At 35.5% G+C, this 72,089-nt stretch overlaps 1 long non-coding RNA gene across 1 annotated transcript; it reads left to right on the top strand.

Moving 5' to 3' along the window:
* Positions 1-17,593: 17,593 nt before the first annotated feature.
* On the top strand, positions 17,594-37,789 carry LOC122200642. The gene is made up of 2 exons (XR_006193881.1): positions 17,594-17,689; positions 37,591-37,789. It is a non-coding gene; the product is annotated as an uncharacterized LOC122200642 (long non-coding RNA).
* The last annotated feature ends 34,300 nt before the right edge of the window (positions 37,790-72,089 follow it).

The following is a 72,089-nucleotide window of genomic DNA, read 5'->3' as shown; positions in this document are numbered from 1 at the left end:
TTATATATTTAGGTACTCCACTGTTGGGTACATAGATATCTATAAATGTTATATTCTCTTCTTGGATAGACCCCTTTACCATTATATAATGCCTTTGTCTCTTGTTAGAGTCTTTGTTTTAAAGTCTAATTTTTGATGAAAACATTGTTACCTAGGGTTTTGGGGGGTGTTTTGTTTTCCACTTCTATTTGCATGAAATATCTTTTTCCATTCCTTCACTTTCACTCTGTGTCTTTAGGTCTGAAGTGAGTCTCTTGTAGGCAGAATATAGATGTTTCTTTTTAAAAATATACTCTGTCATGTATGTCTTGTGTTTAGAGCATTAGGCCATTTACATTAAAATAACTATTGATCAGTACGTATTTATTGCCACTTTGTAAGTTGTTTACTGGTTTTCATAGTGTGTCTCTCTTTAATCACAAGAGAAGGAATAATCATCAATATTGTGTTTGGCTTTTTATTTTTTGTGTATCTCTTAAAGGCTTTTGTGTTTACAGTGAGGTTCATATGTAACATCTTACATATGTAGTAGTCTATATTAAGTTTATAGTCATTTAATTTTGTATCTATTCTGAAACCATTACATTTTGAGTCCCCTGTACCACATTTTATGTGTATGTTGGCATAGTTTATATGTTTTTAATTAGTGTTTTTTATTCCTAACGCTAGCTTTAGAAGTGATTATTCTACTACCTTTACTGCTTTTAGTTCTTTTTAAAAAGTTTTGTCTTATTCTTTTGTTGGGAGCATATCCTTATATACTATCATTTTGTTTGACCTTTTTTTTCTATGACTTAGCCAAAACAGACGTATCTCCTAAAATTGGAAAAACGGCCTTGTATAGGAATGTCCCCTGTGTCAACTGGGTGCTTTTGACATCTTTAGCTGTTTAGTTGGAGTTGTAGCTGACATGGCCTGGGGGTCCTGGGGTAGTCTGCACATGGATCATCCTGGTGGGATAGCTGGACCTGAAGTGGGCACAAGCCATGATGGTCCCCAGGTCCTGTGTGCACAGGGTGCTATAGCAGGATAGCTGAAGTCGATTGGGTACAAGAATGGGGGCGCTCCCTTCTGGGGTGCTCCATGCAGCTGGGCATCCTGAGCTGAGGCAGCGCAGGCTGATGGCTCCTGGGTTACTCATCACAGCAAGTACCCTAGTGGGTGGATGTTTTTCCAGACTAGCGTGGATTGGTGGATCCTATGTCACTGAGCACTGGTGAGCCCGAGTGCAATGGCTGGAGCCATGGCAGGCACAAACCATAAAATCCCTGAATGTTCTGGGCAGTGTGGGGGTTGGGGCTGGTGGGACAACTGGAGCTGAAGCACATGTGGGCTGTGAGGTCCCAGGGCACTTTACACTAGGGGTGTCCTGGTGAGGGTACAGGCCTAGAGTGTTCTGGTGTGCTTTGTGCCTGTGTCATGTTGGTGAGATAGCTGGAGCTGTAGTGAGCATTGTCTAAGGAAGTCCCATTGTGCGCCTCACTGGAGGTCCCATGGTGAAATGGCTAGAGCTGGTATAGGCTAGGTGCCCAGAACCTACTGATGCAGCAGGCTGGAGAGGAATCCCAGATCCTGCTCTGTACTATCCAAGTGCAGGGGGTAAATGAACTGTGGCACTTGCTAGCCCCTCCAACCCTGGCAGGGTTCTAGCTATTTCCCTGCTATTTAGCAAAATTTTAGAGTCAGTTCCTTTATATTCTGGTTGTTATGTCAAACCATAGCCTCTTTTTTTGTGCCCCAGAGTAGATAAATCTGCTCATACCCCTAACTATCCCCTCCTGACTGCGGTGGCAGGGGTGGGTGTACAAGTCATGAATACTAATGAGTTTTTGTAAATACTCTTACTATAAGAATGAGCAATCCAATCAATAATTAGGTATTTACCCATGAAAAATGCAAAAGTATGTCCACATGAAGCCTGTGAGTCAATATTTATGACTGCTTCATTCATACTCCTCTAAACTAGAAGTATTCCACATGTCCATCAGCAGGTGCATGGATAAATAATCATAGTATGTCCAGTCAATGAAATAATACTTAGTGCTAAAAAGGAGTTTTCTCTTTTAAAGAACAACACAGGTATATCTTAAAGTATGATGCTAAGTGAAAAAAGAGCAGGATTTGATTTATATGGTATCCTGGAAAGGAAAAACTCTAGAAAGAAATATCAAATTAGTGGTTGACAAGGGCTCGTGAGTGGGGAGCACATTAATACAAATGCATGCAGGGAAACTTTTGGAGGTGATGAAAGTGTTCTGAGGTAGAGGTTACATGACTTTACACATTTGTCAGAATTTGCCAGAGGATTTATTTTACTCTAGACTGGTTATACCTCAATAAAAGTAAGCTCCAAATAGATATATGAGACCTATAAAATGCCTAAATAAATGCTAAGATACATGTATACCCTTTAGGTATAGAAAGCGTGACTAAAGATGTAAATTATTTTTAAATTAGTCATAAGATTCAGTGCAATTATAATCAAAATTTCCTGTAATTTCTCAGATGATTTCAAAAATTTACATCAAAGAACTAATGAGGTGACTTGGTTTCATCAAATATCAAGACTTATTATAAAGCTAAGGTGATTAAGATGTATGCTATTGTCTGAGGGAAAGAAAGATCAATGGGAAAAACACTAAGTAGAGACTAAAGCCTTTGTGGGACTTTTATATATACCAGGGTAGGAAGTAGATATATTATGTATATGATACATACCTAAACGTGAACAAAAAATTAAAACTGTAATTTAGGCAGCGGAGGTTTTCCTTTAAAAGATATAAATCATAGAGATGAGTAATTCTGACTCTAATATTTACAACTTCAACAGCACAGAGAGACCGGAAAATTAAAGGGAGAGAAGTAACCTAGAAAATACAACCAACATGTATTACAGACAGTAGAAAAACTCAGAATAATTCCTATCGGTAAGAATATAATCCAGTAGAAAATTGCCAAAGAATATGTATTGTAACTCAAGAGACCACAATTAGGCAAATAAGGATGAAAACAGAGACCACAATATTACTGGAAGGTGGGAAAATGCAAAACACAAGTAACGTAATTTCAAACCCATTATACTGACAGCATGTCCTACAAACTAAGAATTCAATTTCTTAGCACCCTCTCATACCTATGTGCAAAACTATGCACAGTGCAGCCAATAGAATTATTTGTAATAGAGAAAAACAAGACAACACAAATATCTATCAGTGAAGGGACAGAGAATTAAACCATAGTGCATACATCAATGTAATACTGTATACTACCAAAATAACTAAGAATCACTAGTTCTAAATGTTTAATGGAGTAATTAAAAATCTTTATATTGAGTAACAAAAGCATGTTCTAGAATAATGTGCAGAATGCAATACCATTACAGATATTAAAAACACAGCAAGCAGATTGGTATCTTTTCATGGATATATATGTACATAACAGAAATTTTTAAATTTAAACACCAGTATCCTAACCTAAGAATAGTGATTTCATTTTGAGGGAAGGGGTGGACAAAGTTGGCTTGTGTAGGGGGAACGTAAGGAACTTTAACTGTACGTATGCTATTTTATTTCTTTAAAAAAAAATAAACGAGGCATGTAGGGACTAACTGGAAAGGTGACTAGTAGAGACAATGTGTAATGATTTGTCATTACTTGATGCACAGTACCAGTTCACAATTTAAGGGGATCATGACATGGTATGGAATTTGGCAAACCATAAAATTTTGGACCTCACTTCATAATTGGATATTTACCATTTCATCTTCAATCAAGGCTGATAACTTTCCAAGCTTTTTGCTATGTTGAGGGTGTTGAAATTCCTTCTTCCAAAGGGACAAGAAGATCCATTCAAGTACTTTCTCATGCTCGGAGGAAATTAGAAGGAGGTTATTTTTACAAAAGTACTGGGGAGTCCTAACCATATTTGATTACTCTCCATAATTTATTTTATTCTTGGATTTTTACATGAAATACATGACTTTCGAAATAGTCATTAACTAGCTCCTGAAACAGTCCATGCACACAATTCAAGACAATTACTAACATATAAAGAACTCAAGAAATAGGGGCATTATGCTTCCATACTTGCAAACCCAAATGCTATCAGTTTTGTTTGCTATGTATGTGCCATTTTCAATATATTACTTTTATATATCAGAGCAAATACTCATTGCACAAAAAATATTTACAGATGGCAGGAATGCTAATCATTCTGCCTATTGTTGAGGACAAGTTAGGCTGATCTTTGAGAGCTAAGGTTCAATTAAAAAGCTACAGTGCATATGTATTCTGTAATGCTGATTCTTTGTCAATAGTCAAAATTACAAATGCAACTAAGTGAATGATAGTACTACATACTTTTCCTTATGATTTGTCAAGTGAGAGGCATGAAAACTGAGCCAAGATTACTTTTTAGTAAATAGTTCTGGGTCTTTTCAACACGAACCAATAGATAATCCAATCAATCCTGTTCAGAATTGTAGGATTTAAGCCAATATATTTTTGAGACCATCTAAAAAAAATGATGATTTTAGTTTAATAGTGGTCACTAGTTCTAACAGTTGAAAGCAGGGTCAATATCTATTGATAAACCTTTTACCTAGTTGATAAAAATAAATAAGCATAAATTAAGATAATAGTTATATTTCCAGTGTTCAGAAAAGATTCTTTTTTTTTCTTAGTTTATTTTGGGAGACAGAGAATCCCAAGCAGTATCTGGGCTGACAAAGCTCGGGGTAGTTCCCGCGAACCAGTGAGATTGTGACCTGAGCCAATATCAAGAGTTGGATGCTTAATGGACTGTGGCAGCCAGGTACCCCAAAGAAGAGTCTTTCAGAGAAACACTTCAGAAGACAGCCCTGTCCACCCATGCTATTTCAATCTGTGACAAGTCAGAAGTCCTTAGATTCTGACCTTTTCATAATAACTAGATGGAAAAACAACCCACAGTTGGGACAATAAAGAGGTCTTGTACACACTTACATGAGGTTTTCAATCAGAAAGGCAGAACAAAGGAAAATAAAATTTGTGAAAACTACATTATTATTAATAGCTTCCCCCACAAAGCAAAGGAGATGGGGAAACCCAAGTCATTGCTCTTAGTATTTTTCCTGACACTCCTGCAGACAAAGTATAGACATACTACCAAGAAATAGTCCAAAGTTACAGTGACTGTGCTTTAAAAGTGAGATATATTTTATTCTAAATCCATCCATACTGAATTATGCTATCAAGGTTATTGATGATGAAAATCTTGGTGAGTATCAAAGCTCAATAAAATTTCTCAGCGATCTAGTAGATTTGAGTTTCTGAAATCTGATTAGAATCATGTCAGTGGTTGCTTTCTAAATCTGATCAAATTACTTTTGCCAAGGTCCAAAATTAGGATTTTACTTGCATTTAAACATTTTTTAGAATGCAGTTTCTACAAATTTTGCTTCTGCATAACACAGAGATGGACTATAAACAAATACTAAATACTTAAAGAGATTTTTACCCATGACACCTTTTTACACGAGTTTTTACTATGCATTAAGAAATGTAAATGCTGGGTGCACCTGGGTGACTCAGTTGGTTGAGCCACTGACTTTGGCTCAGGTCGTGATCTCACAGCTCCTGGATTTGAGCTCAGAATAAGGTTCCCTGCTGTTAGGGGTGGAGCTGCTTTGGATCCTCTCTCTGCCCCTCCCTCACTCATGTGTTTCTCTCTCTCTCAAAAATAACATTTAAAAATAAATTCAAATGCTAAAGTTTACAATTTAAATCTAACAATTTTATAACTCTAAAGGCAACTGAATGGAAAGATGCCAAAACAAATATAATGTCATAAATATCTTTCCTAACTTTTTTAGTATTTTTATGAAGGCACAATAAAAGGGGAAGTAATCAATGAAACACTGAGTCCAAATTTTGAACTCCAACTTTTAACCTCCAAGGCTCATGTAAATAAATTCTCTTCATGCTGTTAAGGCATGTGAGAGAGCTTGTGTTCACTGCTCCAGGGTCTGTACTCACTCTTTCCTACCAAAAACCTTATTGGGAATATTAGGCCAATTCTTAATCTCATGGTTATCACAGACCACATGCAGATGCCCAAATTCATAGGAAAGTGACTGTTAGGAGTAAGGTTTTGACGGTAAAGCTAATGGTATATAGTTCTAGTATATATGGGTTGTGGAATTCTCCGAAGAGTAGGATTGTTGTGAGGATGTTTATTATGATAATGTTTGCATATGCCTTTAGGAAGAATAGGATGAAGGGACCTGCTGTATATTCAAAGTTGAATCTGGAAGTGAATTCTGATTCTCCTTCTGTTAGATCGAATGGAGCCCAATTTGTTTCTGCTAATATTCAGATGAATCATATTATGGCCAACGGTCATGCGGAAGGATTAGTCATGTGTGTTCTTGGGTGATAATGTAGCTAGTGTGAAGGACCCATTTATTAGCAATACTGATAGGAGAATAATGGCTAATGTGACTTCGTATGAGATTGTTTGGGCTAGGGCTGGTAGAGCTCCAATTACAGCATATTTTAAATTTGAGACTCATCCTGATCATAGGATTGAGTAAACGGCGAGCCTTGATATAGCTAGTATGAATAGTACTTCTAGTTTATGTTGATAAAGTGATATGGTTTGGGTAGAGGAATATATGGTTAGGGCTATCATATGGCCCTACCATGTTTGGTCCTTTGCGAAGTTGTACATGTCCTAATACCTTACGTTCGAGTAATGTTAGAAAAGCTACTGTGAGGAGGATAGGAATGATTAATGAAAGAATATTAATTATAACCATGTTGTTAGGGAGAGGATTTGAACCGATTCATATGTTGAAATCTAATCCCCAATGTGATGGTATTTAGAGTGGGATCTTTGAGAAGTAGTTAAGTCATGAGGGTAGAGCCCTTGTGAATGATGTTCGTGCCTTTATGAGAAGAGGCAGGAGAGCTAGCTACTCTCTTTCCATTAAGGACAACAGTGAGATGTCTGCAGGGCAATATACTATCTGGAAGAGGGTCCTTACTAGAACCTGACTGTGCTAGCACCTTAATCTTGGACTTCCAGTTGCCACAACTGTAAGAAATTTCTATTGTTTGTAAAACTCACCCAGTCTAGACTACTGTGTTATAGCAATCCAAACTAACAAGATGCTAGTTTTCCATTCATTTAATTATACTTTTCAGAAATATAGATGTTCTGCAGTTCAGCCAGTTTTTGAGCCTTGTACGTGTTGTAATTATAAGGAAACTTTAACTTCTCATTTAACAATCATTCCAGCAATTGTGCATTTACAGATGCCAAAATAAATTATGTCAGCCCAATAATAGCTATATACACTTGCTCCTTTTTTAAAAAACACATTCTTATTGAAGGTAATGGTACTTAACAGAAAATATACTTGCTTATGATCTCAAAAAGGCTCATTTATAATCCTCACTCTATCCCTTGCCATCTGAGTGACCTTGGTAAGTTATTTAATGTGTTTAAGTTACATTTGGTTGATATTTTAAAAGGAAATGATGATATCTCATAACAATAGGTCTCAAACTTGAGTTGAATCAAAATCACCTGGAGACCATGGGGCACCCGGGTGGCTCAGCTGGCTAAGCATCCCACTTCAGCTCATGTCATGATCTCATGGTTCTTGAGAGCTCACTTCAGATCCTCTGTCCCCTTTCTCTCTCTGCTCTTACCTGTCTCTCTCCAAACCAAATAAAAAGAAAATCACCTGGAGACCTTATAAAATCACCAATTATTGTGTTCTGCGTCTAGAGAGTCTGATTCAGTGTAATTCAAAAATTTGCATTTCTAACAAGTTTACAGGTAATGCTGCTGCTCTTTCAAACACTACCATTGCCCTCCAGGATGAGATTTGAAATACAACTCACAAATCACATATAATTACTGGCTTCTTTTGTTGTTACTTATTTTCTTATAGAAATAACATACGCTCATTTCACAATTTAAAAAGCTAAAAATTAAAATAATCCAGAATACTACCACGAACCTGTAACAAATATAATTGGGTCTTTTCACTATTAGTCACCTTAACTAGCATTTCCACCTATGTGTGTTAGTTCTTTCTCTTCCTCTTCCTCACTGAAAGGCTATGAATCTGTACCTGTGCCCCTTAAAATCCTACACATTCTTCAATACTGAGTACATATTTTACCTTCTGTATGTTTCTTAGCATGTCCTTGATAGAGCTTTTATTTCTTTCATCTGTATTCTTGAACCAAATGGAAATATGAAAACAAAAGCCCTCAAAAATTGTGGTTCCACACTCCTTATTGTTAAGAAAACAGGATGCATAGTGGTTGACCAAAGAACTGAAAGCTGATATTCACATGAGTTAGATAAATTTGTTTCTGTAAACTGCCACTAATCATTTGGCCTGTTTCAAACATCTAAATCTGTCCACCTGCTCAACTCTCACTTTGTCAAAATTTCCAATTTCGCAGCACCAGATGTTTCATTGGATTTTCTGCCCACTTTGGGTATACATGTCGATGGGCTAAGTGCAACAAAAATTATAATGAACTTACAGCTGTGTTCAAAGTTCATTCCCAAACTACATGTAAGGAACAGAATTCTGTTTATATATACTGCAGTGACTTATGTTTCATGGTCTCACTATGAACACATATTTGTTTTTAGGTTAAAGTGAACCTTCAAATTCCAGTTTTTTCTGGTCATTATACTGATCCAGTTCATTATAGCTCCTTCTGAGAAGATTATATAAAAATAGAATTTCTCAGGTGTGGATCAAATAGATTATACTATCACCCAAGTAGCATGTACTGCATACTGAAAGGATCACCAGTAAAAGTATAAACCCAGGCTTCCTCAATGCAGAAAAGCTACTTTATGTTTCCATTATTCATTCTTTTATGCTTTTTTTTAAATATCAAAATGGTATTACCGTGTTACCGTGCTCAACATTTATTCCTAATGGTCTGATTAGGCTACTGAGTCATGTTGCTTAAGAATTATTCTTCCAGTTGAGAATTGGTACTCTAGTTCATTTTTTCCTGATATTGAAAAATGTATATTCAACAAACTATGAAAGTCTGCATATCCTTCAATCTAATAAATCCACCTCTAGGTTCTGGTTCAAGATAGTGATACACAAAGATCTTAAACTCACCTCCTCCCATGGATAACCCCTATCTATAGTGAAATGTGGAACATTGCCCTTTGGGGATAAAATACATGGAAGCAGGTAGGAAAGGCTGAGACACAGGTTTCTCAGCATAGGAACCCACATTAGGAAGACTGGCACATGAGAGAGATTGCCCCCAAATATCTGGCTTTGAAAACCAACCTGTGAGTCTGTGGTGAACTAAGTAATTGGCCTTAAAGTGCTTGTATGCAGACCCCTGCGCTCCAGTGCCCAACACAGAAGCAAGCCGTCCTTTGAAATTTGCTTCTTTTAAAGCATTAGTCCGCCGTACTCTCCAGGGATGAAGGCTGCAGCCACCATCTTCCTGCTCTTCCTCTGATTTCTGAAAAAGCTACCACCTTCAGTGTACAGAAAGAAGCAACGGACATAGGAACCCAGTCTTTCTGTGAAAGAGGCTTATGACCTTATCATGGTAGCTGAGATCTAATTAAACACATATCTAGGGGCTGATGACAAGCTTTCCAGAGACTTTTCAAGGTGGGCACAATCCTCACATTCACCCATTGTCACTTAGCACCAGTATCTCTTGGAGGCAATCTCTTGTATGTGTCTGGTGTTCTGGGTTTTGCAGCTGCCACCCAAGGAACACCCCCTATTCTCCTGGATCTGATGCCTGTGGGGGTTTGTGTTACTAGGTCCCATGACAGTGTAACCAGAGAGACAATTTTTGCAGGCTACCACCCCAGGGCACTGCACAGATTGAAACACATCCCCAGCCTTTCTGTGGAAGAGGCCTAATCACGTGTTCTGGAACTATGGCTTTCGAGGCAGGCTTCAGAAATAGCACACATCTAGGGGCGCCTGGGTGGCGCAGTCGGTTAAGCGTCCGACTTCGGCCAGGTCACGATCTCGCGGTCCGTGAGTTCGAGCCCCGCGTCAGGCTCTGGGCTGATGGCTCAGAGCCTGGAGCCTGTTTCCGATTCTGTGTCTCCCTCTCTCTCTGACCCTCCCCCGTTCATGCTCTGTCTCTCTCTGTCCCAAAAATAAATGAAAAACGTTGAAAAATTTAAAAAAAAAGAAATAGCACACATCTAGGAACACTGGAGGTGCTCCAAACACTTGTTTGGAGCTCCATTTTTATGACTGCTACCCCATGGGTACTTCTAAATTGCTTGTTTCTGGTGGCCAGTGGCATTTCACTAGTGGCCTTACAGAATTGGATAGATTTGCATTCTTTTTAAAAGCTGCTGCCTGAGGCCTGCACTCCAATCAAGCTTAATCTAGGAGTTAAGATTCCCACCCCCTCTGAAACACTGCCTGGTTTTGGTACACATTCAACTCCTGGGAACTATTAAAAATAAAATTGGCTCTTTGGATATGTACAAATATGTACATATTTTCAAACACATGCTTGAAAGACAACCAGGAGCTGAGGCAGGGTTGAATGATCAGGTTCATCTTCTACACAAGGCACGGTTTAAAACTGTGAGAGAAGGCAGTTTCTTCTAATGCATATGGACCACAAAAGTCAAGCAATATAAACAAACAGAGAAATGTGTTCCAAATTAAAAAAAAAAAAATGAGACATCATAAAAGAAACCCAAAAATAAAGATACTCACCAAATTTTGGAAATGATGAACAGTAAAAAGTTCAACAAAGAGATAAACAGAAACAAGTACAAACAAGATGTCACAGAGCTCAAGTATACAATAACTGAACTGAAATATACACAACAGGGGTTCAACAGTAGACTAGATTCAGCAGGGACTTAGGGTACAATACTCAGCTGACTCACATTCACATTGCAGGAACTGAAGAAGACAGAAAATGGGCAGGAAATTTGCTTTAAAAAAATAACTGAAAACTTCCCTAAACTGAGGAAGCAAACAGATATCCAGATCCAGGTGACCCAAATAGTAACAAATAAGATCAAAAAAGACCTATACAATGACACATTAAAGTTAAAATGTAAAAAGTTTAAGGCAGGAGACCATCTTAAAAGCAAGAGAAAAACAATTTGTTACAGACAAAGGAACCCATATAAGAAATAAGCAGATTTTTTAGAAGAAAAATCTGGCAGGCAAGATGGGAGTGGCAGAATATATTTAATGTGCTAAAAGGAAATAATTCACAACCAACAATTCTCTACCCAGCAAAGTTTTTCAGAAGTGAAGGAGAGTAACCAGTTTTCTAGATAAGCAAAAGCTAAGGGAGTTCATTACCACTAAACTAGTCTTACAATAAACATTGTAAGCTGCAAAGAAAGGGAACTAATTAGTAACAAAAATTAGGTAAGTATAAATCTCACTGGTAAAGGTGAGTACATAGTTAAAATAGTGGATTAATCATTTATAAAGCTGGTATAATGCTTAAAAGAGAAAATAAGAAAAAATAATAATTAGTGAAGGTATACACAAGAGTAAAAGATATAAAATTGGACATAAAAAACATAATGTGTGTGTGGCAGGAGACAAGAGAGTGAAAATGTAAAGCCTTAGAATGTGTTCACTTAAGCTGTTATCAACTTAAAATAGACTACTATAAGTTCTTATATATACGCCTTATGGTAAACACAAAGCAAAAACCTGTAATAGAGGGCCAAAAGAGAAAAGAATCTAAGCATACCACTAGAGAAAGTCCTAAGACCACCAAAAAAGAAACCAAGAGATGAAGGAGAGGATCCACCAAACAGCTAGAAAACAATAAAAATGCCAACAAATACATGCCTATCAATAATTATTTTAAAAAGGGTGGCTGAATGGATAATAATAATAATGCTCCATATGCTGCCTATAAGAGAAGCACTACTGGGGTGCCTGGGTGACTCAGTCAGTTGAGTGTCTGACTCCAGCTTAGGTTATGATCTCATGGTTCCTGAGTTCCACCCCCGCATGGAGCTCTGTGCTGACAGCTCAGAGCCTGGAGCCTGCTTCGGATTCTGTGTCTCCCTCCCTCTCTCTCTGACCCTCCCCCGCTTGTGAACCCGATCTCTCTCTCTCTCTCTCAAAAATAGATAAACATTAAAAAAAGAGAGAGAGAGAGACGAGAGAGAATCACTGCAGACTTAAGGAAACACAAGATTTGAAAGTGAAGGGATGGAAGAAGGTATTTCACGCAAATGGAAACCAAACAAAAATTGGGATAGCTATCCTTACACAAAACAGACTTTAAAATACGGAAAATAAAGGGGTGCCTGGGTGGCTTAGTTGGTTAGACTTCGGCTCAGGTCATGACCTCACCGTTTGTGGATTTGAGCCCCGTATCGGGCTCTATGCTGACAACTCAGAACCTGGAGCCTGTTTCAGATTCTGTGTCTCCCTCTCACTCTGCCCCTCCCTCTGTCTCAAAAATAAACAAACATTAAAAAAAAATAGAAATAAAAGTAAATACAGACAGTAAGAATAGAAAAAGAAAGGCATTACATCATGATAAAGAGGTCAATCCAAGAAGAAAGAATTTATAAACATGTATGTACTCAACATGGGGTATCTAAATATATAAAGTAAATGTAAATAGACCTAAAAGGGGAAATAGCAATGTTATAATAGTTGGGAACTTTAATTCCCCCCTTAAATCAATAAATGGATAATCCAGACAGAAAATCAATCAGGAAACAATGACTTTAAATGACACATTGTAACAGATGGATTTAAAAGATGTGTGCAGAACATTCCATTTAAAAACACCAGAACATTCTTTCAAGTGCCTAGTCATTCTCCAGTACAGTCATTCATTATGCCACAAAGCAAGTCTTAACTAAATTTAAGCAGGCTGGAGTCTTATCAAGCATCTTCTCTGACCATTATGGTATGAAACTAAAAATCAATCATAAGAAATAAGAATTAATGGGTCAGCAAAGAAATCCAGTAAAAAAAAAAAAAAAGTACCTCGAGATTAATGAAAATGGAAATCCAGTATACCTAAATTTGTAGAATTCATCAAAAGCAGTTCCAAGAGAGAAGCTCATAGCAATGAATGCCAACCTAAAAAAAGTATTTTTTTCAAATAACCTAATTTTATACCTCAAGTAAGGAGAAAAAGCTCAACATTAGTACAAGAAAGGCAGTAACAAAAATTGCAGCAGAAATAAATGAAATAGAACAAACAAAAAAAATAGAAGAGCTGCAAAAACAACAGCTGGTTCTTGGACAAATAAAATCCATTAACCTTTAGGTAAACTCACCAAGAGAAAAAGAAGACTCAAATACAATTAGTAATTAAAAAGATATCACAACTGATATAAGCATCATAAAAGGCAGAATATAAAGAATTCTATGGCTACAAATTGAACAACCTATAGAAAAGAAGTAATTCCTAGAAACTTACTAGCTTTCAAAAATCATGATGTAATACAAAGTATGAACAGACCAATTACTACTATGGAAATTTATTCAGTAAGCAAAAACCTTGCAACAAACAAAAGTCCGAGAGCAGATGGCTTCACTGGTGAATTCTACCAAAATTTTTAAAAACAGTTAATTCCAATCCTTCTAAAACTCTTTGAAGAAAGAGGGATGTTTCATACATTTTATAAGGCCATCCTTACCATGATTCCAAAACTAGCCAAGGATACCACAAGAAAAGAAAGTTATGGGCAGATATTTCTGATGATCATAGATACAAAAATTGTCCACAAAATATTTGTAACATGAATTCAGCAATACACTGAAAAGAAGAGGTGTGATATGTTGCAAGGATTGAAGAATGATTCAGCATTTGCCAATCAGTCAATATGATACACCCCATTAACAAAATGAAGTATAAAAACCATATGATTATCTCAGTAGTCACAGAAAAAGCATGTGACAAAAGGATTCATTTTTGATAAAAACCCTCAACAAGTGGCCATAGAGGGAATGCACCTCAACATAATAAAGGCCATGATCACAAGTCCAAAGCTAATATCATACTCAGCAATGAACTTTTCCCCGAATATAAAAATGAGACCAGGATGCCCAGTCTCACCACCTTTATTTAACATTGCATTGGAAGTGCCAGGCAAAGCAATTACCCAAAAAAGACAAAAAAGTCATTGTAATTGGAAAGGAAGAAGTAAACTTACACTCTCTGCAGATGACATGATCCATTATATAAAAAAACCCTAAAGATTCCACTAAAAAAAACACTTGGATCAAATAAATAAATTGAGTGAACTTGCAGGATACAAAGTCAATATACAGAACTCTTGTGTTTCTATATAGTATTAACAAACTATCAGAAAGGAGAATTAAGAAAAGCAATCCTGGACTACTTTCTTACATCATACACAAAAATAAACTCAAAATGGATGAAAGACCTAAGTGTAAGACAGGAAACCATCAAAATCCTCAAGGAAAAAGCAGGCAAAAACCTCTCTGATCTTGGCCGCAGCTACTTCTTACTCAACACGTCTCCAAAGGCAAGGGTAACAAAAGCAAAAATGAACTACTGGGACCTCATCAAAATAAAAAGCTTCTGCATAGCAAAGGAAACAATCAGCAAAACTAAAAGGCAACCGACAGAATGGGAGAAGATATTTGCAAACGACATATCAGATAAAGGGTTAGTATCCAAAATCTATAAATAACTTACCAAACTCAACACCCAAAAAACAAATAATCCAGTGAAGAAATGGGCAAAAGACATGAATAGACACTTCTCCAAAGAAGACATCCAGATGGCCAACCAGCACATGAAAAAATGCTCAACATCACTCATCATCAGGCAAATACAAATCAAAACCACAATGAGATACCACCTTACACCTGTCAGAATGGCTAACATGAACAACTCAGGCAACAACAGATGTTGGCGAGGATGCAAAGGAAGAGGATCTCTTTTGCATTTTTGGTGGGAATGCAAGCTGGTGCAGCCACTCTGGAAAACAGTATGGAGGTTCCTCAAAAAACTAAAAATAGAATTGCCCTACAACCCAGCAATTGCACTACTAGGCATTCATCCAAGGGATACAGGTGTGCTGTTTCGAAGGGACACATGCACCCCCATGTTTATAGCAGCACTATCAACAATAACCAAAGTATGGAAAGAGCCCAAATGTCCATCTATGGATGAATGGATAAAGAAGATGTGGTATATATATATACAATGGAGTATTTTGACTCAGCAATCAAAAAAATGAAACCTTGCCATTTGCAACCACGTGGATGGAACTGGAGGGTATTATGCTAAGTGAAATTAGTCAGAGAAAGACAAAAATCATATGACTTCACTCATATCAGGACTTTAAGAGACAAAACAGATGAACATAAGGGAAGGGAAACAAAAATAATATAAAAACAGGGAGGGGGACAAGACAGAAGAGACTCATAAATATGGAGAACAAACTGAGGGTTACTGGAGGGGTTGTGGGAAGGAGGATGGGCTAAATGGGTAAGGGCCATTAAGGAATCTACTCCTGAAATCATTGTTGCACTAGATGCTAACTAATTTAGATGTAAATTTTAAAAAAGAAAAAAGAAAAAAAGATAATGATCCTATTTATAATTAAATCAAAAAGAATAAAATACCGAGGAATTAAAAAAAAATACCCAGGAATAAATTTAACGAAGGAAATGAATAAAAAATTGAATATGTTAATAAATAGAAAAATGTTCTATACTTATGGATTCAAAGAGTTAGTGTTGTTAAAATGTTCATACTAGCCAAAGCCATTTACAGATTCAATGTAATCCTGACAAAAATTCGAATAGCATTTTTCACAAAAATAGAACAAATAATCCTAAAATATGTATGGAATCACGGAAAATCTGAGATAGCCAAATCAATTCTGAGAAAGAAAAGCAAAGCTGGAGGCATCATGCCCCCTAGTTTCAAATTATATTACAACAATATAGTCATCAAAACAGTATGGCATTGGCCTAAACACAGACAGATGGATCAGTAAAACAGAATAGAAGTCCACAAATAAACTCATGCTTATTTGTTCAATTTACGACAAAGATGCCAAGAATATACAATGAGGAAAGGCAGGATCTTCAATAAATGGTGCTGGGAAAACTGGACAACTACATGCAAAATAATGAAAATGGAACCCTACAAACATACAAAAAAAACCCCATACCAAAAAAAAAAACCATACAAAAAAATTAAAAATGAATAAAGAATGAATGTAAGACCTGGAACTATAAAACTTGTAGAAGAAAACATAGGTAGTAACCTCCCTAACAATGATCTTAGTGAGGATTTTTTTTTTATTTGACACCAAAAGCAAAGACAACAAAATCAAAAACCAAATGGGACTACCTCAATCTAAAAAGCCTCTGTACAGCAAGGAAAGTCAACAAAATGAAAATGCAACCTACTGAGAGAAAATATTTGCAAATTATATATCTGATAAGCAGTTATCCCAAAATACACAAGGAACTCTTACAAGTCAATAGCAATAACAAAAACATGTTCAATATCACTAATCATCAGGGAAATGCACAGAACGCTTTGAATTATGAGTAATAATTTACCTATTTCAATCTGGCTTGAATCAATAAGGAAATGTCATGGCTCATAGAGTTAAGTCTAAAGAATGTAAATATTCAACAATATTTTAGCCAAGTCTTCAGCTCCGTTATTCTGTAATTCTCTAAGTTCTTTTTTCCTCCATATGGTGGCTTCATCTTTAAACTAGATTTCCTCATGGTCACAATTACTGGTGAAATATAAGTATTATACCAGAATGTGATGTGTATCATAGGCAGTCACTAAGAAGAGGTTGTGGAGACAGTAATTTCACCCTTTTATATAGCCAAGCACTTACAGTCCATCAAGACATGTCTTCCTATAGTTCATCCTAAATTCACTTGGTAATTGCAATGGCTGTGTTAGTGAATTAGCTTTATCCAAAGAAATAACAAACTTCCCCTATCTTCATGACAACAAATAATTTTGCAACTTGGAGTGAACCAAACTTCTGAAGTTGGGCTCCTACTCTCTCACATAAACTGGAAGTTGAGAGGCAATCATCAAGAATGATCACATTCCTAACATCCAACTGCCAGGTCCTTGAAGAAGACATTCTGGGGTTACAAAGCTGGTCTAAGACTTATTTAGTTTTTAAGTATTTATATTCATCTTGAAGAGACAGAGAAAAAACTTACAAGGTTCCTGAAGTAAATGCTCTAGGAAAAGGAAGTAGGAAAGTCCCTTCCCTTATCTTCAACAGGGAGGATTAAGCCTCTGAATTTTTATTTTTCCTACACAACGACACTTCCGGTCCCAATCTGGACCACGTGCATCCCTACCCAGGTTGAGAGAGGTGGGAAAGTGAAAAGAGAGGATTACCTTTCCCCTCAAAAGAGCAAAATCCTTTCTCTGTAGTCTGAAGGAATATATCTAGTATAACAAGAAGAAGGACAAGGACAAGGAGAAGGAGGAGAAGGAGAAGAAAAAAACAACTATGTACTTGTTGGTTTACAAGTGTTGAACTTGTTTATTACCAATCTCTTAAATACCCACACAGGTGGCAAACAATCAGGACTGGCGCAAAGAGGAAAGTCCATCCACTAGGAAATCAGGAGTATATTTGGAGACAAATTCTCAGACTCTCATCCCATGGAAACTATTTTGATATCGTAAGTAAGGGTAAATCATCTTTTGTGGGTGAATTTTCTTTTCTTTTCTTTCTTTCCTTTTTTTTTTTTTTTTTTTTTTTAACAATTATTCACCTTTGAAAGACAGAGAGACAGAGTGCGAATGGGGAAGGGGCAGAGAGACAGGGAGACACAGAATTCGAAGCAGGCTCCAGGCTCCAAGCTGTCAGCACAGAGCCCGATGCGGGGCTCGAACTCAACAGACCACAAGATCATGACCTGAGCCGAAGTTGGCCGCCCAACCGACTGAGCCACCCAGGTGCCCTGAATTTTCTATTAAGTAATGGCTACAAGTTACTAGAACCAAGAGAAGTGATAAAGGAAATTACACAGAAAAATTTTGTTTCAAAACTGATACACAAGAGAGACCATAATTAAATACCTATAAATATTTTCTATTATGTTTTACTAACCCCCCTCACTTAGGTTCAGTAGGGTACATTTTCTCCAAAGGTGCTGCTTTGAATGAGATCTTATATATTTGAATGTAATGAGTGATAAAATCCCAGTTGTAAACAAAATTTGATACTTTACAGTAAGGGTAATCACTATTTTTAGTGTATTAAACATTACAATATAATTTTCCCTACTATGAATATTATAAACTAGTGGTTTATCATGCTAAATATCTTAACATTTAATGTCATCTTTTGCAAGTCTTTATAAATTTAAACCTCTCTGGCAGGCTGGCTAAATCCTGAAATGCCACCTTTTGTGGATATCACAGCTATAAAATGTTATTTGGCTGGATTGTTGCACTTAGTGGTGCTGGCATCTAGACATTTTAATGCATCCTGCTGCAGTAATAAAGGATACAACTATTGATTCCAAAACTACAAAATGATGTTTTAAAAACGATAGGATTTCAGTGGATTTAGTCATGCCTTTATGTTCCTCTGTGATGCTTAGTTTTATGTGTCAACTTGACTGGCCCACAGGATGCCCAGGTATTTCGTTAAACTTGTTGGGGATACATCTGTGAATGTGTTTTGGAGGAGATTAGCATTTGAATTGGTAGACTCAGATTTAGTAAAAATGACTGCCTTTTCCATTGTAGTTGGGCTTCATGTACTCTGTTGAAAGCCCGAATAGAATAAGAAGAGTAAAGGAGAGTTCCCTGTCTTCCCACCTGTCTGAGCTGGAACACTGGTCTTCTCTGACTGGAAATAAATAGGTACATCTATTGATCTTACTGATTTGGTTTTTCTGGAGACCTCTAATACAGGTATGATGAGAGAAAAGGAAAAGTGCACTTAAAGTAAGAGGTGTTGTTTTTCAGTGTCACATGCAGTTTTACATGCACAAATCTCTGTAGCTGTTGTTGTTATAGTCTGTTTAATCATTAGGGTGTAATTTTGGATTCAAACTTCTCAGACAACTTCAATTCTAGAATTTTTCAGTTTGGTAATTTTGACAGACACATTTCTTCTTAGGGGTTATAAGACTGCTTTACTAAAATCCATTCTTATTTGGAATAGATGTGCTCAGATGAACTTTTTCTTTACTTAAAACTGTACTCTACCTGATCCCACCAAGAACAGGTTCCTGGTTGTTTCGCTCTCCTTTGAGACTGTTACCAAGTGTTCTTTTCTTCTAAACAGTTTAGCCTTCTGTAATTTTGTCTTATCAATGTGCTAATCCTGAGAGCAGTATTGTTCTCAGGTCCTCACATCGCTGGAGGATTCTGGCCTTGTTTTGCCTGGACCTTTTCACTACCTTTTGGCAGGAAAGCAGGTGAGAAATGATGGTTGCATGGCTTTGAAGGTCAGACTCTTTCCACTTCGTCCCCACATTCCATAGCTAATGTTCTGTTACCTTCCCACTTAACTACCACTCCATTTATTCCCTTGATTAATAGTATGGGACCACTCTGAGGGCTAGGGGGCACACAGCAGTAAACCAAAAACATATCTGACCCCATGGATCTTACTTTTAAGTGGAAGATTCAGACAATAAACAAGATGACTATATAATTGCAAATTGAGGGAAGGGCTATAAAAGAAAAACAAATAAATACGACGGAACTTTTCCCATTTGAACTCCTTGGTTGTTGACCTCAGTGTCCCTAACAGCTAGACAGGGTAAAGGTGAACACCGCCACCCCCAACACCAAGGATGCCCTAAGGCTGTAAAAAAAGGAAGAGAAAATTCTCTCTCCTCTGGGTACTGCAGGGGGAAAACTGTATGTTATACATGCCTAGAAAATCTGATTGTCAGCTTAGTTCACTTTATGACCATCTTTTCTACTTCTCCTGACTTTATCTCATAGCTACCAGATTTTGCTGATTATGTTCTTACCACTTTATTAGCTCTGTCACTCTTCCATTCTGTGGTTCTCCCTAGTGCTGTATAAAAAAGCCTAGAAGAGACAATACCATCTGCATGGGATGCAATATATTCTGTGCAATATTTTGCCCCTCACCTTCTTCCTGTTGCTCTACTCACCCTTATTGACCCCAGAGGTACTGGAGGTTAGTTATTAGACCCAAATTGTCACTAATAAATCTATTAAGTACTCATACACCTTTATGAATAGTCTACATACATTTACTGAATATATTAGATCTTGCACTTGGACCATGAAACGGAGATACTCATTTATCGATGCTTACAGTTTTATGGTTATGAAATATTCTCAGCAAGGTTTTTTACTTAGGCCTTCACTTTCCTTTACCCTCCAACCAAATCCTTGAAAACTGCAGATGGAAGGTAAAGCATTAAAACTTAAGTTTGTTTATTATTATTTATTAAAACTTAAGTGTGATGTTTTAAATAAGACATAATACTATGGATAGTCACTGAGATACTGGGCCCTTAAAAATTAATTTTTCTAAAGGGAATGCAAGCCTGGTGAAGCCACTCTGGACACATGCACCCCCATGTTTATAGCACTATCAACAATAGCCAAAGTATGGAAAGAGCCCAAATGTCCATCAATGGATGAATGGATAAAGAAGATGTGGTGTCTACACACACACACACACACAATGGAGTATTACTCAGCAATCAAAAAGAATGAAATCTTGCCAATTGCAACTACGTGGATGGAACTGGAGGGTATTATGCTAAGTAAATTAGAGAAAGACAAATATAACTTCACTCATATGAGGACTTCAAGAGACAAAACAGATGAACATAGGGAAGGGAAACAAAAATAATATAAAAACAAGGAGGGGGACAAAGCATAAAAGACTCATAAATATGGAGAACAAACAGAGGGTTACTGGAGGGGCTGGGGGAGGGGTGATGGGCTAAATGGGTAAGGGGCACTAAGGAATCTACTCCTGAAATCATTGTTGCACTATATGCTAATTTGGATATAAACTAAAAAAATAAAATAAAACTTTTCTGATTAAGTAAAACACACTCACTGTAAACATTTAAAAATTAGACATGATGGAGAAAACTCTATCAGAATTAAATTAGTCTTTCATCTGTATTTGAATATGCAGGTAATTACCTTTATTAATGCACTTGTTCCTTAGTAGTAAACATCTTTGTCCAAAGAAGCCTTAGGTACTTCAGGGTTTTTTCTTTTGAATGGTTTCCCAGATAAGAAATTACTAGGCAAAAGGGTTAAGCATTTTTCACACTCATGAGACACAATACTAATTATGTTCCCAAGTGGAGATACTAATTTACACCTCTGATAGTGCCTGTTTCATCATAAATATATAAAATTTGAGAAGTATTCAACTGTTGTAAAATCTGTGAAATTTCAATGCCCAAATACCATTGATTTCTGTCATTGCTCTGTCTTCCCTGCCATCCCCATCCTGGTCCATGCTGCCATCATCTCTCTCGACTTTTGCAGTAGATGTGTAACTAGTTTCTCTCTTCTCTTTTGCTCCTCTCCAGTTCATTTTCCTCACTGCGTCAGCAATCATCTTTTTTAAACAAATGAAATTCTTATTTGACATTTTCCTGTTTGTACCTCTTCAAAACCTTCCCATTACTCTTACAGTAAATACTCTGAGTCTAGAGATGAAAGTCCCTAATATGGCCTTCCAAAACCCAAACGTGCTATTCCCTGCCATTTATAGCCTCATTATGTTCTGCTTTTACATCTTTCCACTTCTAACAACTCTGCCTTCTTTCTACTCCTTGAATACCCATACCCTCTCCTACTTTTGGAAAGAGAGTATAATGTTTCATCTGCCCAATTTTCCTCCTCCCCTCCAACCTTTTCATTCTTAAACCTTTCATGTATCAGCTCATGTGCCATATCCTCACTCCATAGCCTAAAAAGCACCTTTATTTTCTTTAAATCTGTATCGCAATTAATAATTACTTATTCATGAGAGTATTTGATTGTTCACACCAGACTACAGCTCTTGGTCAAATCAGATCAGATCAGGTCTGTTTTGCTCACCTTTAAATCCTCAGCCCTGCAAAGAGCGCTTGGCACATGGCTACAGGTCAACATTATTTGCTTACAGAATAAAAGCTATTTATTTCTGGAATGCATGTATGAATCTGGATTTGCTATGAAACTCTGAAAACATAGTAAGAAAGGAGAGTGACGCCAGATTGTAAAGAATGCAGAGTACTAGCCAAATGAAAGTGCGTCAAAGAAAACATGTTTAAGTGTGACTTTTGACCAGTTATCTGGACTCTGCTCCTAAATGCTTCTTGTTCTAACAGCAATGACACTGTCCCATTTACCTCTTTTCTGATATGAAAACTGTATATAACTTTTACCCTGAATTTGATTTAAACTATAATAAAATTATTGTTGATTTTAATACAATGACTTTGTGAATTGTATTATAGGAGGTAAACCAGGAAGGCAACTGTAAGAGAAGGAAGGGAAGGAGTCAATATAAATTTCAGCAGCATGAATTTTTAAGGAAAATTTCTTTCCCTTTTACTTAAGAAGCTACCTCAGTTTAAGGTGTCAAAAATCTAGGAGTATCAAAACCACCAAATCAACAAAGAGTAGTAAGATATTTTTGTGCATATAACACAGTTCAAAACATGGGAGCTTGTAAAATTAAAAATGGGGGCACCTGGAGGGCTCAGTCTGTTAAGCGTCCGACTTTGGCTCAGGTCATGATCTTACCATTCGTGAGTTCGAACACCGTGTCGGGCTCTGTGCAGACAGCTCCAAGCGTGGAGCCTGCTTCAGATTCTGTATCTCCCTCTCTTTCTCTCTGCCCCTCCTCTGCTCATGTTCTCTGTGTGTCTCTCTCTCTCAAAAATAAACATTAAAAAAATAAAAATAAAATAAAAATGGATATGAAACTCAGGGGCATAGAATTACAGGATGACTTATAAAATCAAAGTGAAAAAGTTGTTAACCTTTACAATGATTGGTTATTTAAAATGGAAATATCCAGATGGCAGGGGATTGGTTTAAAGTGATTATCTCATGCAATTTTTAGGAAAATAACTAAGTTTCTTTACAATTGTCAAAGGCACTTATAAAAAGTAAGTTTCACTTACGTTCATGAAATAAGTTACATTTAGTTTTGCTTATGCAGCTTAAATGGTTTTATCTGCTCAGGGTTTTCTAAAGTCCTGTCTCCATTTAGTATTTAATTTTAACAGAGGTTTTTGTTTTATTGCAAATTATCCAAACTAATTCAGCAAAAGCTGTACAATCCTGAGTTCTCTCCAGACACTAGAGCTGTGTAAATGATTAAAACAGCAAATAGCTAGGAAGAGTTAGTGCCCAGAGCTTTGCTGTTGCTGCTTTTTAATATAAAAGGAATAAGTAAAACCTTAAAGATACCAACTTTTGAGTTCTTATTTGGGCAAAAGTTCCTCTAGAAACAATCCTAGCTTTTCTACAGCCTAATTATTGGATCCTCTTTTGAGATAATCATACTCTCGTACTTTATCTTCATTTCCGTAAATAACTAGGTATTATGACCATAATTCAAATCTATAACTCCAGCAAGAAAAGCAATTATGGCATGAGCAATGAGTACCAATAGGGAATACAAACCTGTAATAAACCATATTTAGGGCTGAAGATAATCTGAGCTTTGCATAATTTAGGTTAGAAAAACATTTAAATGACAGTTAACTGTCAACTAGGGAAAATTCTCAGAACTATCTTTCAACCTAAAGTCTGGAAAAGCAGATCCACTGTGGTACAATATCACCATGACAGATACTGAAATTAAAGGAAGGGAGCATATGTGCTGAGAAACACCTGGAAGCTGGAATGTTCACTCCCTGAAAAAGCAGTACAAATCTGTCAGAATACAGTGGTACCTAACTTAAGGGGCATGATATAAGTGAAGAAGTCTTGTACTGAGATCATTCTGATTTCTCCAATAATCAAGTCCTTCAAGTGTATTCCAAAAAGTGAAAATCCATAGTAAAGCAAGTAATTTCAGAGCAGAGTTCTTATTATACTGGGGAGGGGTAGAAGGGGGGTGAAGTTAAATTACTTAAGTTCAATACTGGTTTGTCTCTGCCGGGTGCTTATCCTAAGTCCTAGACTCCTGCAACTTTAGCAGTTTTACAAGGTCCTTCACGAAGAAAAAAAAAGTCAGGGTTTACAGAAATCACAACCAATTTAAAATTAAGCTTACAACTGGCTTTCCTTTTAAGCATAGGGTTGATAACTTTTTCTACAATATTCGGAATATGAAAAGGAAAAAATAATCATGTGTTACATTCAAGTCAAAAAACAAAAACACAAAATTTGACCAAGATGGAGACACAGGTTGTTCCTGACTCAAAGTGGATTAAAGATCTTAATGTGAGCCTTCAAACTATGAAAATCCTCGAAGAGAACACAGGCAGTAATTTTCTGACATCAGCCATAGCAACATTTTTCTAGATACGTGTCCTGAGGCAAGGGAAACAAAAGCAAAAATGAACTATTGGAACTACATCAAAATCAAAGCTCTGCACAGCAAACAATCAATAAAACTAAAATACAATCTACTGAATTGGAGAAGATATTTACAAATGATATATCCAATATGGGGTTAGTATCCAAAATATATAAGACTTAACACACACACACACAACCACAAACAACAACAACAAAAAACACACATACACAATTATGTATAAGTGTGTGTGTGTGTGTGTGTGTGTGTGTGTGTCTGTGTATAATGAAATCCATATAAATACATGTATATAAAGTACATACACATGGAATATCAGCCATCAAGGATTGAGGAAATCTTCCCATTTGTGACAATATAGTTGGACCTGGAAGGCATTAAATAGTGAAATAAGCCGGAGAAAGACAAATAATGCATGATTTCATTTATATGTGGAATCTTAAGATAAATAAAACTCACAGGAAAATATATCAAACATGTTGTTACCAGAGGCAGAGGGTGTACAATGGATGAAGGTGATCACAGATACAAACTTCCGGTTATAAGGTAAGTAATAGGGGCATACAGTAAAAAGTGAAGAAGACAGCTTATACTTTGTATGATATATAGGTAGGTTATTAAAAGTTTAAATCCTGGTTGGGTTCAAAATGGCAGAGGCGGAACATATTGACCTCACTCCATCCCACAGAGCAAATATATATGAAATATTTTCTCTTAAAAAGGCAAGAAAACTAGGTGAGCAGAATCTCCACAACAAAGGAAAAAATAACAGCTTTAAGATGGGTAGGGGAGGCAGAAAAAGTCCTACACAAAAATATCTTCCCCAATCACAGCAATCCACACGTGAAAGGAATCTCAAAAATACAGAACTTTTCCCTAAGTGAAGTGTTTGTGCTCTACATCAAGTACTACAACCCTTCAATCCTACATGAAATGAGCTTCCTAAATGATGGGCTTTGAAAAACAATGGGAATTATATGCAGGAAAACCACAATTTACTTACAATAAATACACAAAGGAGAACAAGAATACAAACATATCATTAGTGAAAGCCATCAAACCATGAGGGAATAGAAAAAGAGAAGAAATGGACAGTAATAACAACAACAACAGCTTAGAAACAACTAACAAAATGCCTAAGTAAAAACCTATCAATAATTGCTTTAAATGTAAATAAACAAGATTCTTCAATCAAAAGACATAGGTATTTTTTTAAAGCCATTCAGCCATTCTATCTACATGCTGCCTACAAGACTCACTCCAGAAGGAAGGACACACAGAGACCAAAAGTGAAGGGATAGAGAAAGCTATTCCATGCAAATGGAAACAGAAAGAAAGTTGGTGTAGCTATACTGTTACACAAGATTGGCTTTCAAAGAAAGACTACAATAATAGACAAAGAAAGGCATAATGATAGAGGGTCAATCCAACCAGAAGATATAAAACACACACATACACACACAGACACACACACACACACACACACCATAGGAATACCAAATGAATAAAGTAAACATTAACATATCTGAAGGGATGAATTGACAGAAATATAAAAATAGTAGGGGAATTTAACACCCCACTTACATCAATAAATAAATTAAAAAGAAAATTCATAATGGATTTAATAGGTATACAAAAACATTCCATCTAATAGCAACATTATGTACATTCTTCTTAAGTGCACACTGAATAGTCTCCAGGATAGATCATATGTTAGGTCACACAGGTATCAATAAATCCAAGAAGAATGAAACCATATGAAGCATCTTCTCTAACCACAATGGTATAAAACTAGAAATCAATAAAAGGAAGAAAACTGGAACAAACACAAAAATGTGGAGATAAAGCAACATATTACTGAATAACTAAGAGGTCATCCAAGATACCAATGAAGAAATTTTTAAAAACCTAGAGACTAATGTATAGAGAACTATGACACAGAAATATTTGCAATACATCAAAACTGGTCTAGAAGAAACACATACATACAGGCCTACCTCAAAAAAACAGAAAAATCTCAAGCATTTTAACACTGAAAGAATCTAGAAAAAGAAGGAAAAAAAAATAACCCCAGGAAGGAAGAAAATAATAGAAGGAAAAAAATAATAAAATCAGAGGAGAAATAAAAAAGAGGCTTAAAAGACAATAGAAAATATCAATGACACCAAGAGCTTTGGAAAGATCAAAACTGTTAAACCTTTAGCCATATGTACCAAGAAAAAGACCAACTGAGGTCAAAAAAACAAGATCAGAAATGAAAAAGACAAATTATTAATACCACAGAAATACAAAGGACTGTGATACTATGAAAAATTATAAGCAAACAAATTGGATAATTTAGAAGAGTGGATAAATTACTTGAAAAATAGAGTCTTTAAAAACTGAATCAGCAAGAAATAAAAAAATCTAAACACAACAATTACTGGTAACAAAATTGAATCAAAACACTCCCACAAACAAAAGTCCAGACTTGGTGGCTTCACACATTAATTCTACCATATATTTAAGGAAAAGTGAATACCTACTCTTCTCAAACTATTTTAAAAAATAGAAGGAAAACTTTCAAATTGATTCTACAAGGCCAGCATTGCCTTGATACCAAAACCAAAGACAGTACCAAAAAAACAAAAAACAAAAAACAAAGAAAACTACAGGCCAATATCTTTGATGTTCAAAGATGCAAAATTCTTCAATAAAATATTAGCAAACCGAATTCAACAATATATTAATAAGTTCACCACATCAAGTGAAATTTATTTCAGGTATGCAAGGATGGTTGAACATGAACAAGGCAATCATTGTAATAAACCATACTAACCAAATGAGGAGTAAAAACCATATAATTATCACAAAAGATGCAGAGAAAGCATATGATGTAATTCAACATTCATTTCTGATAAAAACTCTTGACAAAGTGGATTTAGAGGGAATATACTTCAATATTAACAAAGGCCATGTATGACAAACCCACGGCTAACAACACACTCTGTAAGAAAAAAATTGAAAGGGGTGCCTGGGTGGCTTGGTCGGTTAAGCGTCCGACTTCAGCTCAGGTCATGATCTCACAGTCCGTGAGTTCGAGCCCCGCGTCAGGCTCTGTGCTGACAGCCCAGAGCCTGGAGCCTGTTTCAGATTCTGTGTCTCCCTCTCTCTCTGCCCCTCCCCTGTTCACGCTCTGTCTCTCTCTGTCTCAAAAATAAATAAATGTTAAAAAAAAAAAAAAAAAAGAAAAAAATTGAAAGCTTTCTCTCTAAGAACAGGAACAAGACAAGGATGTCCACTCTTGCCACTTTCACTAAACATAGGCACTGGGAGTTCTAGTCATATGAATTGGATGAAAAGGTAATAGAAGTCATCCAAATTGGTAAGAAAGAAGTAAAACAGTCAGTGTTAGGAGATGACATGATACTATATAAAGCAAGCTGTAAAAACTTCATCAAAAACTATTAAAATGAATAAACTCAGTACATCTGCAGGATAAAAGAATAACACAGGGAAATATCTTTTGTTTCTTCATGTTAATGGCAAAGCAAGAAGAATATTTTAAAAATCAATCCTATTTACAACTGACCAAGAAGAACATACCTAGGCATACAGTTAACCAAAGAGGTGAAATATTTGTACTCTGAAAACTGTAAGACATTGATGAAAGAAACTGAAGGTAATATAAACACGTGGAAAGATATACTCACAGCATGGAAGAATATTATTAAAATGTCCATACTACCCAAAACAACCTACAGATTCAATGCAATCCCTATCAAAATATCAAAAGTACTTTTCACAGAGCTAGAACAAATAATTCTAAAATTTGTATGGAACCACAGATGACCCTGAATAGCCAAAGCAATCTTTAGAAAAAAGAACAGGGGTGCCTGGGTGGCTCAGTCAGTTAAGTGCCCAACTTCATCTCAGGTCATGATCTCGTGGTTCGTGAGTTCGGGCCCTACATCAGGCTGCACAGATGGTGCATAGCCTGCCTGGGATTCCCTCTCTCCCTTTCTTTCTGCCCCTGTCTCCCTCATGTTCTCTCTCAAAAATAAATAAATAAACTTAAAAAAAAAAGTTTTCTAAAAAAAGAACAAAGCTGGAGGTATCATAATCCCAGATTTCAAGATAGAATACAATGCATAATAATCACAACGAAATGTTATTGGCACAAAAAGAGACACATAGATCAATGGAACAGGATAGAGTCCAGAAGTAAACCCATGTTTATATGGTCAATTAATATATAATAAACGAGGCAAGAATACCCAATGGGGAAGGATAGTCTATTCAATAAAAGTTTGGAAAACTTTATTGGCCATAAAAATTGGTGCAACCACTGTGGAAACAATATGGAGTTTCCTCAAAAAATTAAAAATAGTAAAGACATACAATCCAGTAATTCCACTAGTAGATATTTACATCCCACAAGAGAAGGAAACACTAAAGAGATATATATGGATCCCTTATTATATGGCAGCATTAATTACAATAACGAATATATGGAAGCAATCTAAGTGTACATTTATAGATGAATGGATAAAGATCGATATAAATATGCAATGGAATGTTACTAAGCCATAAAAAAAATAGTATCTTGCCATTATAACAACATGGATGGACCTAGAGGATATTATGCTAAGTGAAGTAAATCACACACAGAAATACAAATACCATATGATTGAACTTCTATTAAAAAAACTAAATCAGAAACAGTATAACAAATATAGAGGTGGTTATCAGAAGGCATGGCTGTGGGAGGGTGGTGATGGGCTAGAAAGGTAAAGGGGATTAAGAGACACAAAGTTCTAGTTATAAAAGTGAAAAGTACAGCGTTTGAAGATAGTCCAACTGCAGTAACATTTTAGTGTCAGAAAGTAACTCCAATGCTCATGAGCATTAAGCAATGTATAGACTTGCTGAATCATTGTTACACAGCTGAAAGTAATATAACATGTATGTCAACTATACTTGTAAAAAATAATTTTTTTTACGTTCATTTATTTATTTTGAGAGAGGGAGAGTGAGCAGGGGAGGGGCAGAGAGAGAGCCGGGGAGAGAATTCCAAGCAGGCTCCGCACTGTCAACACAGAGCCTGATGAGGGGCTTGAAGTCATGAACAGAGAGATCATGACCTGAGCCAAAATCAAGAGTCAGACACTTAAGGGATAGAGCCACCACCACCCCTAACAATTTTTTTTAAATAGACACACAGATTAATGGAACAAATTTGAGAACACACATGTATGGACAATTAATACAACAAAGTAGTCAAGAACATCCAGTGAAAAAGGACAATCTCTTCAATAATTGATGCAGAAAAAACTGGACAGCCACATGCCAAAAAATGAGCCTGGCCCACTCCTCTATGCCATACACCAAAATGAACTCATAAGGGATTAACAACTTGAATATGAAGCCTGAAACCATTAAAATCCCTTGAAGAAAACATAGCTGGGAAGCTTTTTGACACTGATCTTACTGATATTTTTGTGGATCTGACTGTAAAGGCAAGGGAAACAAAAGCAAAAAATAAGTGAGGTTATATCAAACTTAAAAGTTTCTGCACATCAAAAAAATTATCAGGGGTGCCTGGGTGATTCAGTCGGTTAAGCGTCCGACTTCGCCTCAGGTCATGATCTCATGGTTGGTGGGTTCGAGCCCCACATCAGGCTCTGTGCTGACAGCTCAGAGCCTGGAGTCTGCTTTGGATTCTGTTCTCCCTCTCTCTCTGGCCCTTCCCAGTTCATGCTGTCTCTCTCTGTCTCCAAAATAAATAAACATTAAAAAAAATTTTTTTTAATTATCAAACCAAAATGCACTCTACTGAATTGGAAGACTTTTGCAAATCAGGTATCTGAAAAGGGACTAATATCAAACATAGGAAAAACTCATTAAAGACAGCAACAACAAAAAATGAATGTCATTTTAAAACTGGCAGAAAATCTGAATGGATGAATGGATAGTAATAAATGGAAAATGTAAGACAAATAGACATTAAAAAAAATACAGTTGGCCAAAAATCACATTAAAAGATGTTAAACATGGCTAATTAAGGAAATGAAAATGAAATCAAGAATAGGATGTTACCTCATACCTGTTAGGTATGGACAGGGTATGGAGCAAAGGGATCCCTCGTGCACTGCTGGTGGTGATATAAATTGGTGTAGCTACTGTGGAAAGAGTATGGAGGTTCCTCAAAACAAAATGAAAAGTAGAACTGTCTTATGATCCAGCTAGTCCATTCCTGGGTATTTATCTGAAGAATACAAAAACACTGATTCAAAAAAATATGTGTACCCCTTTGTTCATTGCAGCAATCTTTACAGTGGTTAGAAATGGAAACAATGGATGAAGGGATAAAAAAATGTAGTATGTATATATGTTTGTATATACACACACTTGCATACAATCAAATAATACTCAGCCATAAAAAAAATAATGAAATTTTTGGGACTCCTGGGTGACTCAGCAAGTGTCTGACCCCTGAGTTCTGTTCATGTCATGATCTCAATCTCCTGAGTTTGAGCCCCACATAGCATCCAGCTCTGTGCTCAAAGCGTGGAGTCTGCCTGGGATTCTCTCCCCTCTTTCTCACTGCCCCTCCTCTCCTCATGCTTGCTGTCTCTTTTTCTCTCTCAAAATAAATGAACTTAAAAACAAATAATGAAATTTTGTCATATGCAACAACATAGATAGACCTTGAAATCATTAAGGTAAGTGAAGTAAGTCAGATGGAAAAAGACAAGCACTATATGATTTCACTCCTACATGGAACCTAAAAAACAATTTCAACAAAACAGTGAACAAAACAAACTCATAGATACAGGGAATGGATTGGTGGTTACCAATCTGAGGGGTGGGAGAAATTAGTAAAGAGGTCAATTGTATGGTAATAGATATTAAGTACACTTTTAATGGTGATCACTGTGTACATGATGTGCAATTATAACATTGTGTACCTTAAACTTACATGTTATATGTCCATTTACCTCAGGAATAAAAAGTGAATATAAAAGGTCTCATCACAGAGAGAAGGTTTTTCTTTTTCTTTTTTCTTTTATCAATATGAGAAGAATGGATGCTAACTGATCCTGTTTTGGTAATCATTTTATGATATATATAAATCAAGTCATCATGCTATATGCCTTAAATTTATACGGTGCTACATATCACTTATTCACTAAAAAAAAAAAAAAAAAACAAAAACAAAAAAACAAAAAAAAAACCAAACAAACGGGAAAAAAAGAAAGATTTTCTAAAGAAAACTTTAGGTGGTGGTTTTCCCCATAATTTAAATTGTATGGAATAAAAATCTTTATTTATGTAGTAGAGATTGGAAATGTATGCTTTAACTTATGTTTATAGCTAATGAAAATTAATGGAAAAAGAGGGGAAACCAGGCAAAGAAAAAAGTATAGGGAACTCTGAATAACATTTTTTAATATAAGTGTCCACAAATGCTAGAGGAGCCTTTCACGTTCCTTGGAAATCAGAATGTATATTGTCATTGCCCTCTGAATTTCTTATTAGCTCTCTAGTAGTGAGATTTCTTCCCTTTGCCTGGGGTAAGCTTCTATTCTCATTTTCAGACTCTAGAGATGTTTTAAAAATAAAGACATTTTTTTCCTGATCTCCTGAGCATTTGCACCTGCATATATAAATAATTTTAAGTTTTTGAAATATTATTTCTCCTCTCTGAACACTTGAAGTTGCTTGTCATATCTAATAAAGTCCTTAAAGTTTCAAAACTTCTCAGATGGACATATGTCAGTTCCTTGTAGGATTAGTGCTGTTTATTTCTGTTTCCAGACGATTTTCTACTCTTTCGGAATATTAAGTTTTCCACCTAGAAAATCACTAAATTGACACGGATGATCTTCAGGATCCATCCAAGCTGTAATATTGACTCTATCTCTAAATTTGCATTTGGAATCAGGTTTTTGATGGTTCTAAGCATCACTCCCACATACTTCAGACTCAAGCAAAATTCATTTTTGATTGGATCATAATAGGAATAACCCATATTTTCCTTCCTGAAGCAAAAATATTTTTGAGAAAACATGTGAAACATGTTGACTCTCCTCTGCTACTCCAGTTTGAACAAAGGAATTGTGTAAGAAGTCTCTTGAGAGAACAGGAGTTCAGGAGCTACAGCTCCCTACCTGAGTGTCCATTTTCCATTCCTAACTGTTCTCAAACTCTGACCAGTTTAAGTCACTCTAATTGTACTCTCAGTGAACTTCATTAATTAACAACCAATACTTTCTCATTTTCCTGAGATTTAACATAATGAATAAGACCTAATCACTGCCTGCATTTCATTTAAAATCTTTAAGTAGGAGTTTTTAAACAACCAACTCGAATACAAAGCAGCCATGACATCAGAGAAAGAAAATGGTTGCGAGAACATACAGAAATGATTGTTGATTCAACCTCAGATGCACATGGATGAATTTAGAGGGTGTTATGCAAAGTCAAATAAGTCAAACTAAGAAAGACAGATAGCAGATGATTTCAGTCATATGTGGAATCTAAAAAGATAAAACATACAAATAAACAAGGAGCAGAATCAGCCTTATGAATACAGAGAAATGATGGTTGCCCAAGGAGAGGAGAGTTGGAGGGACAGGCAAAATGGGTGAAGGGGATAGGGAGATACAGGCTTCCAGTTAGGGAATGAGTAGGTCATGGGAATAAAAGGCACAGAATAGGGAACACATCCAATGATACTGTAATAGGGAGGTGTGATGACAGATGGTAGCTATCCTTGTGGTAAGCACAGCATAATGCATAGATAAGTTGAATCAGAATGTTGTACACCTGAAACTAACATAACACTATATGTCAACTATATTCAAAATTTAAAAAAAAAAAGAGAGACTTCAAAAAGGAGACTTTGTTCTAGTTCACCTTTGAAGAGCTGGCTTTCAATCCACAAAGTAATTGAGCCTTTCAGAAGAGGGAGGGAAAACAGGAGGAGCCCAGGTATCCTCCTCTCTTCCCTTCCAACCACAGTGTGTTCTTGCAGATGACTGAGAGCAGACAACAGCTCTGTTTGTTCTTTCTTGAGCATCTAACGTTTGCACAGCACTGGGCTAGCCACTGAGAAATATAGCGGTTAAGAAATAGCATTATCTCTGCCCTAATGGAGATAGGAGGCACTGATTAAATGATACTTTCCAGATCTCTACCAGCTTTAAGATATTATGAAACATTCACGGTAAATTTCCAATTTCATTTTTGTAAAATTTACATATTAAAGATATAGTGAAACAGAAGGATGAGTCCCATTTGAATAATTAAAAGTTTTATTTTATGTAATAATCAGATGTTATTTCTCTGAGTAGCTGAGGAATCTGTAGCCAACACTGAAATTTGATCTTCACTTCTTTAATTCTCTTTTGTTTTCATCATGCTTTAGGGTAGAAATTTTTGAGAATCAATGAGCTAAATAAAGTACTCCAACTGTCTATGTTCTTTCCCCATAGCTTTTGGACTATATTTTAAGCTAGAAAGAGCCTCTGAAAGAGAACAAGCCCAGGCATCAATGGGTAGGAAAATCTTTGGTGTACCCCCAAATATGTGTAAAATGTTTGATTCACATATGACCTCTTATCCTTTGCACATGACACATGTCACTTAATTGAACATGCTTTTGCTAACTGAGCCTGAACTGCCATCATATTATCACAATGGCAGTGTCATAAAATCATTCTCAAACAGAATTAATCAACAACTTAATACTTATTTTAATTTCTGTGGCCTTGTCAAAATATGTCATCTTCCAGCTGTAAAAAGTAAAGATGAGATAGTACTACTGATGTGTTCATCTAATTAATGTCCAGTAATGACTAATAACCTGTTTTTGTCCAAGTCTTTTAAGAAATAACTTATTCATCCAATATTAATTGGATATTTCTATCTGTTAGACTAGGCACTAGATATAGAGTTATATATGTGAAAAATCCATTATTAAATTTTCGATGGCTTTTTAAAAATACATCAATTGAATAACTTCAAGCTTTTCTGGTTGAGCACTGAAAACATTTAAACACTTAACAGAGTTATGAATTTAGATATCACTAGGAAACTCTGAAAAAAAAATTTGCCTTCTAAATTTTTTTAAATGCTATAAATAAACTATTAATGGATGTTTGATTAATGTTTATTTTTGCTAGCCTGCTAGGTTTAAGTAGGTCAAATTTAGATCACTGAAACACTCTGCTTTCATATATTGCATTATTGTCTGTACTCAAAGTACACTGAATCTAAGTAAATACTATACTCTGTATAGTTTTAAAGTTATGAAAGAACTAAAACTGGAAATTAAAAGAAGAAAGTGCTAATTTAATCTCTGCTACTAATTACTCATGTGCTATTGGTCAAAATTTTGATCTGTCTGGACCCTCAAAATTCTTAGTAAAATGAAATCCATGGGAAAATATTAAATATCATTTTTGGCTTTTAACCACTAAAAGGCACAGTATTAATATTTAAAATATTTTTTGCTTCACCGCTGTTCTGGCGATTCTGTTAATACCTACAGCCTTTTGTGTTTGAATTAGTTTATTCACAAAATAAAATCAGGAAACAAAAAAGCTTGAAGATATAACATGAATAATGCAAGTTAAACTTCTACAAATAAAAACTAAGATTATTGACATTAGAATCTCAACTATCTAACAACACTTTAGGCACAGCTGCAGGAAAATAAAAATGAGAAGAGAGACCCAAGAAAATGTACAGACTAAAACACAGAAATAAACACAGTCTGCAATGTTAATTTTTTAAAACTAATTCACAGATGTTTTCCCTAACTGTCTTTATTGTATGCTGGTATTTTATTGGTTGAATAATCACAAGGTATTTTATCATGTTGATATAAAATAATTTACTTCAGTGATTATGTGTACTTATTTTAATCATTTTTACTCATGGTATTCTACATTCAATATCGTGATATAGATAGCTAAGAACAGTCTAATTTGTTTTTCCAATGAGAAAACATACTTGTACTTCTATATTTTCATATTATCTGTTCTTTACCTTTTAATCTCAATTTCCACAGGCAATAAGTAATCACCTGCTCTTCTGTTTTTTTCTTATACTTCATAAGTAATCTTAGTATTCATATTCAGGTATTTTTCTACTTCAGCAGAGTTTTTATTAGTATTATTAGTACATTAGCATATTTGAATTCTCTTTGTGTTCAATCCTGGAACATCTTATTTATTTTTTTACAGCACCTATTCAGTCTTCCATATATATTATTCTCTGATCTCTTTCACTACATTCTAGATGCATCCCAAGCTCATCCACAATAAAGATGTAATTTTCTGCAAAATTAACACTCTCTTCCTTTTCACTGACTCAAAGAGTTTTTAATTTTTCTGTGAATTCCTCCTATACTTTAGAATTCGATTCTGCATTCCTGAATACACAGCCAATTAAAATTATATATAGATGTGTTGCATGGTTAGTTTTTTCAAATAAGAAACAAACTACAATTTGTTTTCTTTACTATATAATAGCCATCATTTAATTGGCAATTCAGTTCAAATATAAGGAGTATAATAAATAACCCTTATCCACGGAATTCAGATATATACTTACTTTTGACTACTCCATTTAAAATCAATTTGTTGATAACCTTATATTCAAAGTCTGAGACTTAACCCTACCTGCAAACTAACACACTTCAAAGTCCATACTTCCAGGAATGTAGGCAGAAGAAACAAGATTGCTGGGTCTTCAACAAAGCAGGAGCGCCAAGGGTATTAGCATTTTCAGCAGCTGTCCTAAACTCAATTCCTATAGAATAATGTGAATAATACCAGATGCTATGGGCTGGATGTTTGTGTTCCTTCAAAATTTAAGGTTTGAAATCCTAATCCCCATTGGGATGGTATTTGGAGGTGGGAACTTTGGGAAGAAATTAGGTTTAAATGAGGTTGTGAGAGTTGAACCCAAATTATGAGATTGATGCCCTTGTAAGAAGAGGAAGAGACCAGAGTACATTCTCTCTCTCTCTCTCTCTCTCTCTCTCTCTGTCTCTGTCTCTCTCTCTGTCTCCCCGCCCTCTGCCCCTGACTGGGAAAGGATAAAGCAAAAAGGCAGCCATCTATAAACCAGGAAGAGCACCCTCAGCAAATACTGAATATGCTAGCACCCTGATCTTAGAGCTCTCAGGCTCTAGGACTTTAAGAAATAAAGGTCTATTATTTAAGCTACTCAGTCTATGGTATTTTTGTTATAACAGCCCAACATGACCAAGACACCAGCACAAGAGAGAAACTTCAAGCTTACAAAACCAGAATTTTTAATAACAGACAGTACACGACCTTTGTTTCAAAGGAGCATCATCTTTTTTTTTTTTTTAAATCATATAAACGATACCTCCCTTTGCTTTGGAAGAATATACTATGTTTGTCTTCCAAGGCTATTTGCTATACAAGCATCCTTGAAAAGGTAGTCTGAAACAAAGCAGTCAGTGTTTCTGCTCGTGAGATGTACAGAAATGAGAGGGATCTATGAACAGCTATCTTCCAAGTTAGAAATCCGGTTATGGGCAACAGAAAACCTGACTAATGACTGAAACTAGATAATGACATATTTGTTTTATTGCTGTTACAAATCATATTCAGTTGAAAGTGAACTGATTTGGTGGCTCAGTGACACCATCAAAGACAAAGCCAGCCTCGCTCTGCCTTTCCTTCACTTTCATCCAGAAGCTTGTGGCCCCATGGAGGCAACATAGCAGTCAAAGTCCACACATCGTGTCCATATTCAACATAAAAAGAAGGTGGAAAGGGAAGCACCTGAATCAAAAAAGCCAAAACTTTCCTTAAGGCCCTCATCTTGTGCCCATTCACCAAAATTTTGTTACATAGTTTCCTTAACTGCAAAGCAGTTTAGGGGAGCAGGTATTTCTACCTGGCAATTTAGTCTTAATTACTGTGTGATAATCTTTCCTCTTTAATGGCTTGTAGTGTGCTATTCCAGGTTCTGATCTCCAATGCATTGAAGAATCTCTCTGAGATCCTAAGAGTAACCCCACTGCTATATATTTCTTTGTCTTGACAGGTACACTATCTGCTGCCACTGTTGAATCAGTAGAACAAAGTCAACGGTTTTCTTCTCCAAAGCTGAGAACAGTATGTTACTACACCTGGGATATTTGCTATCCCAGGTTGAGACTTACAACTCACTTCACAAATAGGGGAACAGAGGCTAAAAGATTAAGTAATTTTCAAAATAAAAGTCAATCATGGAAACAGATCTAGAATGCCAGGGTCCAGAATTACAGTGCTGTGTTTCATTCTGTTTCCATGGATACATTATTCACTCCAAATTATCATTGATCTTTTCCATAAAGAATCTCTTAAAACACTCTTAAGTTATATCTTCCTAATGAATATGTCTGAATCTTGACTGGAACAGAGAAATAAATAGGAAAATCTTCGCCTCTGTATTTTTTCTTGCCTGTAGAGTTGAGTAGGTAATATTTAGTACTACCAATAACGATGAGAAGGAATGGATATCCTCTTTTGTAGCACCCCCAGACTGAAGTTATGTTTTTCATGTTTAAGCTTTTTTATGCCCTGATGCATATGAAACCTAAAGCAAGAATTCAGCTCTATTCTCAGTCTTTTCTATAGTTTTAAGATCTGTATGAAAATTTCCTATAATCTAAAGATAACCCAGAGGAAGACAGGCACCTTAATGAACAAAAGCTTCTCAAATATATTCCATATTATAATGCAGTGGTTCAGAGAAGAATCTTTCAATCATAGGCCTGTGTGTGAATTACCACTATGGTAATTTATGTGTTTTGTAACTTTGGGCAAGTTACTTAGCTTCTCAGACCAACCCTCAGACCAAAATGATTATATAACAGTGATTATCCTACAGGACCATTTTAAGAATAAATTGAGGTGACATGAGCAAAAATTTACCACAGTTCCTGGTACTTATGCTTAGTAGGTGGTAGCTATTGCTAGCTCTCAAATATCTTACTAGTAACTCCAAGGTGATTTGGAAAACACTGTTATTATCTACACCTTACTTAAATATTCTTAACATACATTACTATAACACTGGATCTAAAGAGTCCTGAAACAAGAAAGCTGTTTAACTGAACTAGTCTATTTGAGATTTGATATGTCAGATAATTATGCCTGCTCTCCTCTGGATTCTCATTACTAGAAAAGTGGCATAGGAATATGATGAAGATCAAAATGACACATTAGTGGATGTCCAGTAACTCCCGAATAACAGTGCTCACCTTTACATTGAATTCTAAAACATAGCTAGAACCTGAAAGTGGCTTCGTCAAGTCAGCATGGCCTATTTTCCTTTTGACATGGTCAGCAGCCCACCCAATGAGCCTGGTTCAATAGATGCTAGACTCACAAGAAAACAGAGAATAGGGGGAGAAGGGAGTGAGAACCAGACAGGAAAAGGGAGGGAGAGAGAGAAATAAAGACAGAGACACAGAGAGCAATTGAGGGTAGATAATTCTGTTCAAAGATTCCCTCTAACACATTTTGGTAAAAACATGAGGATTGGAGAATAAATGGTCCCCTTAAACATAATTTAGCATTTTCTAAATGCTGTGGAAAACAAAATACTTTTGTTAACAACACACCTAATAATATCCTTAAAAAGTGTTCTGTGAAACAATAGCTGTGGAAAGCATTTATTATATATATGTAGGATCCAACGGAGGCTTTTGTCTACAGTGTATTAGGTATGGTTACTTTTTAAAACATTTCACCATGGAATCAACTTGGCACTGTACATTCTACTTTTCTTCCAGTACTTAACATGCCTTGAATTGCTTTTCAGTTATGTGTGGGCAATGCTTATCCGCTAGGCTTCTCTTCTTGAGGTAAGCAATCCTAACTTTTATAGATACATAGATATGTCTATCTATAACATCCCCCGTATTTGTCACCATTGGGTTGTAAAGAGAATAAATACTGACGCGGCAGTTATAGTATGATCTGTCACAAGCCAGTTAGCCTCCCTGTGACAATAGCTTTTCTTCTGCCTGAGAACAAGAGATGCTGTGCATCTATCTTGTGTTCTTAACGAACACTGAAGATGGTTCATTTAAGTCAGACCATTTTCTAACAAGGGAACTTGCATGTACATGTCTATCCTTAAACACTAAGGACCTTGCTTAATGTCAGGTTTGTCTAATAAATAGTTCAGTTAGATATAATCTTAGAGATCATTTCACCAAATAAGGCCACCCCAGGCTTCGAAGGGACATTTGGAAGACAGGAACTCATTGAGAAATTCAATATACTCCTCTATCCAAGGCACTGCTTTTTCTCTTCCTAGAGGTGTTTCCATACTGCTCATCTATCAACATTTTCCTTAATTCCAGAATAAAGAACTTCTTAATTCTTCATTCCACAATTAATAATTTCTTAATTCTCCCTAATGATTCTCAAGTTCCTAAAGAAATTGTGGTAATGCCCCAATTCCAGAAGGACAAATATGGCATAAAACAACACTCTAACACACTGAATAAACTGCCAAATAGAATATGAAGTCCGCCTTCAAAAAGTAACCCAGATACTAAAATCGGCTCTGACCTGACACACTCAGGAGATCAGAACTCTCATATCTTTATTGGTAACCACTAGCCAATGTTCACAATATGAACCAAAGCCACCAACATCCTATAAAATGTAAAACCCACACAGAAAAGAACATCCTGGTCTTTATGCAAATTTTTAATCTCATGAATGTGTGAATGAGTGATATTACATGTACCTTTGGGATTATGATATTCTGTGATGCATGACAATAAATGGCTAGCTAGTAAACTTCAAACATACTGTGATTTAGATTTAAACCCACAGCTGGTGGTCACAAGTTTAATTTCAGTCGATTCACAGTGTCTCAACACAACATTAATGCAGTGGTGATAAATGAACTGCTTAATCAAACTGATCATTTAATATCATCATTAATATAAGCAGTTGATTGACTAGGTCTGCACAATTTTTTGTTTCATTTTTATTGACCAGAGGTTCATCGTTTTAGTATGTAGACAAAACTGATTCAATAGAACACCAACAAGTATTATTGTTTCTTTAATACTATTATCTTATTTTTTCTTTCTTTGAATAGGTCATGTATAGCAGTGCCAGTTCTCAATAAAATATCATTCTTCATGCGAAGGCATCAAGATTATACATTCTTAGCCCTAAAGGAAAAAGTTCACAGTATTACATGCAACTTTCTTATTTAACTTGAAAAACGAAAGCCTAATACTTGATTATGACTCCAGGAAATATCAATAAATGTAAATATTTATGAATAACCTTAGGATATTTTACAAGCTGACTTTATCAATATTTAGCAAACTGGAAATTTTTGAGATGGCATCCAGTTAGTGCTATGTAATTACTCCTGAGGTGAGGTGATAGTGATGGTGGGTGTTTTGCACCAAAACAAATTCCAGTGGAGCTCTTTTAAGACCGAAATGTATCTGCTTTATCATTCAGTTTTATTTTTATACTTGTGTGAGTTAACTTTAGGCTTCGACTCTTACCTTTCCTACTTGCCTTCTCCAAACCCAATCCCAGTAAGGAGAGATGGTGTCTTTAATTACCTGTCTGCACCTCTTTTTAGAAAGTGTAGCCTACAGCTTGGCCAGACAGTAGTGCTATATGCTTCCTGGTGATAAAATCCAATATCCTAGAGAGATGCAAGGGCTCTTGTTTATGGGCTGGAGGAGATGAACAGCAGATTATGCCCTCGGCCATAAGATATCCCTGCCCCCTAGATGCTGGTTTTAAAGTTTTCCACAAGTGCCCTGTTTGCCTTTCTGATACCTACTATGTAAGCCCCTTATAAAGTATGACCTACAGCGGTGACTGCAATTGTCAAGCTTGCGCACATACAGACACACACACACACACACACACACACACACACACATATCCCACTGATAGCATATGGCTTGGTTCTACAAAATAATCATACTCCCTGCCAGAATTCTACTGTACAAAATCATATAAAAGTTCCTAGAAATCAAACTCAAATGTTGAAAAAAAGGGTGCTATCACACTACTTGAGACCTACTTTGTCCAATCCCCTGTGTCTTACTGAAGCCAGAATGGAGGGCACAACGGGGAGAAGATGGAGTGAGAATTCTGAAGATCTTTATGCTTGCCAACAGAGTAGTGTTAGAATGGTGTCAAATCTCAGGCATAAGATGTTCCACTATATTTTACGTTTCTTTATTTTTGAGAGGCAGAGAGAGACAGAGCATGAGCGGCGGAGGGGCAGAGAAAGAGAGGGAGACACAGAATCCGAAGCAGGCTCCAGGCCCTGAGCTGTCAGCACAGAGCCTGACGTGGGGCTAGAACCCACCAACCGTGAGATCACGACCTGAGCCGAAGTCGGACACTCAACCGACTGAGCCACCCAGGTGCCCCCAATATTCCACTATATCTTGATGATACTGGAGTTTTACATCACGGCAACACTGGAATTTCTGAAAAACATCTAGCTTTTTTAAATAATTCTATCAACTTTATCCAGTAAAAAATATGTGTATCTTATGACCTAACCAGTTCATGACTGAGATTCTAAGAACCTGGAAAAGATCTAGATTTTTTTCATTGTATTTAGCATTTCAGTGGTCCAAAATGCCATTACTCTTACACTTATGCAACTTAATTTCCAGTCTCTGTTTTTTGTTTACTGGTACAACTGTCCTAAAACATCAGGACTCTGAAGAATGCATTTAATTGAAGATTCTATTAAAGAAGGCAAATTAATTAGCAACTATCGACTGACATTCATCAGATATCCAAGAGAAAAAAAAATGGCACACAAAATTAAAAATCCTTCCTGACAAGTAAACTGTAGGTATAACTAGAGTCATACAAAGATGGAACTTTTTTCCTCTTTCTGCTTACTGTGTATTTTTGTGTCAGTTACTTATATCATAAATGCAAGAAATGTTTTGACTTCCAAAAGATTTATACAAGCAATAAAGCTATGGAAAAACAAGCTGGATATTTTCATGCATCACCTGCAAAGCTGTATGTTTAAGTGCATAATTTGTGGTTTGGTGATGATGGTAAGTATGGAGAACACAGCTGGAATTGCACATCACAGGCTGAATTCTCAATTCTAGCAGAAGTTTAAAAAACTCAGCCTGTGATTTAGAAACTGTGCAAATGCAAAGTATATGTAATTAAGAAAGAATAAATATCAAAATCCACAAGTTCATATTCCTCGGGTTCTTATCACATTCAACACTAGTACTTCAGCAGAAACTGCATTTGATGCTATAGTGGTGCTTCACTCAATAATTCACTTATTTAGTTATTTCTCAAGTACTTGTTAGTGTCTAACATGCATTAGGCCTATTCTACCACTTGAAGAGACAATAATAAGGAAGAGGAACACCTTAGTTTCTCATGGCGCACACAGAATTATGAGTAAAAAAGTGTAGAATGCTTGAGAGGTCATGACAGGATAATCTAATCATGGACATGAGGATATTGTCCCCAGATGGATGTCATTTAGGCAAAAATCCAAATAAGGAGTAAAAGTTAACTAAGGGAAGGTACTGGTTGGAGATGGTGTGGCAGACACGGGGACAGCATGTGTAGTTCTCAAAGTGGCAAATGAAAGATGAGGAGTATAGTTGGGACAGATATATGTAGAGGGAATGGCAAGAAATGACAAAGAAGATATAGGTGACTAGGAACCCCTTCAAGATTTTAAGCATGGAAGTAACAGGGTGAGACTTAGGGTTTAAAAGATTTTCTGCTTGCAATGTGAAAAATGAATTGGAGAGTGTTAAGCAAGAGTCATTGCATGGAGGCTTATTAAAGGCCTTTTAAAGTCTAGTTTTGAGCAGAAAGTAGCTTGAAATTGGATGAGAGTATATAAACCATAATTTCTTTATCCATTCATCAGTGGATGGACATTTAGTCTCTTTCCATAATTTGGCTATTGTTGGATGAAGAAATTGTGGTTCATATACACAATGGAAGATTATGTGGCAATGGGAAAGAATGAAATATGGCCTTTTGTAGCAACGTGGATGGAACTGGAGAGTGTCATGCTAAGTGAAATAAGTCATACAGAGAAAGACAGATACCGTATGTTTTCACTCTTATGTGAATCCTGAGAAACTTAACAGAAGACCATGGGGGGAGGGGAAGGAAAAAAAAAAAGGTTAGAGACTGAGAACAAACTGAGGGTTGATGGCGGGGGGGGGGGGGGGGAGGGGGGGGAGGGAGGGGAGGGTGGGTGATGGGTATTGAGGAGGTCACCTGTTGGGATGAGCACTGGGTGTTGTATGGAAACCGGTTTGACAATAAATTTCATATTTAAAAAAAGAAGAAATTGGATGAGAGTGGAGTATACACAGAGGAGAAGTCAAATTCTGATGGTAGAATTAGCAGGGTATGGAGATGAATATGATCGAGGGGATTGAGAAGGACAAATTCAAGCAAGAGGATTTACCAAGAATATCAGATTTTTTTAACTTGGGAAAATAGCTAATAATGTTCATTACTAAAATCAAGAATACTGCAGAAGGGAAGGTTTTGGGGGAGATCATCAGTTTTGGACTCATTGCCTCACAGGTGCCTTCTGAGATACCTCAATACAGACAATGAAGGAGCAGTTGGATACAAATGTCACATATGAAATGATGACAATACATTTCAAAGTCATTTGGCATCTAGGTGGTTACTGAAGCATGCATGTGGGATAATATTTCTAAGGAGATAATATAGAAAAAAGAAAAAGAAAAACTAAGACTGTACCTTGAAGAGCTGAAGCATAGCCAGAGACTGATGAGCTGTAAAAAGGCTGGGAAAAGTGTAATCTGATAAAAGTAGAAAAACTAGAATGTCGTTATGCCATTAATGCCATTGGAAAGAATGGTTTCTGAGAAGGAAAAAGATGTCAAATACTGTCAAATGATGCCAAAATGTTGAGTAATTTGATCAATAAATGTATCTCTTAAATTTAATGGCAAAAAAGTCCGGACCAATTTTGTAGTGTTAAGAATGGAAACCAAGTCTTAACGGTTATGAAAGTGAGAAAAAAAAAAAAAAAAAGTAAACTACGAATACAGACTACTCTTCTGAAATTTTGAGAATAAGAATGAGGGATATACCTAAGATGAAAGTAAGACTGATTGATATATTTGTTGTTTTAAGTTTGAAAGGATAGTTTATTTAAGGGAGATGAATAAATTACTGACTTGAAAAACAATTTATTTTCCCAGAATACACATGTTACTCTTTTGGCTTGAAACTCATTATTTTTGAGAAAATGGATAATATAGTCACACAATCTTTCCCTTATAGAGAATTAATTCATTGTGAGAGAAATTTATAATTCACTGGAGTTAATTGATGTTAATTTTGTAAAACTTCTGGCTAAATGTATATGTAACAAATTATTTGGAAATTGATTTAAATTGCTAAAATGTGACTGGATTACTTAATCAAATGATAATTTGTATAATCTTAACAGAAAAAACACTTCTCACTTATATTTAGTAAATATATCATTCCAGTTCAACCAAAGAAGCAAAACAGAACAGATTTTATATACACATCTCTATATATTAATATACATGTATTATATCTATATTAAGGAACTCATTAAAAGTAATTTTATTACTCGTATTTTCCTGACCAGGCAAGTCTGAAATCCATAGAACACACAGTAGAAAGGGAAGGTCACAAACAGTCTGGAACCCAAATGGCACAAGCTCCAAGTTTTTGTCCATGCTTGAGAGTCTTTCTTCAGGGAAGACCTGAGATTACTTTTAAGATTTTCCAACTGAGTCATACCCATCCAGGATAATTTTTCTGTTGGTGTATTTTATCAATTGACTAGGGACTTGAATTAGAGCTGCAAAATCCCTTCAAAGGAGTACTTATATTAGTGTTTGATTTAATAGCTGACTGCAAGAATGATATCATCAACATGGTGACATAGATCATTTCTAACTTCCTTCCCATTCAAGAGGAAAACAATGAACAACTATTGATAGACAAGATACCCTTGAGAACATTGCAGAATGCTCTTACAGGAGTGAAACTGAAGCACCAATGAGGCTAAAAAACACTGTATTAGAAGAGCAAGAGAAACAGATACATGTTGACTACATTTTTGCTCCCCTAGGCCAGGGAGGTCTCCCCTGAGCCTCCCAGCATTCTGGGTAAACTTTGTAGTTTTACCTGAGTCTGGTTTCACCCCACAGGGGCCACAGGAGAATCTTTGGGGCTCAACCACTGGGAATCTAATTGTGGCAGAGAAGGAACGAGGGGCTTCAACAACCAGCACTGGGTCTTGGTGAACCTAGTTCCTACCTACAAAGCCAAGTAGTTATACCAATCATGGATTTGCTCATCTCCAGCAACCAATCAGGAGTTTCTGACTAGGGAACTCAGTTGTATACAGTCTGCCTGAATTGGGTCCCCAAATGAAGAGTGCTGTCAGGCGAGGAACCTGGTCTGCTCATGCCCAAGCAAGATCCTGAGTCATAGCCTCACCCACTGTGGAAGAGCTAGTAAGAACACCTGTAAGCCACCTAACCCAGTATTTCCCAAAGTGAGAGGCAGGAAGGCAGAGCTCATCACCCCCAGAGTGAAACCACTGGACCTGTTTGTCAAGAGAACTGAGGGCATGGGTTGGCTTCAGTCAAGAAGACAAAAATCATTACTGATCTAGGAGCTGTCAGTATGCCTAAGCATGGAAACTAATTCCCCACTTTAGCCCCACAACTGCTAAATACAGCTTTCAACCCACCTGACTAGGGACCTTTAGTAGAGCTCACAGTAAGCTACACAGTCCATCCCAGAGCCATGGTTACAGTGGCACCTGAATAGAGAATGGGGAAAAAATACTTCACACCATATACTTAATAAGGACTTAATTTTTGAAATATATGAATAACTCATAAAACTAGCTAGAAGAATGATCTAAAAAAGGGCAAAAGACATGAATAGACACTTTCCCAAAGAATATATACAAAAGGCCAACATGTACATGAAAAGATGCTCAGCCTCACTAGTCATCAGGGAAATACCAAAACCACAATTAGGTATCACTTCATGCCTGTTAGGATAGCCAGTATCAAAAAGACAGAAGACAGTAAATGCTAGTGATCATGTGAAGCAAAGGGAAAAAGTGCGTACCCTTAGTGGGATTGTAAACTAGGACAGCCACAATGGAAAACTCTAGGGAGGATCCTCAGAAAATTAAAAATGAAGTACCACATGATCCAACAATTCTACTTCTGGAAATATATCCAAGGGAAATGAAAACACTAACTCAAAAATACATCTGCCCCCTCATGTACATAGTAGCATTATTTATAATAACTAAGATATGAAAGCAACCTAAATGTCCATTGACAGATAAATAAGTTTTGGTGCATGTACATAAATGAGTATTATTTAGCTTTAAAAAACAAACAAGCAAACAAGGAAATCCTACCTTTGGCTATCATGTGGATTGACCTCAAAGGTATAATGCTAAGTGAAGTAAGTAATACAGAGAAAGATAAATACTGTATGACTTCACTTATACATGGAATACAAAAAAATAAAACTAAAAATTCAAACTCCTAAAGAAAGAGATGAGATTTATGATTAGCAGAGGCAAGGAGTGGGCAAGGGGAATTTGATGAATGTGGTCAAAAAATATAAATGTCCAGGTATAAGATAATCAAGTATAACATAAAAATATAATATACAGCATGATTAATATAGCTCACATTGCTGTAAGGTATACATTAAAGTTGTTAAGAGAGTAAATCCTCAGAATTCTCATTACAGGACAAAATGTTTCTTTTTTCCTTTTCTACTTTTCTCTGTAAGATGATGGGTGCTAATTAAACTTATTGTGATAATCATTTCACAATATATGTAAGTCAAATCTTTGTTGCTGTACATATTAAACTTATGTACTGATGTATGTGCATTAAATCTCAATAAAACATGGGAAAAATAACTTGGAAAAGGTGTATGTATACTAGAAAAAAAAGAGTAACTACCACCTTACTTCCATACTCCAGCTGTCATGAGGCAATACTCCTTGTAACCCAGTCCAAATAGAAATCAGTAGAATTAGTGAGATGTTTTACATAAAAAGTCACTCCAAATTTTATGAAAATTGCAGATTTGACTAGTGGAGAAACCTTAAAAAAGGCATCAAAATTGAGATCTGTTTGAAAGTTAGACCACTTGAACAATATAGCAACTATGGTGAACCAAACTAAGTAGAGATGTTAGTAAAGTTAGTTTGAGGCTATACAAATTAGAAATAAACTTGTCTAGCTCTCGTATTTTGAAATAAATCAGACAAATGGAAGATAGCTTTGTATTGCACAATAAGGATGTTGGACTTCATCTGTGGTTTATTGTTTCCTGAAACAAGTTACCTCATAACTCAGTGAGTTTAAACATCAATAAATATAATCTAAGAAGAACTGGGATCACGTGTGTAGGAATGGATTAACTGAATGCTCTGCTTAGGGTTTTTTAATGAGATTGCAGTCAAGACATCCAACTGGGCTGCAGTCATCTGGAGGCTCGACTGGTGTTGGTGGACCTGTTCATACTGGCTGTTGGAAAGAGTCATGATTCCTTTGCCATGTTGACCTATTCGTAAAATTGTTGTAGTGTAACATGATGGCTCTCTTCCCTCAGAGCTGGTGACCCAAGGGAGAGCAAGGCAGAAGCCATAATATCTAATGTGACCTAGCCTACTAAATGATACACTGTCGTTTCTGCAGTATTCTATTGGTCACATAGGAAAGCTGTGATTGAAAACTACCCAAAGTATGAATACCGAGAGGTAAGCATCACTGGGAGCCAAAAAGCTGACTACCACACATGGCATGCTATCTTCAACTTCCAAGGCTGTATCATTCCACAGAGCAGCTGTGAGCAAAACACGGAGTAAATCTTACAACCAATCTGAAATACCTATTTCAAAATTCTTTAAAGGTTTTTATGGTCTCCTAGGACTGCCAAAACAAATTACCACAGACAACAAAAAATTATTTTCTCACAGTTCTAGAGGTTAGAAGGCCAAGACCAAGGTGGTGGCAAGGTTTGACTTGCAAATGGCCACATTCTTTCTGTGTCGTCACATGCACACCCCTCAATCTGTGTGTTATCTGTATCTTAATCTCCTCCTTGTATAAAGATTCCAGTTATACTGGATTAAGGCCCACCCATATGACATCATTTTATCTTAACTACCTTTCAAAGCTCTATAGCCAAATGTCACATTCTGAGGTATAGGAGATTGGGCTTTCAATATATGAATGTCAGGTGCACAAATTAATCCTTAACATTGTGCATCTGATTTAACCTTTAAAAGAGCATATAGCCAAAATCTACTTAGTTAAATTCTACATTTATTTGAGTGATAAGAAATGTCAAACATTTTCAAATCATTTATCTTTACACTTAATAAAAAAATAAAGTTTGCAGTTTTGGTTTAACAGAGAACCAGTATTCCTTCCTTCAAAATGTGTAATCCACACACACCTAAGGAAGAAAGCTTCTTGGATGGCTCCTCTTGCTAAGTCATCACTTTTTCAGCAAGGCGTACTGTCTTTTACCTTCTGTCACAACCAGTTTTTTACCTTGATCTATAGTTTCCTAGTACTTATCTTAGCACTAATATATAATATAGTTTATTGTGTTCATCACTTTTTGTTACCCACTGAAACCTAAGCTCCATGAGGGTAAAGAGTTTTGTCTGGCTCATAGTATGTTTTAATAACAGGGGTTATCTTTATCCCGCCAAACAAGTTCTACTTCCCTTCTTTCCAACTTTTTAGTTGTGTCATCATTTTATGGATTACAGCCCTTCCCAGCCTTACACAAGGAGAATTAAGGATAAACTTTCAGGAATATGAGGAAAGAATTCTCTACTCTGAAGATTAAGATGCCCATTTGTTTTCCTGTCATTAAGTTACTAGACAACGAAATTCCAAGTCTTTTAAAGAGAATTCATACTGAATTCATATAATATCACAAATAATATCAGTTCCTTTACTGAATTTTCATATGAGCAATGTTTTTCTCACTTAAGAAATACATAGTCTGTAAGGAAGATATAAAACAAAGACTGTCATATAAACATAAATGTGATATGTTCCACAAGACATTTGCAAAGTAATGGAGGAAACATACTTGGTTGTGAAATTAAAGGAAGTCTTGCTGAAGAAGTTGACAAATGAAATTGAAGGGGAAATGCTATTATGACAAGCTAGGTTCAACAAAGAAAAGATTATATATTAGACTATGTAATTTTTAATCTATAAGACAAAAACACCATAAAGTTTAAAAACAACCAACAAACTATGGGGAAAATATTTGCGAAATATAACAGAGAAAATCTAATATCACTTACACATGAAGAGCTCTTATGAAATGAGGGGCAAATGACTTGATAAGAAAATGGGGGAAATCCATGGATAGACAATGCACAAAAAAAAAGAGATAGGGCACCTGGGTGGCTCAGTTAAGCATCTGACTCTTGATTTTGGCACAGGTCACCATCTTACAGTTCGTGGGATTGAGCTCTGTGTCTGAATCTATTCTGACAGTGCAGAGCCTGCTTAGGATTCTCTCTCTCCCTCTCCTCTGCCCCTCCTCATCTCATGCTCTCTCTCAATAAATAAACATTAAAAAAGATACAAAAATATATATGAAATGTATTTTTAAATATTTGAAAAATATTCAAATTCACTCAATTACAAAAACACAAATTAAGGGAATATATTCTAATATATCAATCTGGTCAAAGTTTCAAAAAATATGACACTTTATGTTGATTAGGCTATGAGAAAACAGACCTATTGTATATCGCTAGTAAAAAAAGGAAATTGGTACAACCCTGTGGACTGGGAATTTGGTGTTATCTGACAAAATTACATATTCATTTACCTTTTGACCCAGCATTCCACTTATCAGAAAAAATCCTGTACAAATACCTCCAAAATTACATACACTCAAGGTTATTTATCATAGCATTGTTTATAATCGCAAAAATATATTGGAAACAACTTACACACCCACATATAGGAAGAGTGTTTGAATTAACTGTGTATAACCACAGAATGGAGTATTGTTTGGCTATATAAATAGAGGAGGAATGTAGCTATAAACTGAAATGAAGTAATTTCCAGACATGTTTATCATGAAAAAAGCACAGCCTACATAAATATTTATAGTGTGCTACCTCTCCTATAAGAAAGTTGGGATAAAGTACACATGTATCTGTTCATGTGCAAAAGATTTGTACAGAAGAAATACAGGAAGCATAAACCAGAAACTAAAGAGATTGGTAACGTGCAGATGGTAGGTGGGAAAGGGGTGGAAAGAAGGAGAAAACAGGAACAGGGAAGAAGGAGGAGTGATACTGCTCTGAGTATCTCTTTGTTTATATCTGACTCTTAGAACCATAGTGACAGTTTACATACCCTTCACACACCATAAAAGTAAACTAGACTTACAGAGAAGATAAAAAATGGAATACAAACACTAACAAATACACTTATTTTACAAATGATCACCATAACCACACTCAAATAGGGTAGGAAAAAAGAATCTAATTGGGAAAAGAGTACCTCGACTGAATATTCTAAGGCTAAAGACTAAAACTGTACATACATGCTCTCATCTATTAGAATAAGTGTTTCCCACAGAGATGTAGGTTAGCAATTCTGAAGCTACTATAATTGAACAAGTAAATGTATTATAACTAATGAAAGCCAAGGTTCTGATTGTGAAAAAATGATATAAATCAGTTAAGGGGAAGGTTTAAACACTGTGGTGTTGGAATGGAATCTGAGGTAGCAGTATAAACTCGTGTCTTTTAATATAGTATAGATAAATAGAAATTTTGTTGTGTATGTTTAGATTGGTATAAATACAAGTGTTTTCTAGTCATGTCTGCCTAGAGGGCCTAGAAAAAATGACCCCAGAGTCTGTGAGCACACCTACAGCCCAGATTTTGATTTCTTTTTTTTTTTTAATGTTTATTTATTTTTGAAAGAGAGAGAGAGAGAGAGAGAGAGCATGAACAGGGAAGGAGTAGGGAGATAGGGAGACAGAATCAGAAGCAGGTTCCAGGCTCTGAGCTGTCAGCACAGAGCCTGATGTGGGGCTTGAATTCACAAGCCTCAAGATCATGACCTGAGCTGAAGTTGGACACTTACCCAACTGAGCCACCAAGATGCCCTGAGATTTTGACTTGTAAACAAGATTTTTTTAAGAAAAGACAACAGAACTCCTTGGAGTAGTTGCTGATTTCAGACCTGGGGCAGGAAAAACACAAAAGAGCACAAAACATCTTCATTGTGCCAAAAAGCAAGGAAATGCTTAAAGAAAAAGGTATGTCAAAAGATGAACTGATCTGAAAAATATCCTGATTACCAAAATGGGAAGCATTTGAGCAACAAGAAAAATCATACTATTGAATTTTAACCTACGGAGTGAAATGCATATCCAAGAGTACTCAATGATATTAATGAAAATAAATTCAATTAATATATATAATTAAAGTGACAGCCATTCCTTAAAGGAAAAGCCAAATTAATAATAAATGTAGAAAGAATAGGAAAACAGATTATCACCATTAAATAAACACCACAATAATAATTGTTGCAACCAAGACATACAATGGATGCTAAAATTGTGAAGGAGAAGTTTGAGAAGGAACTTAAGACTTGCAAAATCCCCAAATGCTTCCTCCAATATATGTTTTAATTTTAGAGGGACAGGTATTACTTTATGATAGAGAAGTCAGATATGAACACAACTGATACCACTCTCAGCCTCCCTAGACTGACAAAGCTTGCATTAAGTACATTCTTATTCTTACACCCGCGGACCCATAGCAAAGATCATATACCCAGTTTTTGCAGGGAATAAAAATGTTAGCAACCCTCACATCAAGTGTAAAACCCAACCTGCAGATGAATTAAGGCTTTTTTCCATGCCTATTTTCCTTCCGACAAAGTTAATTTTTAACAGCACCATTTACTTAACTTTTGTGCTAATCATTCCACAAAATGCAACAGCGTATAGAAATACATGTTATTCTGTGTGAGGAAATAGTTTTTCTTTCCCTATTAGAAAAATGTCTACGTATAAATCTTCCTATAATTGTAAAATTCTAATCTAATCGTTTACATAAGCTTTTAGAAAAGAACTCTCCATGACAGTCTAAATGGATTTTATTAAAATGTATTTTTATGTAACAAGAAATTGACAATTGAGAATTTTAATTAAAATGAACTCGTGTTTAGTGACTTGGTTTATAGGAAATAAAGATAACATTTTGAAAAATAAATGAACCATTTAAATATTTTGGGTCAAAATTTAATGGAAACATTTCCCTTCTAGGGGTGGTAAACGTCCTCATTAGATGTATTCTAAGCAGAGAATGGTTGCTTCTAGAAGGATCTCTGACTAAAACTTGAGACTTTCATACTGCCTGCATGAAAGAGACTGCAATTAAAATCGGTCTATTTAGTAGTACACTACTCTTGTGTCATTTTAAAAATTAGCAAACACGTTTCTGAAAAACTAACAGAAAAACTCCTACCAGAATCAAAAGCAGATTTGCAGGTAAAGAATGTCCCATGTGCCAATTCCTTTCATTCACAGCTGTACCTTGCCAAACACACATACGCATACATGCCTACTAAATTCAGACACATGTACACAAACTCCTATAAAAAAAAGTACTATACTAGGAACAAAGGGACACAGTTTAAAATACACAATGGAGTACTACGTGGCAATGAGAAAGAATGAAATATGGCCCTTTGTAGCAACATGGATGGAACTGGAGAGTGTGATGCTAAGTGAAATAAGCCATACAGAGAAAGACAGATACCATATGTTTTCACTCTTATGTGCATCCTGAGAAACTTAACAGAAACCCATGGGAGAGGGGAAGGGGAAAAAAAAAGGAAGTTAGAGTGGGAGAGAGCCAAAGCATAAGAGACTCTCAAAAACTGAGAACAAACTGAGGGTTGATGGGGGGAGGGAGGGAGGGGAGGGTGGGTGATGGGTATTGAGGAGGGCACCTTTTGGGATGAGCACTGGGTGTTGTATGGAAACCAATTTGACAATAAACTTCATATATTGAAAAAAAAATAAAAAATAAAAATAAAATGTATATAAAACCAGGGATACCTGGGTGGCTCAGTCGGTTACATGTCTGACTTCGACCTGAGTTCAAGCCCTGAATTGGACTCTGTGTTGACCGCTCAGAACCTGGGGAGCCTGCTTCAGATTATGTGTCTTCCTCTGTCTTTGCCCCTCCCCCACTCATGCTCTGTCTGTCTCTCTCTCTGTCTCTCAAAAATAAATAAATATTTAATTTTTTTAAATGTATATGAAAACAAAAAGCCCTCCAAATATTTCCTTTTATTCTTGACTTGGATTCTAATTGAGCACCTTTATTCCCATCTGTACTAACTAAAAAATGAGACAAAAAAGTCAAGAAAGAGTCAAAATCTTACCTTTGTTACTAATAAAATTTAGGCTAGAACATATAGCATATATATATACAGCCAAATCACCTCCTTGTACTGAATTTTAGAATTAGATACATTTACTTCACTGGTCAAGGTCCCTCAGAGGGTTTGCATAGTTAGAATGTAAAGAAACCAGGAAGACAGAGGACAATGCTCACAAGCAAGAAACAATAAATTGGTTATTGCCCCTAGAACTATACGAAGAAATGGAACAGGTTACTGCCAAAATACAGGGAAGGGTTGCCTATTAAGAGAGCTACATCAAAGATGACCTTTGCTGAAGGGAAGCAGGCAGTCCATTGCAACTAAACAAAGAGAGACTTAGAGAAATAAATATCTTGACCTCATTCTCCTTCTTTCTGACCAACTACCAAGTATCTCCTTAGGCTGAGCACGGCTAAAAGCTGGAGATCAAAAGTGCCTATAGCTGTAGTACATAAGCTTTCCTGGAGCAGAAACCAGGATGGAGAAGGGTAAAGAATGGATGTGAGGGAACAAACAGAAGATATCTGACACTGATATTCACAGACATTCCTGAGTCAGAGTAGCCAAGAATATGGTCTCTCTTCAGCCATCTTGTTTTCCAAAGAAAAGATGAGAGCCTGGTCTATGCAAGCCCCTTTTCTTTTCAAACACCAACAGTTATGTTATTCCTCCCTTCCAACCAGGAGAAAATGAGTGAAGGAATGGAAGCTAAAATTTTACGTTAATGGTACTCCTTTCACATGGAAGAAACAATAATGAGAGAGGAGGCAGAATTCCCCAAAATTCATTCCTCAAATTTTTGTTTTAATAATCCATTCGGTTAACCATTGAGCTCAACCAGAGATACATCTTCCCCATATCAGGGTGGGTTATCTGCATGTAATAGGATAGTTCAGCACTGCCCCCTATACACAAACATACACAAGTTTTTGATGTCACATTATTCAGACCAATCTGGATATGCTCCAGGAACCACTGTTAGACAATGTAGACTTTGCCCTTGGAAGGCACAAGACATTAATGAAATGTCTTCTTAGACATTTTAACAATATTAACTCTTGCAATCCATGAGCACAGAATATCTTCCCATTTATTTGTATTTTCTTCAATTCCTTTCATCAATATCTTGTACTTTTCAATGTACAGATCTTCTGCTTCCTTGGTTAAATTTATTCCTAGGTATTTTATTGTTTTTGATGCAACTCCAAGCCATTCTTAACTCGAGTTAAAGATTTATTCACTATCTACTTCTCTTTCCATTATATCTAGCCATGTTGTCCTATATTGTCCACAAGAGATGTGACATTAAGATTAAATTTCAACATTAATGTATTCAAATTAAAAAATACCAAAAGAGATTTACATTAAAATCTCCAGGGAGAAATTCAATTCCAAAATTTAAATCTTCTTTTAAGTTAAAGCTTAAGTGTGTTAGATTTAAAAATTATGATCCAAAAACAAATTTTCTCTTGTAATTCTATAAAGTTCAAAATTATTCATTTACAACTTCTTATGCCCAGTCACATTTAAGAAGAGTTCTTAATATTCTTTGAGCAACCATACCCTGGCCTAACTCTCAACAGCATGGGTGTAGTTAATTCAAGGTCTCAACTACTACACTGTTTTTATGCCAGACTTTCATGACCCTGTGACATCAAGTACATACACACAGGATGATCACAACCCTAACCACCATTCACTACAAAAAACAAAAACAAAAACAAAAAACCTTCCATTGCCAAGAGCAGTTATCTCAGGCCAAAATTCATCCTAACTATTGCCCGTTCTAAGTGTTTTCAGACTGTAGCTGAGACTCAATGGATTTATCAATGAATGAGATTAGCAGAGAAAATCTTGGTTTCACCTTCACCAGGATACCAAAAAATATGTGTCACTTTTCCAGAATCCATGATATGTAATCTTAAAGCCTACGTGGAAAAATTTATTAACACGAAGTTAATTTTGACACTATGCATTTAACATACTTGGAGAAAAAACTCATGCAGACTATCTTTCAAGTATGGAATATTAGATTATTGCTGACTTGTCACAAAGTGCAGACCTTTACAAAAGTAGTGACTCCATACTGCATCTAATTTTGGGTGCTATTCTTCAAAGACAATACACTTAAAACTTAATTTCCATCTTATCTTTGGGTCCTGTGAATTGAATATAGGCTTTATTCTAGTGACATAGACATAAGGCTTTTGAGTAATTCTATGCTGCAGTGGCTATTTCCATTGTCTCTTGTCTTGTAACTGTTTAGTCCTGACCAATCTGCTTCCCAGGGACATCTCTCACTTGAATTTTATCAGCTAGACTTGAACCAGCTTGATATTACATGATTCAGGGGAAGGCCCTGTCTTTTGAGTCTGTAGAACAAGTTACCTGTATTCCACATTCGTTCTTCCACCTTTCATTTCAAGGCCCCAAGTGCAAAACTGAGTTTAGAATAGCCATCTTTTGCCAGCAAATTAAGGCATCTACCTCTCCACATGAGACACCTGGAGCTAAGAAATAATGAAATGTCAAAGTAGAAAGTAATACTCTCTCTTATGTGTAAAACACCTGTATACACAAAGACTGTTTGTGAAGAGCTGATAGTTGTGCTTCAGCCAACCCTGCTGGAGAATAGGTCAAGGTAGTCTAATTTACATCTTCTGCTTCTACTGAGTCCCATGCAACCACAAGGTTGTTTCTGATGCCTCCTGGTGTTCATAACCAACTAAGGCTCAACATACCTTTGCTTTGTTCAGGCTCCCAGGATCCCACACATTTCCCAAGGCTTAGAAAGACTTTCATCTTCTCTGAGACATGAATAGCAAAGTATATTCCCTGAGGCCATGAGCCTAACTCACTCACTTAGGTCTTGCATTATTATGACTCTCCCTGCTGCCTGTAACTAACAGTTTTTGTATCCAGGCAAGTGGCTGTTTTTCCCCCATGAACAAAGAGTCTGTTTCCCTCCTCCTTAACCTTGGCTGGTCTTTGACTATTTGTTTGTTTGTTAGTTTTTTGGTTTTTTGTTTTGTTTTGTTTTGAGAGAGTCCATAGGCCTCAGTGATCTACCCTTATATATTTTTCTTCTATATAGATATAGATATAGATATAGATATATAATATATATATATATATATATATACTTTTTTTTTTTTTAACATGGCATAGGCTTAGATCAGAAAACTTTTTGGCCAGGAACATTTGTAAAATACTTCATTTGGCCAATAAATATATTTTACTAAGTGTATTACTGGTATTTAGGGCACCAGTTAGCCTATGTGATCTCATATACTGATCAATCTAGGCTGTCACTTTTTTAACAGGAAGAAATAAAAACTTCACAATGAGTAATAATAAGCAGCATGAATTTAAAACATATTGCAAATTCATAAAGATTTCACTGAAAAACAAGAGAAGCTTATTAAAAACTCCCAATTCGTAATTATTATAGTGATAATTATAAGATTAGGTAGAATGTTAAACAAAAAATTACCGCCTCAAAAATAATCAAAGAAATACTAATGGAATAATCACTGCCAACTATTTTAATAGCTCAGGAGGACAGTTAAGCAGAGGCACTACAATATAATGATAAAATCTCAGTTCACCAGAAATATTTGATAGTTCTAAGCTGGTGTGTACATGGGAACTTCAAAGACATCTCAAAATAAGTGAAATGCAATGAGCAAACTGGAAACTATCTGTGCAATGTTTATAACTAATTAAGAATATAATCCATATCATACACAAAGGATTCCTATGAATAATAAAAGACAATCTAATAGAGAATGGGGCAAACATATGGACATACTTTCATTAAAGAGAAAATACAAATGACAAATAAACATGAAAAGATGCTCTATCATCCTAACAATCACATCCACGTTTTTGACATGAATAAATTTTGAAAATATAATAGTAATTAAGTATTACCAAGAATGTCAAGCAATGAGAATATTTAAAACTATTGCCAAAACTGTTTATTAGTTTAACTATTTTTTAAAAATATTACTTTCTAAACATGAACATGCACACATCTCACTATCTGGCAACTCTTGTATAAGGTGTATTATATACGCATCAGTGACATAAAATAAGTGTAGAATCATTGCTTGTGATTTAAAAAAATGACTGCCCACACTACAACTGTCCATTGAAAGTAGAATGGATAATTGAGTTATGGAATATTTATGTATTTGAACAAGCAACTGTCAAAAGTATAACTGGAAAAGAAAAGTGAGGCTGGTAAAGAATACATGAGGAATGTCTCAATGTATGTAATGTACAAATAGTCAATATTAAACCACATGTCTAATAGTGCCAAAAACAATAGCTGTGCTTAATATAAAATTCAGGATACTTGTTTTCTCTGAGACAGAAGGTCACAAATGTGACTGGGATCCCCCTCCACAACTTGTGCTCTCTCTTTTGCTCAAAATAAGTAAATAAATAAACTTAAAAAGAAAGAAAGAAAGAAAATCATTATAATAAAATTGCTGAACAATCTAAGAAAAAAAACTTGTCAAAGGAACAATAGTAAGATTGTTACATGACATTTAAAAAGAAACTATGGAAGATAAAAAACAATGGAACAGTATATTTAAGGTATAAGAACAAAATTAACATCTATAAATTTACATGAAGCAAAAATCCTAAAAAATAAAGATGTAATAAAGTTTTTTTTCAGACAAGAAATTACTGAGGAAATTAACTGTCAGTAGGCCATCTCTAAAAGGGATTTTAGAGGAATTAGGAAAAAGGAAAATGAATGCAGAGACACATGAAATACAAGAAAGCAGTGAATAAAGTAGAAGGTAAATATATGAGTAAATATAGACCAATATTGACTCTAAAGCAAACATGATTTCTTAGAGTATAAAATAGAGTTGAGACTAAAGTGAATGATAAAACCAGAAGAAGAGTAAAAGATGATAAAAGGTACTAAAATTCCAGATGCATCATGGATATGGTAAAAATAATAATTTGTAATACACTTAAATTCAACAAATGCCTATTAACCATAAAAAATGATGACATATTTTAAAGACAAACATTGAAAAGGGGTAAATGTAATAATTAAGACTTGTGATTTCTTTATAGGACACAGAGAGCTGGAAGAAATATTGCTCCAACTTTTACAACAACAAAAAAAGCCAAATAATCTGCTTTATCAAACATTTATTGAGCTCATAAAACAGCTAAAACACAGGATTACTAAGCTGTAAACTAAAGAAAGACAGGTGTCTTCAAATAGAGATGTGACAAGAGTATTTGTTTACCAGTACCGTCTAAGGCTGAAGCTGGATTAGCACATAGACCTCCTTGGAACCACAAACACAATGGTAATATGTATCTAATCATATGACCAACTCCAGGGACATCACTGGATGCTCACAAGAAAGACTGAGGGAAAGATGTTGGAACAGAGAAAGCAATATGTGTAACGTTTTGCATTTATATTTCTCTACATTTATAAATATTCTGGAGGGAAAGACAAAAAATTTTTACAAACGCATAAAAAAAATTTTCCTGCAAAGAAAAGTGCTCCTTTGATTATTTCAGTTTTCCTCCCTTTTCACATACCTTTCCCCCATAAATCCCAAACACATTTTACACAAGTATATGAAACTTGTGAGAGCAAGAACTATGCCACTTTATATCTAAATTAGCTGTAAGTCTTCAAATTTCATGGATATAGCTTGTCCTTTTTAAACTCCAGCTGAGCATTTTATTCAAATTAGCTCTAAATTTATAATCTGGTACAATTCAGTCCTGGCTATTTTTTTCAGTATCTCCAGATAGCATTTGCTTTATTCCAGATTTAGTGTGCAACAATTGCATTTTCAACTGCCCTGCCTAATATTTTTTTAACAATCTGAGGAATCACTAACCTAATTCAAACTGTCCTTCAGTATTTTAGTCTTTATTTTTCCAATTTTTTAATTTGGAAAGGTCTACTTTTATACCTATCAACTTTTTAGTTTGCAAGTTCAATTTTTCTTTTGTATTCTTTTCTCATTTGTAGAAAGGACTTTATTCACAAATGAAATTTATTCAAAATTCCTTATTTTATCTGTGTCTAGGAAATAAAAATATACTAATAAGTCTATTTTTCTATATATGACTTTTTTGCATGTTTAAGAATGAAAAGACATGACTGCAAATTCATAATACTTCTTTAGCACTTTGTCACCATAATATTAATAGTAACAAAATGTTACATCTTTTGAAACAGTGTATTATAACCAATAAGAATATTCTTTTAAACTCTATGATTTGCCTTGAATTTTAGATACCTGTAAGACAAATTATGTTTTGTAAGTGATCTATCATTTTTTGTCCAAAAATGTCAAACCATTGATAAGGTAACAGCATCACTGGCTTTCTCTATATTGGTGTCAAATACACATGGGTTACTTATTGACGATGAAGAAATACTCAGTTCATGCTTCAAAAATTTTATCTGAAAACTGGTAACACTAACTTGTCCTTTGAAATTAATCTTTAAAATGCTATTTGCCATTTAAGAAACAAAATCAAATGTTCTGGAAGGCTGAAAAACACATGCCCATCCCCAAATTTGATATCTTTCTTTATGGGTCCCTTAGTTGCTATATTAGTGAATATACATGGTTTGTGAAGCAAATGAGCATGAAAACACAGTCTATAACCTGCTATTTAATTCAAGTCTGAATACTTTATGATTAAAGACTAAAAACTATCCAAGAAACTAAATACACACATATATTTATAAATACACACATGTCCTCCTACACAAATATAATCCATGCTATAAAAAAAATCACACCAAATATACAGGGTCCACCCCACACTTTTAACACATAGTGACATAATCTATGAGTCACTGGACTAGCTGAGCTTCAATGCATCAGGGAGCTTCTCAGAGGACAAAAGTGAAACACATCATTTGAAAGAGACATTTTGAAAACTGCATTTTTCAAATGAATCACTAAAAATAGAATCTTTCCATACATTCCTCCCTTCTCTCTACCTCACAGTAAGCTCAGAGCCAATTATCTTCAGCTTTCATTTAAAATACTTACATTATAGAATAAGGACAGAGCTGTGCAGCAACAGATGACAAAGTCAACCAAGCCTTAAGGTTGGGGGGTGGGGAGTGGACTTCATTTGTTACCAGGAATAAATTATGATATATTTACTACAAACATCTCTCTCTATACTTTTAGGCAAATGGGCTTTTCCAGTCCAAATTATCCTTTATTTACATGCATGCAAATTATTTATTTAACAGTATGTTTAAAAACATATACTTTAAATTTTTTTTTCAAATCATTTATTTTCACACATAAAAGGTCTTACTTTCAATATGGAAGGTAAATTTAGGTAGGTTCCTGAAAGATGTTGGTCCAGAAAACAAAAGTTCTAAGTAGTCAAATAAAGAAAAGTGAAACAGTCCTGTAACAGTATCAAGAAATGTCCACACACACACACACACACACACACACTCTCTCTCTCTCTCTCTCTCTCTCTCTCCCTTCCTCCCTCCCTCCCTCCCTCCCTCCCTCCCTCTCTCCCTTTCTGATGTTAATAAGGTGGCAAATGCCACTACCTGCCATTCTATAAAATATTTCAAAAGCTTACCCACTACTTTATACTCACAGATTAACCATAGTTACATAAAAAACAGAGTTTCTAAAGGGTTGAGTTTTACTCAACATCATGACACATGCCTAAAATAGTATTAAACTTCTCTGTAAGCAAAAATCAAAGATGTCTACCAAAACCTACCAAAGAATATGACTTTCTTAAAAGGAATGATTACCTATTTCTCTGTAAATGACTTAGAAATTACTTGAGGCTGTTTAGAATTACCCAATTTGTGACCTTATTCAAACTTCTCACAGCACCGGCTCCCCACCTTTATAAATCAACGGAAATAAGTATATGGTGCAGATTTGAAGTGAAAAACTATTCAAGGTTATGAGAAAGTTAAAATTTGGACTATACATAAAGATGGCTTTTTATTTTCCAATATCTTCTTCAAAACTCTCATAAAGAATTTTTTTTTAAGATTCAACTGAAAACAAAGAAAACCACTCTACTCCTAAAATCAGCTCTTGAGGAAATATAAATTGCTGCTTTTTTTCAGATGGAAAAAGAAACTAAAAAAATATATATCATGGGAAAAACCATGCATCATGGTGAATGAAATCTACCTATTGATACTCTGAAAATTTTATACCAACTGTCTGTGCACAATGCCTTATTTTGGGTAAAAATAACTGAGAAGAATATATCGATTTATATAGATCACAAAAAGATGTAAAAATAGTGCAACCAACAAAGTTAGAGTTTTAAAGTTTTATTCTATGCGATGAGTAAAGAATGAATAGTTCTTATAAGGGAATGCTACTTTTTTCTAAATACAGTAACAACAAAATAAATTTAATTTCTTTGGCTTCTTTGCCCCTTCAGCTAGGGTCAAGTGATCTGTGAATATTTAATTTCTAAGTAACAAAACAGATTTCATGTTCTTGTAATACAGAGAAAGATCATGGACAACTTAGCAATCTAATTTGGAATATGATACTAATAATATGCAAAGGGGGCATCTGTCATTAGCATCTGCCGTGTAGTTCCAATATCAAATAATGCCAAGGGTAAAATGTTCTTCATAGAAGGTTAGTCCTACCTGTGTCCATAAAAGCCAAACATACTTACATTTAAAGCAAATTACTGACTACTCATTTCCATTCAAAACAAAATAAACACATATTTCAAAAAAATGCATGCAAAAACACTCTTCTCATTCTCAAAAGTATTTAAAAGTGCAAGCAAATATTCACTTTGTATTAGAATGTTTTCATGTCATATAGACACTCTTCTTTCCTTTCATAAATTTGTTTTCAGTTTAGGAAAAAGCCACTATGGCAAATTTTCTACTTCAAGGCAAGAACAAAGGACAACTAGAGAAAACAGAAAAAGAAAACTTAGATATTAGGTGTGTGGAAGGAAGATAGGGCAGGTGGACATGGGAAGGGCAAAGGGAAATGGAAGTATGTCATGAAGAATCCAGTAACCTATGCTTGTTCACAAAGCAGTCACGGTGGTCCAAAAAGGAGAGTGAAGGAGGTAAGGCCTTTTGTGGTTCAGATTAACAGTACTTTTGTGGTTCAGAGTAACAACACTTTTGCTCTACCACTATCTATTTGCCCAAACAAGGCACAAGCCAGCCTGATACAGTGTGGGCAAATAATCTCTATCTTTTAAAGGGAGGAACTGCAAGATGCATTATAATGGGGATGCTAACAGGAAGGAGTGGAGATTGGAACTATTTATGTAACTAATTAATTGACCACAATGACTCACCAAAGAAATCAGATGTCAAATTCTGTAATACAGCAAAGCTTCATTTCCTTTTTTGTAGTTTAAAAAAATATATAAATAAAATTTCTATTCTTTTCTTTCTGGATCCTTTGAAATTCCTCATATGTTGTGTCTTTAACAGCAAGTATTCAATTTGATTTATTAAAATTCAACAGAAAAAAATACCCCAACAAACTCCGACTTTCAAATAAATCAAATTAGTAAGAAAGTCTCCCAAAATATCTAATATTAAAAAAATAATTTTGAGGCACCTGAGTGGCTCAGTAGGTTAAACATCTGACTCTTGTTTTTCGCTCAGGTCATGATCTCAAGGTTTGTAAACCTGAGGTCTGGGTCGGGCTCTGCATGGACAGTGTGGAGCTTGCTGGGGATTCTCTCTTTCCCTCTCTCCCTCTGTCCCTCCATGTTTGTACTCTCTCTTTCTCTCACTCAAATTAAACAAAGAAACATTTAAAAATATGCTAATTAAGGTTTTTTTAAACCATATTTTTATTTAAAGAACTACAAATGACTTCCCATAATAAAAAATGAAGACAACATTCTCAATTTTTCCCACCTTGCCTTCCACAGCCTTTTGTATTGATGAGTTGTTTTATATATACCCTTTATAATAACTTTCACATACTATCCTATAATCATAATATGCACAGTTGTTTCATATTTTTCCATATTTCAATGAATTATGTATTTACAACTAGGTCTTTAACACAGATGCCTCAATTCCTGAATTCTGTTTAGATTTACTTCTCAATTTGCCTTAATTTATCAGCAAATAGTTTATCTCTAAGAGTATATTTGTATGCTTTATTCCTTGAGTCCTTTCCTAGTTAGAAATGTATGTCTACTGTATTAGTATTACAAGTGAATCTAGGTGAGCACACACAATTTCTCTCAGAATTTTATTGGTATTGATTTATTATCATTTGGCTTTGAATATAGTTTGGTGAAAGCTGAGGAAAGTCTTATTTAGTTGCTATAGATTGTTTTTCAGCTAAGTGTCATATTTTTATCATTTTGTATCGATGATTACCATGGTGAAATTTCAAAATACTTTCTTCATCATAGAAGACAGTTTGCTCCACTTTGTATTCTGTATAACGTATTGGCTATGCATTCACACTCCATTCTAAGAACGGATATAGTCACAAAGTACCAGATAACAGGGAGAGTGAGGATTTCATGTCAAGTCTTCACATAAAATTAAAAAACAGGATGGGTTAAGTATTTATAACCATTACTTATTTTTAGGATTTGGTATAAATTTCTCTTTTCTTTTATTCCAAATACATACTTAATTTCTGCTAAATATATAACTGGGTATATTAGGTCATTTTTTTTGTTAATGTCATTTATCTAAATTAGCATCCTGAATCTAGATTACTTTAAAACATCACAAATGTAATGATAATACACTATGCCTAAATACCCATTGCCTTTATTGTATGTAATGTGCTGGATTTACTTGCCAAGAGTGATTAAAAGACCACTGTTTTTAGATACTCCTCGATTAGAGCACACATTACATGATACTGTCTGCTCAAGAATATGCCTACTGGTTTCTGTCTGAAATTTAGGAGAATCAATGTGATAGCATTAAAATGCACATTTTTGGTAATATGGTAGACTTGATAAAGAACAAAAACTATAATAAGCCATAGAAAATAAAAGATATATAAAACATAATAAGTAGATTTAATTAAGTAAGGGAATAAAAGCTGGGGGCACAAATGATTGAAATCTGTAATTTCACAGAAGTAATACAAGATTTGATCCTGCAGTTTCCCTGGAGGTATATATGGATCTCTAGATACTTAGGTTTTAAAATATTCATCACATCAATCAACAGGAAAAAAAAAACACCGGGGTCTGAGAATGGTGAGATGCTAGATTGGAGATACCCACATGAAGATAAGGCCTCAGAAAGGTGACATACTAGGAAAAAAGTCTTTAAGTCCTATCTCAGCTTTGTCTATAAATGGAGAGCAGGAAAAAAAAGTTATCACCAGAGAAGGACTCCTCTTGAACATATATTCATACTAATTTGAGTTATAATTCAAACTAAGTTGCAAATTTTAAATGTCTTGGGTTGTCAGTGCCCCTGGGAAGTGGGGAGAAATATATATAAATCATGTCAGAACCAACTAATTTAGATATAAAACTCAAAGGATTACCATGGACAACATTGCTGAAATCATTATCTGATAGTAAAAATGTACACAGAATGACAAAACATGCCAGCATGAGGAAGAATACAAATAAACCATAAAAAATGGCTTCAGATATGTAAAGGCTACAGGAACTGAAATGATTACATACATAAGAAAAAAGCTGAGACACAGAACCAACCGTAGATAGATCTGGTATGTGGCTTAAAAGGCACTGCAGAATAGCAAGTAAAGAATTAGGTATTTAAGAAATGGAGCTAGGGCAATTGGTCATGCACCGGGGAGGAGGGGGAACATTAACATATCACAAAGAAATCAATACCAAAGTATAAGCACTTAAATGTGAAAGATAAAACTTTAAAGCCTTTAAAAGAAAATATAAAACCATATTTGTATATGACATAAGAAGTATAAAACCATAAAGAAATAGAGAAAGATCAACCATATTAAAAATAAAGAATTTGGGGTGCCTGGGTGGCTCAGTAAGTTAGGTGTCCAATTCTTGATTTTGGCTCAGGTCATGATGTCACAATTCATGAGATCAAGCCTCACGTCAAGCTCCGCACTGACAAGATGGAGCCTACTTGGGATTCTCTTTCTCCCTCTCTCTCTGCCCCACCCCCTCAAAATAAATAAATAAATACATAAATACATAAATAGATAGATAGATAGATAGATATTTACCCCCCCACTGAAAAAAATTAAGGAATTCTGCTTATCAAAACATCATAAAGAGACTTCTGTTTTAGGTCAAAAGGGATGTCTCCCACTATAAATTATTAAAAACTAGGGAAATATATATTAATTCTTCTCAGACATTGAACAATGTATAGTATTGTTGCAATGAAATCCCTGAAAGAATGGGGAAAGATGAAGTCAGCTCCATCATCACCCAGTATTTCTGTCTATAAACAATTTTTTTTTTTTTTTTTTTTTTTTTTTTTTTATTTCAACGTTTTTTATTTATTTTTGGGACAGAGAGAGACAGAGCATGAATGGGGGAGGGGCAGAGAGAGAGGGAGACACAGAATCGGAAACAGGCTCCAGGCTCCGAGCCATCAGCCCAGAGCCTGACGCGGGGCTCGAACTCACGGACCGCGAGATCGTGACCTGGCTGAAGTCGGACGCTTAACCGACTGCGCCACCCAGGCGCCCCTATAAACAATTTTTAGACCATGGCTCATGTATTAGAATACAAACAAGGCTGGTAGTTTCTCAGAAGATAAGACAGAGTTAGCAAGGTAATAGGAACTTAAGGAGAAGAGTATCAAAAGGAAGGAGCTACAGAAGGAAAAATGTCTGTAAGTTGTGGAACCCTTGAGTCTTTGGCCAAATACTAAGCTATACATTACAGAATCAAAGAACAGGTGAAGAACAATTTCTAGGAAAATAAAAATTTCTGGGGAATTTTAAGTCCAAAAATTTCAAAAGCTTACCAAAGGATGCAAATCATCCAAGATCCCACAGGCCTAATGAAAAGACATTGTTGAATACATGGAGCTTTAAAGAGTAATCCCACTTGCCAACACATTCATCTAAGGAGCAAGTTAGCCCTAGTGTAAGGCCTGCAATATACATGACCTTAAAAAGGCTTCAAAACAGGCCTTGAGGGAATGAAATTGCCATGCCAGAATTGTAATTTCCCTCCAGGAAAAAGCCAACAGTCTCCACGTGAAGACAATGCATTCCAACAATCAATCACATACTCCAAAATGTCTTGGATTAATCAAAAATTACCAGACAGGCAAAAAGGAAAAACACATGATGTATTTCCCAGAAGAAAAAAAATAGTCACTCAATAAAAGGAGATCCAGGAATCACAAAGATGATTAAGTTAGCAGAAAAGCGTGTTAAAATGGCTATTGTAAGAAAAGAACCACTAACACATTTAATGACATGAAAGAATCTGTAAGTCATTTGCTAAGTGAAAGAAGTCAGATACGCATAAGACTACATACTGCATTGTCCTGTGTATATTAAATGTGAGAACATGCAAAACTATAGGAAGAAAACAGATCAGAGGTTGCCAAGGTCTAGAGATGAGAGAGAGACAGAGGAATGAATTTTTCCTGATTGTTGTGGTAGTTATATGACTATGTGTATTTTTAAAACTGATTGAGAAAAGATTAGTTATATGTAAATTATGTCTCAATTAATCTGATAAATTTTAAAGGAAATATTATAACTATGCAAAAACATAAATGGAAAATACAAATAAATGAAAAGGAAATCAAGAAAATACCAAAACCCAAAATATGTGTTTAATGAACTGGATTGATAGATTAGATGTTGTAGAATGAATGATCAGGAAAATTAAAAGATAAAGCAAAAGATACCATCTAAAATGAAGCACAGACAGAAAAAAAAATTGAAAAATAAATAACTTAAGAAACAATACTGAATTCTCTTACATGTTATTAGAGTCCAAGAAACAAAGGGAAAAGAAAGGAGAATAGAAAAATATATTTGAACAAATAAGGGGACTTCTAGCATTTACTTAGGCTGTAGACATCTGGAAAGAGAAATGCTTCAGACTTAACAAGATAAAGCCAAAAAAAATCTATAAAAACATACTGTTTCTTGAACCCATAAGAGGGCTAAAGGTACACAGGAAACAACTAGCTAAAAATATTAAGGAAAGACCAGCGTCCCTAAGAAGTGAGACAAAAGCACCTATTCATCTGGAGAACACAAGGGTAATGTGCATCGCCAGACAAGTGGGTAGGCTGGAATGTGGGTACGAAAGGCCAAGTTTGGCCTGCATGGATGTGCAGAACTCCTGGCAACCACGGAAATGCAGGAGTCAGCACCCCCTCAGAAATTCTTCTTTGCAGCCTCACACGTGGAGATCATGAGAAAGATTGGGACAAGGTACCAATGAAAGCAGCTAAGTCAGGCAGCCCTGCTCAGATCCTTCTCCCCTGTGGAACTAGAGCTGTAGGCCTCAAAGGGAAGGCCATTAAAGCCTTCCATCTCCAGATCACAGATGGAAGATTCACTGAAGCTGGGGAAAGAGAAAGGAGAAAATATTCTCTACCCATGAAGCAAGGACAGAAAAGTGCCCTGGGCTTGCAATATTAGAGGTTTAGCCTGAGAAATTACTGTCAGTAGGACTGTACTACTCAATACATTAAGGGAAATTCTTCAGGTAGAAGGAAAATTCCATCTGCTGAAAGCATGAACCTACAATGGGCGTAGGTAAACATTTTCCTTAAAGAGTCAATAAAAAGTATTTTAAGCCTTGCAGGCCGCTTGGATTCTGTTCTAAGTATTCAACTCCGCCATTTTAGCATGAAAGCAGCCATACACAATATGTAAATGAATCAGTGTGGCTACATTACAATAAAATTTTATTTACAAAAACATGTGGCAGGCCATACAGTGTCAATCCCTAATCTCTGCAAAGGAATGAGGAGCATCAGAAATGGCAAACACAGTGGTAAATATCAAGGTTTTTTTCTCGTTTTAAACTTCAAAAAATAAAAGTATCACCTCACTACAGCAACATATAATAAAGTAAAAGCTGTAAAAAGTAATAAGCCTGATTGCAGAGATAAAATAGAATCCTTAAAAAAATTCAATTAATTAAAAAGCCAGAGAAAAGAAAAACAATAACAAACAGGGAATGAAATAGAAAACAAATAGTGAGAGAATAAAAATAAATCCAAATATATCATACAATGTTAACTATATAAAATGTAAATGGTCTAAACACACCAAATAAAAGGCAAATTTGACAGATTGGTTTGAAAAACAAGACCTAGCTATATACAAGAGGTACATTTTAAATATAAAAGCACAAGTGGAAAATGATTGAACATGTAAAAAGAAAAGAAAAGCAGGAGTGGCTGCACTGGTATCTGACAAAGTAGAGAAGGATAAGGAATATTGCCGGAGATAGAGAGGTACTGCATAATCCGATAATAAGTCTATGAACACTGTCAAAATTATCTACCAGTACTAGCTGCTTTTAATATTTTCCTGTTTTCTTTGTCACTAATTTTTGACAATTTAAGATGTGGCATGGTATGGTTTTATTTCTGAGATAAAGAGGGTTAATTTGTCAAGAAGACTTAATCCTAAGTGTGTACACAGCTAAAAGCAGAGTATCAAAGTGTGTAAAGCAAAACCAGCAGAATCAAAAAAGAGAGAGCTATATCAACAAGATTTGTTTAAGATTTTAGTAAATACACAGATAAAAAGAATCTAAGAGGAATATAAAAGAAACAAATAGTGTTATAGAAGACTTGTCATAACACTATCAAACGGATTTACTGAGTTGACCTAACAATTGACCCAATATCTGAAGAATACGTGGGTTTTTTAGATGTACAGTTCAGTGGCTTCCAGTATACTCATAAAGTTGTACAACTATCACCACAACCTAACTCAGAACATTTCTAGCCTCCCCCCACCAACAAAAACCCTGTGCCCATCAGCAGTCATTCCTCATTCTTCTCTCATTTTTGTTCCTGACAAATTAATCTCTTTATAGATTCTATAGATTTGTCTCTATAGATTTGCCTATTTGGAGCATTATATATAAATGAAATAATCCAATATGTGACCTTGTGTGTCTGACTTCTCTTAGCAGAATGTTTTTAAATTTCATCCTCATGCAACATTAATCAATACTCTCTTTTCATAATGTTGTACATAATGATAATATTCCATTACATAAGTATAATTGGCTAAATAATGTTTCATTGTAGAGGTTTACCATGTTTGGGTTATCCAACAATCCATTAAGATGGATTTTTTTTCTCCATATTTTTTTTTCTCCATATTTTTAATTTATTTATTACTAGTTTCATTTTATCATCATCTCAGAGAGTCAAAGGAAATAATAACGGAAAAAAGAGAAACAGGCAGGAAAAATAAAGGTACTTAGTTTAGACATCAGTCTGCTTCATTTTTACTTGCTTTAAAATTAAAGTCCTTGGGGGTGCCTGGGTGGCTCAGTCGGTTAAGTGGCTGACTTCAGCTTAGGTCATGATCTCACAGTTCATGAGTTCGAGCCCTGCATCGGGCTCTGTGGAGACAGCTCAGAGCCTGGAGCCTGCTTTGGATTCTGTGTCTTCCTCTTCTCTCTGCCCCTCCCCCACTCGCACTCTGTCTCTGTCTCTCTCTCTCTCAAAAATAAATAAACATTAAAAATTAAAAAAAAAAAAAATTAAAGTCCTCTAGGAAAAGCCTGGACCACCATTCTGCTTCTTGTATCACATCAAGTTTTAATTTCAAAAATGGTATATCCTATTAAAAATGTACATATGGTTTCATTTCTTTTTATTCATAAATTGTTCACTCTCCTTGAGATTACAATGAAGCTCTAAATTTCATAATGTTCTGAGAATAATTTCCTAGATAAAATAGGTCTTTAAGTGAAGACTGCATGATTTCCCTATAAAGCAACTGTCACTGGAATTCATATAAGCTGGAAATATCTTTGTTCTTTCATATGAATTTATTACAAATTTAGTGGTAACTGATTGGTAGAATTATCAAGGAAAAGCTCTCTTTCCAATAATGTCATTTTCTCTGAATTTCCCCTGAACATCTATCACTTCTGTGGTCCCACCAGTAGATCCTGATCTGCATTTTCCCAAAAGGTTATGCAACACCCACACTCTTCCAAAACTCAATCAGGAGGAAATAGAAAGCTTGAACAGACCCATAACCAGCGAAGAAATTGAATCGGTTATCAAAAATCTCCCAACAAATAAGAGTCCAGGACCAGATGGCTTCCCAGGGGAGTTCTACCAGACGTTTAAAGCAGAGATAATACCTATCCTTCTCAAGCTATTCCAAGAAATAGAAAGGGAAGGAAAACTTCCAGACTCATTCTATGAAGCCAGTATTACTTTGATTCCTAAACCAGACAGAGACCCAATAAAAAAAGAGAACTACAGGCCAATATCCCTGATGAATATGGATGCAAAAATTCTCAATAAGATACTAGCAAATCGAATTCAACAGCATATAAAAAGAATTATTCACCATGATCAAGTGGGATTCATTCCTGGGATGCAGGGCTGGTTCAACATTCGCAAATCGATCAACGTGATACATCACATTAACAAAAAAAAAGAGAAGAACCATATGATCCTGTCAATCGATGCAGAAAAGGCCTTTGACAAAATCCAGCACCCTTTCTTAATAAAAACCCTTGAGAAAGTCGGGATAGAAGGAACATACTTAAAGATCATAAAAGCCATTTATGAAAAGCCCACAGCTAACATCATCCTCAATGGGGAAAAACTGAGAGCTTTTTCCCTGAGATCAGGAACATGACAGGGATGCCCACTCTCACCGCTGTTGTTTAACATAGTGTTGGAAGTTCTAGCATCAGCAATCAGACAACAAAAGGAAATCAAAGGCATCCAAATTGGCAAAGATGAAGTCAAGCTTTCGCTTTTTGCAGATGACATGATATTATACATGGAAAATCCGATAGACTCCACCAAAAGTCTGCTAGAACTGAT

Source organism: Panthera leo, chromosome A1, assembly GCF_018350215.1.
Source record: "Panthera leo isolate Ple1 chromosome A1, P.leo_Ple1_pat1.1, whole genome shotgun sequence".
Classification (NCBI taxonomy): Eukaryota; Metazoa; Chordata; class Mammalia; order Carnivora; family Felidae; genus Panthera; species Panthera leo.
This window is presented reverse-complemented; position numbering and strand designations above follow the sequence as displayed.